This window comes from Hordeum vulgare, chromosome 3H, assembly GCF_904849725.1.
Source record: "Hordeum vulgare subsp. vulgare chromosome 3H, MorexV3_pseudomolecules_assembly, whole genome shotgun sequence".
NCBI lineage: Eukaryota > Viridiplantae > Streptophyta > Magnoliopsida > Poales > Poaceae > Hordeum > Hordeum vulgare.
Window position 1 is genome coordinate 401,294,093 of NC_058520.1, and position 72,089 is coordinate 401,366,181.

The 72,089-nt window shown below is 45.4% G+C and overlaps 1 protein-coding gene across 1 annotated transcript; it reads left to right on the forward strand.

Annotated features, from left to right (window-relative positions):
• Positions 1-37,662: 37,662 nt before the first annotated feature.
• On the forward strand, positions 37,663-49,149 carry LOC123443988 (GDSL esterase/lipase At1g28600-like). The gene is made up of 4 exons (XM_045120574.1): positions 37,663-38,270; positions 41,375-41,584; positions 41,681-42,106; positions 48,693-49,149. Exons 1-4 carry the CDS (start codon positions 38,009-38,011, stop codon positions 48,899-48,901), a joined length of 1,107 nt encoding a protein of 368 aa, XP_044976509.1. The 5' UTR covers positions 37,663-38,008; the 3' UTR covers positions 48,902-49,149.
• Positions 49,150-72,089: the final 22,940 nt, after the last annotated feature.

Below are 72,089 nucleotides of genomic sequence, written 5' to 3' on the forward strand. Positions count from 1 at the left end.
CATCGTCGCCACGCACGGCTCCGGCGCCTCCCGCTTCGTCATTGCCACGCGCAGCCTCCAGCGCTGCCTGCTTCATCATCGCCACGCGCGGCCTCCGGCGCCGGCTGCTTCATCGTTGCCACGCAAACGGCCACCGACGCGTCGATGCATCATACTCATTTGCGACATCATCGTCGAGCCCCTGCAAACGGCCACGACGCGATCCATCCCGTCGTTTTCGGCCTCTAGGACACCACCGTCGAGCTTCCACACATGGCAGCCCCGTTTTGTGGCATCGGCTCTGCCTGCAACCCATGGAGCGGCATCTCAGTGATCAGGTCCGTGCATTCGACACAATATTTTCTGCCTTGTATGCATACAATAATTATCTATGCCAGACTTCATGCATAGACTGAATGCGATCAGTTTCGCATGCATGGATTAAACGTTTTCAGTTTCGCGTGCATAGAGTAACTAGCTTTACCTCAGTCATGCATGGAGTAAATATCTTCAGTTTCACATGCATGGACTAAATAACATTACCTCACGTAATGCATGCTGGACAAAACGTCACGCTGAGAGTAACTAGCCGGTCGTTCAATGCCGATGGTAAGTGCATACGTTACATGACCACTTGGTCGATCAATTAACTACATGCAGGAAAAACAAAAACGGAAGGACGTGGTGGCCTTCAACGCCGGGTTAATTGGCTGGAGGATCAACTCCATGCAGTAAATGTGGGCTAACCGTTTTGGCTGAGACGCGTCATCATCACTCGGTTGCCTTGCATGCCGTCCCTCAGTCGAAAGCATCGTCATCACTCGGCTGCTCTGCGCATCGTCACTCGGTCGGACGCGCGTTGTTGCTCGGTCGGACGCGCGTCGTCATCACTCGGCCGCGCATCACATCGTCGCTGAGTTAGACGTGCGCCGTCATCACTCGGCAGCTCCGCGCATTGCCACTCGTCCGGACGCTCCATCGTCACTTGGCCACTCCACGCACCGTCACTCTACTGGACAGGTCGTTATCACTCGGCAGCTCCGCGCATCGCCTCTCAGCCAGACGCTCCATCGTCACTCGGCCACTCCGCGCGCCATCACTCTACTGGACGCGTCGTCATCACTCGGCAGCTCCGCGCATCGCCACTCAGTCGGACGCTCCATCCTCACTCGGCCGCTCCGCGCACCGTCACTCTACTGGACACGCCGTCATCACTCGACCGCTCTGCGCGTCGGCGCTTGGTCGAACACGCGTCATCATCACTCGGCCGCCCTGCATGCTGTCACTCAGTCGGACGCGTCATCAGCGCTCGGCCGCCCTACGCGCCGTCCCTCGCTCGGATCCGTTGTCAGCACTCTGTAGCTTCGCGCATCGCCAGTCAGCAATACGAGCCATCCTCACTCGGCTGGAGACACCTTCGTCACTCAGTAGCTTCGCGTATCGTCACTCGGCTGGAGGCTTCTTCGTCACCTGGTTGCTCTGCGCGTCGTCACTCGCCCGGCCCATGTGTCGCCACTCAGCTAGACGCGTCTTCATCGCTTGACCGCCCAACACGTCGCCACTCAGCCGGACGTGTCTACTTCGCTCGACCGCCCCGCGCGTCGTCAGGCAGCTAAGTCATTTTTTCACAGAATGCATTCTATTAAATAATCGTTTCTACATTACCGAGTGTCGAGGAAGTCGCACATGACGTTCACTCGGAGGCCACGCCACTGAGTGTACCTCTGCACTCGGTTGTTTATTTTTATGTGGGAACACTTCACTTCCGCTTCGTTTGGGTCCAGTACTCAAACGAGTTCAGCCAGATCCTTCACTCTTTTAGACTCTTGCTGGTTCCGAACCAGCAATCATGTGGCACACCCAGCGGTTGTCTATGGGTGAAATTTACACAAACTATTTCAGAAAAGATCATATTACTTTGATAATTTTTTATGCTGGCTTGTGCTATTTCTCATACACAGGTTACTCGACGCATCCGTGCGCCATCCTCGTCCCTTCTCAGGCTCAATCGCCGTAACGATCATTCATGCGTTTTCACGTGTTCGGAAGCCCTTTCAATGACGTAGTGGACACGGCCGCCCCGCGTGCCGTCGGTGGGTCGGACGCCTCCTCGACATACATCACTTGGCCGCCCCGCGCGTTGCCACTCAGCCAGAATCGTCTACCTCACTCGGATGCCATGCGCATCGCAACTCCGTGTGGCACGTCTTCATCACTCGGATGCCCCGCGCGCCACTGCTCGGGGGCTTAGCTGCGACTCCGTATCGCCTAAGTTAAAAACAACTCCGAGTGCGGACATGCTCCACACTTGGGGGCTTAGCTGCGACTCCGTATCGCCTAAGTTAAAAACAAGTCCGAGTGCAGATATGCTCCACGCTCGGGGGCTTAGCTGCGACTCCGTATCACCAAATTAAAAACAACTCCGAGTGCGGACATGCTCCACGCTCGGGGGCTTAGCTGCGACTCCGTATCGCCTAAGTTAAAAACAACTCTGAGTACGGACATGCTCGATGCTCGGGGGCTTAGCTGCGACTCCGTATCGCCTAAGTTAAAAACAACTCCGAGTGCGGACATGCTCCACGCTCGGGGGCTTAGCTGCGACTCCGTATCGCCTAAGTTAAAAACAACTCCGAGTGCGGACATGTTCCACACTCGGGGACTTAGCTGCGACTTCGTATCGCCTAAGTTAAAAACAACTCTGAGTGCGGACATGCTCCGCACTCGGAGGCTTAGCTGCGACTCTGTATCGCCTAAGTTAAAACTACTCCGAGTACAGACACGCTGCACACTCAGGAACTTAGGTGCGACCCCGTATCACCTAAGTTTAAATATACACTCGGAGACTTGACTTTGATCCAGAAATCATATAATGCAGATTCAACAAACATTCAACATGACAAGCACTGGAAGTCTTAAACCCTCTGCCAGACTCATCTAGTCCGACAGAGGCTCGGGAACTACACCCAGTGGGTGCACTGAGCGTGCCCCCACAAGAAGAGAAATACAAAAAAGAAACATTCTGCTTGGTCAGGTCCACCAACAACATCCAAATTCAACAGATTCCAACCGACTACCAGCAGTCAGTCAGAGACTCAAGATCCTGTTGGTCACTCGGATCTACTTCAATTCTTAAGTTCACTCCGACATACTACTCAGCGGAATCGATCAGGGTGAATGATGAAGACTTAAATCAACGCATAATTTTGCAAGGCCCTGAAGCACGTTCAAGTTCGGTCTGGTGCTACAAGATTTACATCTACACCTTCACCACTCGGACCCTGATCCATTCGGGGGCTAATGGCGGGGATATAGCCCTAGGGTAGTGTCATAGGTCTGACCAATACGTCCTACCCAAGGGCACCTCATTATTAGTTTAAGGACTACAAGGGAAATTCCTACTGGATCGTGACAACATCTAATCCACTTGGTACGGATCCACTCAGACAAGTACATTCCATCCACTCGGATGACAGTCAACCACTCGGCCGTATGACTCACTCGGTCATGCAAATACCAACAGTCGGCAAGACATCTGTAGTGGGCTGACATTATGGCATCAATGCCCCATCTTGTAACATAAGAGGTGAGGAGGTGGCGCACTCTATATAAGCCACCCCCCTCCACATAGCTAGGGACATCTTCTTCTTCTTCTTCTCCCCCTGCGGGCTCATTCCTTCCCTGGAGCTCTGGCTCTCTCTATACCATGTAACTCATGTCCATGACAGATAAAACAAAGCCTCTCCGGAGCACGAGACATAGGGTTGTTATCTCCACTGTGAGAGGCCTGAACTCGCTAAAACCACCGTGTCACCCATGTGCATCTTGATAGATCACGCTCCGTTATCTTACCCCCTTTCTACTGTCAGACTTATACCCACGACATTCTCCTTTTCCTTCTCCTTCTCCTTCTCCTCATCCTCCTTCTTCTTCTTCTTGTTGTTGTTGTTGTTGTTGTTGTTGTTGTTGTTGTTGTTGTTGTTGTTGTTGTTGTTGTTGTTGTCTTCTTCTTCTTCTTCTTAGCTAATTATCCTCCAAAATGACATAACTAGCTTATCTAGTTCATTTATGACATAATTAGCATAGTTAGGTGAGAAATGGCATAAGAACCTTGGTTAGCTCATAAATGTTATATACTTAGCTTGTTTTCCTCTAAAATGACATAATTAGCTTCGTTAGGTCAAAAATGGCATAATAACCTTGGTTACCTTATAAATATCATATACTTAGCTTATTTCCCTCCAAAATTACATAATTAGCTTAGTTAGGTCAATGTTATAATAACCTTGGTTAGCTCAAAAATGACATATAGTTAGCTTATTTTCCTCCAAAATGACATAATAAGCTCAAAAGTGTCATATATTCTGCTTCTTCTTCTTCTTCTTCTAGTATTCTTCTTATTCTTCTTCTAACTTTCTTATTCCCATTTTGCAGATTTGATTTACTACATGAAAGCCGGCATTGATGGATCGCTTCAGTTTTGTTTTCATTTGTGTTGATGAATAATGTGTAACTATATGTATGTATATATGGATGAACATTGTTAAACTTTGTATAGTGAAGGTTCTTTTAATATGTGCTGGTTCTTTCCATCTGGCCTACCTCACTATATACCATATATGTGTTGTGAACTATATATATATGATATATGTGCCGTGAAAATGCAGGGAAATAACAGAAAACAAATAAAACACGGGTTACTTATAACAACTTTATATGATTACTTATAACAAGACTTCTCCCATGTCCTCGGGAATAATAATTACTACTCACACATCATCAACATGCTCAAGATTAGAGGTTTAATAGTAATAATTAAGGATCTGAACATAATATCTTCCACCAAGTAATCCAACAAGCATCAACTACAAGATGTAATCAAAACAACTAGTTACCCACAGGTACCAATCTGAGGTTTTGAGACAAAGATTGAATACAAGAGATGAACTAGGGTTGGAGATGATATTATGCCGGTGAAGACGTTGATGAAGATTGGTCCACCCACGAAGGAGGAAGTGTTGGTGATGGCGAAGGCCTTGATTTCCCCTCTGAGAGAGAAGTTTTCCTGGTAGAATCTCTCTGTCGGAGAGCAAAAGGGACTCTGCCCAGGTTTCCACCACTAGAAAACAGTGCTTTGTCCCGAGAGATGACTCATGAATTTTTTTTCTAGGGTAAAACACACCATATAGGAGAAGATGGTCTCTAGAGGGCCAGTTGGGGCCCAACAAGCCATCAGGGCGCGACCTCGGGGTCGTGCCTTGTTGGCTTGTGCCAAGCTGGTGGGCCCTCTCTGATATATTTTAGCCAAGAAATTCTCAAATATTCCTGAAATTTCTGCGTAACGTTTCAGATCATTTGGAGAAAGTTGATTTTTTGTCTTTTTCTCGGTTTCCTAATTCAGGATTCCAGTTTCCAAATAATTCAATCTCGGTGATGTACCTTGCATGTTCACAGAGAAAGAGCATAAGAATTGTATGATAATAAGGGATAATGGACAAGATCAACTCAAATATCAATAGTAAGTCATGATGCAAAATGAGTGTATCAACTCCCCAAGCTTAGACCTCGCTTGTCCTCACGAGAAAGCCGAGCTCGAAAATAACGACCACATGATTTGAGAGAGAGAGAGGTGTCGATAAAAACGGAATATGATCATGACAGCATCATGAATATTAGCATAGCTGCAAGTATTTTATCATATAACTTCTCATAAACAACTAATAAGCCATTCAAAATTATTGGTGTATGAAGCATAAACTTTATTAAAAATCAACAAACTATATTCTCAGTCATTGGGGCAATCATAATTCATCATAATCCAGAGGAGAATCTATATGAGAGCTTTATTTTTGGCAAGTTCACATACTCAACTATCATTTAATCTTCTTTGATTGCTCATGCTCAAGTCATATTTTTGGATCACATGTTTTCATAGGACAAATAGGAAGATAGAGGCTTAAATGATTCGCCGCCCAACTTACTTACCTCAAAGATAATGTCAACAATAATAGATCATGATCATCTATATCCACTTGGATATATAAATTTGAATCTTTCCTCAACACATGGTGCTTGACACTATAGGATTAATAGGTTGGAAAAGGAATAAACTTTATTGACTCAAGTACATGATTGCACTCCTGAAAATAAAAGATAGGCCCTTCGCAGAGGGAAGCGGAGGTTGTCATGCGCTTTTAATTTATAGGATGTGTGAACTCTTAATGCAAAGGAACACCACTTTATATTGCCCCTTATGATAGCAAACTTTATTATGCACACCGTCGCTCTTATTTCTTTGCCATCACAATATCGTACAAAGTTTATTTTCACTTGCAATAAAAGATCATACACAGTTAGGACCAATTTTATATCTTGATACACCGATGACAACTTACTTGAAGAATCTTACTCAATCCATAGGTAGGTATAGTGGACTTTCATGGCAAGAAACTAGGTTTTAGGGTTATGGATGCACAAGTAGTATCTTTACTTAGTGCGGGTTTTTTGGGCTAGCAAAGGATCTAGAACAAGCATCACATGTTGAAGGATCCAAGACCATATAACTTCAATGTGAATATAAAATAACATGATCATTACGTTGTCTTCCATGTCCAACATCAACACTTGATCATTATATAATATTTGATGAAGGCTCACAATCATCAAAGATGTCCAAGATATTGTATTTATATGTGAGTCTCCTCTCCTCTGTCATAATCTTGCTTAGATTGCAACAATGGCTAATACTATGTTTGTTTACTATCAACAACTTTTATCACTTGTACCCTTTTTGTGTGAAGTCATTACTACTCATAAGATGAGCATATGATCTTTATATTTCTTTTTATTTCCATGCTATGATGAAGGGTGCACACAGGTTAAGCAAAAAAACTCAACTAATCTATATTATATAACTCACATACTCGACTACAAGGATAGATGGAACTCAAAGAAAAAATTCTAAGCAAAGAAAATCTGAAATTTATTTCCCTAAATCATGAAAGAACTAAGGATCAAACTAAGATAGATAATAACGATGGAAGCGATAGTGATACGATACTGGGGCACCTAACTCAAGCTTGAGACAAGCCAAGGGTGGTGCCCGTACCCATGTACTCAGGCGTCCTCCTCAGGTGATAGTGGTGGTGTAGTAGGGGTGTCCTCAGTAGTACAGGGAGTAGACTCCCCATCAAAGAAAGAAATTTTTTTCTCGGGAGTCCTGAAACCAGCAGCGAAGCTCATCCTTTGAAACCTAGATTCATACTCACAGTTTTGGCCTTGGAGTTCATAGATTTGATCTTGGAGGTGATCGATTTGATCTTGGAGCTTAGAGAGAATCTCTCCCACACTCTTAGTGTCTAGCTTGTCTTCTTGGATGAAATTTGTGATCATAGAGTGGTTAGCACTCAGACTACGCTCAACCATCACTTGTCACTTGAAGATCTCCTGCTCCACCGCTTCAAGCCTGGCCTTCTCGCGTCCCTCCTTCTTGGGACCTCAAACATCCTGGATGTCAAGCACCCCTATGCATCTCCATAGCTTGAGGGTGCTTCATCACCTCCGGCGGATACGGGTTGATGACCTTATCGAAGAACTTGTCTTTGGAAGGGATTAGTGAAGTCATGGTTATCTAAATCTGACAGAAAAACAGCTCGAAACTAGAACAGACGAAAATCTCGCGATGCAGTGGTCAAAACAAACAGGAGTATATATAATGAATTTTTCCACATGAAAATACGCGCTCACAAAGAATTCATAGTCCAGGAGGTGCACGAGGTCCCCACAAGCCATCAGGTCACGGCCTAGGGGAGCCTATTGGCTTGTGCCTCCCTCGTGGGTGCCCTAGACTCCTTTTTATTTTTATATTTTTTTTCTAAAATACCAAAACCAGCAAAATATATTTTCTGGAATTTTTGGAGTCGGATTACTTACCGCACCATGTACCTACCCCTTTTTGAGGTTTCTCGAGTGTTCTCGAAGACTTCCTTTATGTGCTCCTCCGGTGTTATGACTTGGATGACATTAGTTTCCTCGTTCATGGACGTACTTGAAATATAATACTTGATTATTTTCCCATTCACCACTCTCCGGTTTTTACCTTCAAAGTTATTAATTTTTATAGCACTAGAGCGATAAACCTCCTCGAAAACATAAGGTCCTTCCCATTTGGAGAGGAGTTTCCCTCAAAAAAATCTAAAACAAGAATTGTACACTAAGTCTCCTACATCAAATTCTCGTTTTTGAATTCTCTTGCCATGCCATCTTTTAACCTTCTCTTTAAATAACTTAGCATTCTCATAAGCTTGTGTCATCCATTCATCAAGTGAGCTAATATCAAATAACCTCTTTTCACCGACAAGTTTAAAATCAGAATTAAGTTCTTTAATTGCCCAATAAGCTTTATGATCTAACTCAAGAGGTAAATTGAATGCCTTTCCATAGAACATTTTATATGGGGACATCCCCATGGGATTCTTATAAGCATTCCTATAAGACCACAATGCATCATCAAGTTTCTTAGACCAATTCTTTCTAGACCTATTAACAGCCTTGTGCAAGATTAATTTTATTTCACGATTGCTTAATTCAACTTGGCCACTAGATTGAGGATGATAAGGTGATGCAATTCTATGGTTAACATCATAGTTAACTAAAAGTTTATGGAAAGCACCTTCAATAAAATGTGAATCACCATCAGTCATTAAGTATCTAGGTACACCAAACCTCGGATAGATAATGTCTTTAAGAATTTTAATAGAAGTGTTATGATCAGTACTACTAGTTGGAATAGCTTATACCCATTTAGTAATGTAATCAATAACAAATAAAATATGAGTATATCCATTAGAAGAAGGAAAAGGTCCCATAAATTCAAAACCCCACACATCAAATGGTTCAATAGCAAGTGAATTGTTCATAGGCATTTCCTGACATTAACGAATAGTACCAACTCTTTCGCATTCATTACAAGAAAGGACATACTAACCATCATATTTAAAAAGAGTAGGCCAATAGAACCCATATTGTAATACCTTGTGTGCAGTTCTGTCCCCGACATGGTGTCCTCCGTAGGCCTCGGAATGACACTTCTTTAGAATTTCTCCCTGCTCATGGTCATGTATACAATGTCTAAGAACACCATCTAATCCTTCTTTATAAAGATGTGCGTCATCCCAAAAGTAATGTCAGAAATCATGGAAGATTTTTTTTCTTTTGTTGATAGGTGAAGCTAGGCGGAATATATTTGCAACAATGTAATTAGCATAATCTGCATACCAAGGAGTACTACGTGAAGTTTTTATAACTACAAGTTGCTTATCAGGAAAATTATCATCAATAGGCACTGGGTCATCAAGAACATTTTCCATCCAAGACAAGTTATCTGCTACAGGGTTGTCAGCGCCCTTCCTATCAACGATATGCAGATCAAATTCCTGGAGTAATAACACCCATCTAATGAGTCTGGGTTTAGCATCTTTCTTCTCCATAAGGTATTTAATAGCAACATGATCAGTATGAATAGTTACTTTAGAATCAAAAATATAAGGTCTAAACTTATTACATGCAAAAACAAGTGCTAAAAATTCCTTTTGAGTAGTACCATAATTTCTTTGAGCAGTGTCTAGGGCCTTACTAGCATAATGAATAACATTCATTTTCTTGTCTACTCTTTGCCCTAGAACAAAACCAACAACATAATCACTAGCATCACACATAGTTTCAAATGGTAGATTCCAATGAGGTGGTTGGACAATAGGTGCTGAAATTAAGGTTTTCTTAAGTATTTCAAAGGCTTCTACACAATCATAATAAAAAACAAAACGATCATATTTTTGAAGAAGATTAGTTAATGGCCTAGAAATTTTTTAATGAAATACTTATCGAAACCAACATGACCAAGGAAACTTCTTACACCTTTGATATCTTTTGGGCAAGTCATTTTCTCTACTACATAAACTTTGGCATTATCCACCTCAATACCTTGTTTAGAAATTTTATGCCCAAGCAACATACCTTCATTCACCATAAAGTGGCACTTCTCCCAATTCAAGACGAGATTAGTTTCTTCACATCTCTGCAAAACTCGATGAAGGTTGCTCAAGCAATCATCAAAGGAAGTCCCGTAAAAGAAAAAATAATCCATGAAAACCTCAACAATCTTCTCAGAAAAGTCAGAGAATATAGCAGGCATACATCTTTGAAAGGTAGCATAAGTTCCAAAAGGGCAAGTAAAGGTAGTTTTCTCTTAGTGCTCTTTTGACACAGGTATTTGAGAGAATCGAGAATATCCATCAAGAAAGCAAAAGTCTGTGTGCTTTAATAATCTTTCTAACATTTGATCAATAAAAAGCAAAGGGTAATGGTCTTTTCTAGTAGCATTATTCAATTTCCTCAAATCAATTACCATCCTATAACCAGTTACTATCCTTTGTGGAATACGTTAATTTTTATCATTATGAACAACAATTATACCACCTTTCTTAGGGAGACAATGAAGAGGACTTACCCATCTACTATCATCAATAGGATAGATTATACCTGCTACCAGAACTTTCAGTATTTCAGTTCTGACCACCACTTTAATCATAGGGTTGAGACGGTATTGATGATCAACTACTGGTTTAGCATGAGGTTCCATATTAATCTTGTTCTGATAGAGAATAGGGCTTATGCCCTTAGGATCATCGAGAGTATATCCAACAGCAACCCTCTGCTTCTTTAAAGTTTTGAGTAATCTCTTTTCTTCCTGTTCTGAAAGGTTAGCACTAATAATAACTTGATACATATTCTTGTCATAAAGATTAGCATATTTCAAAGTATCAGGTAAAGCCTTAAGCTCAAAAACGAGATATCCCTTGGGTGGGGGAGGATCACCTAAAATTTCAACTGGTAAATTGTGCTTAAGGATAGGTTCTTGATCAAGGAGTATGCTACCTATTTCATCACTTTCATTCAACAACATATCATTCTCATGGTATAGCAAATATTGTTCTAGTGGATCGGTAGGAGGTACAACAATAGAAGCAAGACCAATTATTTCATCCTTACTAGGAAGTTCTTTTTCTTGTGGCTGTTTTCTAAACTTGGAGAAATTAAACTCATGAGAAATATCATCAAAGCTCACTTTGATCTTCTGAGTAGCACAATTAATTTCAACATTAACCATATTAAAGAAAGGTCTACCAAATATGATGAGACAAAAGTTATTTTGTTCCAAACCAAGTACTAGAAAATCGGTGGGGTACTTGACTTTTCCGCACAAGACTTCAACAACTCTAACAATCCCAAGTGGCCAAATAGTGTCACGGTTTGCAAGCTTAATAGTGACATCAATATATTAAATTTCAGAGGGTGATATATCATGCATAATTTCTTGATATAATGTAAAAGGCATAGCACTAATACTAGCACCTATATCACACAGGCCATGATAGCAATGATCTCATATTTTAACTGAGATAACAGGTGTGCCTACCAGTGGTTTATTTTTATATAGTTAACTTCATTTGTTTCTAACATGTTTTGCAATTCTAGGAGCTTCATCACACACGTAAATAACCTGGCCATCAAGATTATAAACTAGGAGATCTTTCACTATAGCAACATTAGGCTCAACATTTATTTTCTCAGAAGGTGTAGGTGTTCTAACATAACTCTTATTAACGACTGTCGTAGCCATAGCATGTTCTCTAACCCTAACAAGGAAAGGAGGTTTCTCAATGTAAGGAGTAGGAAGAATTGGATCAACATGGTTCACAATTATTTCTTCCTTCTTAATTCTAACAGGTTCCTCTGGTAACTTTTCAATGGGAGGATGATATTTAAACCATTTTTCCTTCGGAAGGTCAACATAAGCAGCAATAGATTCGCAAAAGGTAGCACTATCTCATAGTCAAGGCCATATTTATTGCTGAACTCATGAAAGGGAGAAGTTCACATGAAGAATTTAACACAATCAAAATCAAGCATTATACCTGACTCTTTACCTTCGTAGAGTTCCCAATCTTCAGAGTTGCGTTTAATCCTTTCCAAAAGATCCCATCTGATGGGGTCATAGTCCTAGGGTAGGGTCATAGGCCTGCCTTGTAGGTCCAACCCAAGGACTACCCCTCATAAGGGATAAGACCCTTAGTCAGTTCCGACTGAACTAAGGAGTTCCCTCCACCCAGTCGGTAACAGATCCTCGACCGTCCAGTCAGAGATTAGCATTCGGAGTTTATCAAACTAACCGACTGGATTCCACTCTGTGCATCGTAACCCCCCTGGAGGGAAACGGTCATACGTTTCCATGTGCCTTTATTAGCATTTAAGACGTACGTTACCTGTAACGTAGGCATTTATTCTCCACTACTCCACCCATGTGCACCGAACCGTTGTGGAGGGCAGCGCACTCTATATAAGCCACCCTCCTCCACTGGTGCGGGGGTTAGCAATTCACTGTATTCGATATTCCACTCGACAACAAGCTCCTTGAGCACTGAGACGTAGGGCTGTTACCTCCACCGCAGAGGGGCTTGAACTCATACAACCTCACCGTAGCTAAGGCTCTGCCCATCCCTTTCGTACCCTACACATCTATTGTTAGGCTTATACCCACGACAGTTGGTGCCCACCTTGGGGCAGGCGTCTAAGCGACTTCCGGCGAGTTTGCGACTACATCACTTCGTCATGTCGTCTGGTGGAGATTCGAGCATGGGTCACGAGATCTTCTTCGGCGCTCTCTCCTTCACCGTCGACGATTCGGCATGGCTTCGGGACGCCCCTCTCGACATCGAGGCGCTTCCCCGCCGCGGGGCTACTCACTTCCGTGCCGGCGCCCGCGGCATTCTTCTTCTCCAGCAGTCGGCTTCGGTGTCGACCTACACCGCCGTCACGCGCCGCAACAAGCGGTCCCGCCGTCTGCGGCTCCAGCGTTGGGTGCAACACGCCCAGGCTCGCCAGAATGCGTCTTCACAAGTGGCAGTTCTAGAGTCGGTTGTGGTTGCCCCGCCGTCCCAGCGCTCGGACTCGGTTCCGACCGAGTTTCCTTCCGAGTACGCGGGGCGCGAGCCTACAGCAGAAGTACACATGGCCAACTCCCACGAAGATCCCCGTCAAGCTGGCCGGAACGAGCACGAGATCGGCGAAACGTCCGGTGCGCGTCGTCCGCCTCGCCGTTCTGCCAGTCCGCACACTCGGCGAAGCAACGTGGAGTTGTTCCGCACACCCCTCCTCAACTTGGCTGCGGCTGCCAAGATAGCCGATTCCCTTCAGCCGACTGATTCAGAGGCTGGCAGGGGGATCGAGCAAATCCGCGCCCTATTGCACACGGCGCAGCAGCAAAATTCGGCGGTCTCCCAGTCGCACAACAGGATCTACAATAGTTCTGTTCATGCGAATACGCATCGGTCAGTTCATAGCCCTGGTTCTCATCAGCGACACAGAGGAGGCAGTCATTCCATAAATCCCGAAGATCATCGCCGTTCATGCACCCCTCCGCGGGGTGGGCCCTATGGGCCCCGACATCATGATGATCAGCGTTCAGTCGGCGTCACTTACGACCCAAGGCCCGACGCGAGAGGGCATATCGCCCAGCGGAGGGTCGACAGGGGCCGAGCCACCGCGATGGTTACGATATTGACCGTCCGAGTGGAAGCAGGACCATCGTTTTTGGTCCCGAGTGTTTCAGTCGAGCCATCCGTTCGGCTGACATCCCTCCCAACTTCCGATTGGCGACGGGAATTAGCAAGTTTACAGGAGAGTCCAAGCCAGAAACGTGGCTGGATGATTACCGAGTAGCAGTCCAGATCGGAGGAGGAGACAACCATGTCGCCATGAAGCACCTCCCTCTGATGCTCGACGGCTCGGTGCGAGCATGGTTGAACCAGTTGGCCCCCTCAAGCATCTACAGCTAGGCAGATCTGGCCCGTGTGTTCATCAGGACCTTCGAAGGGACTTGCAAGCACCCTACTGGCCTCGTGGAACTCCAGCACTGCGTCCAGAAGCAGAATGAGCCCCTGCGTGATTTCATTCAGCGTTGGACAACTCTCTACCACACGGTGGAGAACGTCACAGAGCATCAAGCAGTCTGCGCCTTCAAGGCAGGCGTGCGGTACAGAGATCTGTACCTGAAGTTCGGCCGAACGGGTGACATCTCCATGAGAAAGATGATGGAGATAGCAACACGCTATGCAAATGGCAAAGAAGAGGACCGCATCCGAAGCGGCAAACACAAAACAGTCGCCGATGGAGATGGGATTAACACTCGGAAGCAAAAGCAGAAAGCTCCGTCCGCTCCGCAGGCAGAAGCTGCAGCCGTAACCAATGCCAAGTTCAAGGGCAAAGGGAAGGCTCAGTTCACCCCCAAGAAGAAGCAGTTCAATAACCCCATCCTGGACCAGCCATGTCCGGTTCATACGAAGATGGATGAAGAGGGCAACCCCATATATGCAAAGCATACCACTCGACAGTGTCGCCTCCTGATCCAGGGGTTCAGCGAAGGACAACCGAGTGAGAAGGACAATGAATAGGATGAGGAGGATAAGGAGGATCCGTTCCCCCAAGTTCATGCAACACTGATGATTTTTGCTGACATCGAGAGCAAGAGTCGACTAAAACTGGTGAACAGGGAGGTGAACATGGCCACCCCTACCAACCCCAAGTTCCTCAAATGGTCTCAGACTGCGATCACCTTTGACCAGTCGGATCATCCAGCGCACGTACCCACCCCAGGGAGACAGGCTCTCGTCGTCGTCCCGGTGGTGGAGGGAGTCCGACTGCGCAAAGTCCTCATGGACGGCGGCAGTGGCTTGAACATCATGTACGCCGACACTCTCAAGGGGGTGGGCATTCCGATGTCCAAACTCAGCGAGAGCAGCATGCAGTTCCATGGAGTTGTCCCTGGACGAAAGGCCAAGTCACTCGGCCAGATCACGTTGGACGTCGTTTTCGGCTCCGACAAGAACTTCTGCAAGGAAAAGCTGACGTTCGAAGTGGTGGACTTCCAGAGCGCTTACCACGCAATTCTGGGCCGCCCAGCATATGCGCGTTTCATGGCCCGTCCGTGTTACGTATACCTGAAGCTGAAGATGCCAGGCCCGAAAGGTGTGATCACCATCACGGGCAATCGACAGCGGGCCGAACAGTGTCTGCAGCAGGGATCAAGAATCGCCGACCAGCAGATGGCCGTCCTCGAGCTTGACGAGTACAAGAAAATAGTCGACCCCGCTGACTTGATGCGTTCGAAGACGCCAGCTTCGGTGTCTGCATTCCAGTCGGCGGGAGAGACGAAGAAGGTCAGCATCCACCCGACGGACGCCACTGCTGCCCCGACGAACATCTCCACCACCCTCGATCCTAAATAGGAAGCCAAGCTCACCCAATTCCTCCGTGAGAACTCAGACATCTTCGCATGGAAACCCTCTGACATGCCAGGTGTACCCAGGGAGTTGGCTGAGCACCGACTGCATGTGGATCCCACCGCTCGGCCTGTCCGAGAACGCCTGCGTCGGTCCGCCGCGCATAAGAGGAAGGCAATCGGAGAAGAGGTGGCCAAGTTGTTGGCAGCCAACTTCATTCGCGAGGTTCACCACTCTGAGTGGCTCACCAATGTTGTCAGGGTGCCCAAGATGGACAAGTCACTCCGAATGTGCATCGACTTCAAGCATCTCAGTAAGGTCTGCCCGAAAGACCATTTTCCGCTCCCCCGCATCGATCAAATTGTCGATTCAACTGCGGGCTGCGAGCGATTGTCATTTCTTGATGCCTACTCGGGCTATCATCAGATCCGTCTGTATGGCCCCGATGAATTAAAAACAGCCTTCATCACCCCATTCGGGTGCTTCTGCTACATCACTATGCCATTCGGTTTGAAGAATGCAGGAGCTACCTTTATGCGCATGATCCAAAAATGTCTCCTCGACGAGATCGGTCGGAATGTGAAGGCGTATATGGATGATATCATAGTCAAGTCACGCAAAGGTTATGACCTGCCGACTGACTTGGCAGAAACATTCGCCAACCTTCGTAGGTACGATATCAAGCTCAACCCCGACAAATGTTCATTCGGCGTTCCCAGCGGAAAGTTACTCGGTTTCTTCGTTTCCGAACGAGGGATCGATGTCAACCCCGAAAAGATCGGGACCATCGTCTGAATGGAGAGGCCGGTCAGAATACACGATGTTCAACGGCTCACAGGTTGCCTAGCGGCTTTGAGCAGGTACATCAGTCGACTCGGCGAGAAAGCACTTCCTCTATACCGACTCATGAAGAAATCAGATACTTTCGAGTGGACAGACGAAGCCCAAGTCGCATTCGACAACCTCAAAGTCCTACTTTCCACCCAGCCGGTTCTTACTGCTCCGCTTAGTAAAGAGCCCCTTCTTCTGTATATCGCGGCTACAAATCAAGTCGTCAGCACTGTTCTTACAGTCGAACAAGAAGAAGAAGGCAAAGCATACTAAGTTCAGCGGCCAGTGTATTACGTCTCCGAAGTCCTGACTCCTTCCAAGCAGAGGTATCCCCACTATCAAAAACTTATCTACGGGATTTACATGACTGCGAAGAAGGTAGCCCATTATTTCCAAGACCACTCGGTGTCTGTTGTTTCCGATGCCCCGTTGTCGGAAATCCTCCACAATCGGGATGCATCAGGCCGAGTGGCGAAGTGGGCAATGGAGATGTTGTACTGCGATATCAAGTACGAGGCCAAGAAAGCTATTAAGTCTCAAGCTCTGGCTGACTTCATAGAAGAATGGGTAGAACAACAGCAACCGACCCACATCTACTCGGCTCATTGGGCAATGTTCTTCGATGGGTCCAAGATGTTGAATGGCTCCGGCGCTGGCGTTGTGATCATATCGCCAAAGGGCGACAAACTCAAGTATGTGCTGCAGATACACTTCGATTCCTCCAACAACGAGGCAGAGTATGAAGCTCTCCTCTATGGATTGCGCATGGCCATCTCACTCGGCGTCCGTCGCCTAATGGTCTACGGCGATTCGGATTTGGTGGTCAATCAAGTGATGAAGGAGTGGGACGTCAGGAACCCCACCATGACTACATACTGCAATGCGGTTAGGAAGCTGGAGAAAAAGTTTGAAGGTCTAGAACTCCACCATGTTCCGCGACTGAAGAACCAAGCAGCTAATGAGTTGGCAAAACTCGGATCCACTCGGAAACCAGTCCCGAGTGACGTCTGCCTCGAGCACCTCCACCTTCCCTCAGTCAAAGAAGATCCTTTCACAGAGGAACCAGTACAACCAAAGAGCTCGACAGATCCGACTGAAGTCGACGTACCTGTTGTGGTTGATCTGATCATGGAGATTCTTGTTGTCATCCCCGATTGGACTGTGCCGATCATTGCATATATCCTGAGGCAGGAATTACCAGAAGACGAAGTCCTGGCCAGGCAGATAGTCCGCAGGTCGAAGTCGTTCACTGTCATTGAGGGCCAGTTGTACAAGGAAAGCGTTTCAGGCGTTCTTCAACGATGCATCTCCCCAGAGGAGGGACAGTTAATCCTGGAAGATATTCACTCGGGAACCTGCGGTCAACACGCCTCTTCGAGAGCGATCGTCGCCAAAGCATTCAGAGCTGGTTTCTTCTGGTTGCAGGCAAACGAAATGGCTAAACATATGGTCGACCGATGTGAAGGCTGTCAGTTCTACTCCAACAAGTCCCACAACCCAACATCTGCGTTGAAGACAATCCCTCTTGTGTGGCCGTTTGCAGTATGGGAATTAGATACAGTCGGTCCATTCAGGACAGGCCAAGGAGGATACACACATTTGTTGGTGGCAGTCGACAAGTTCACAAAATGGATTGAAACCAAGCCCATCAAGAAGCTCGACGCCTTAACAGCCATCAAGTTTGTCAGGGACATCATCTCCAGATTCGGTGTACCTCACAGCATAATCATGGACAACGGGACAAACTTTGACTCGGACAGATTCAAAGGTTTCTGCGCAAGCCAAGGTATCTGAGTGGATTTTTCTTCCGTGGCGCATCCTCAATCCAATGGACAAGCAGAGCGGGCGAATGGACTTATTCTGCAAGGTTTGAAGCCCCGACTCCTGCGAGAGGTGGCACATGCCGCTAGCGCATGGGTCACCGAACTACCTTCAGTGCTTTGGGGTCTCCGCACAACCCCGAACAAGATCTACAGGGCGATCACCGTTCTTCCTCGTTTACGGAGCAGAAGCAGTCCTTCCGAGTGACTTGCTTCACAATGCTCCACGAGTCGAACTCTTCCCCGAAGCTGAAGCAGAACAAGCAAGGCAAGATGGAGTGGACCTTCTAGAGGAGGAGCGCGAGATGGCAGTGACTCGCTCAACCATTTATCAACAAGATCTGTGGCGCTTTCACGCACGCCACGTCAGGAGTCGCACGTTCCAAGCACACGACCTGGTGCTCCGAGTGGATCAGCAAAGACCTCACAAGTTGGCTCCTGCCTGGGAAGGACCCTTCATCATCTCCAAGGTGCTGAACAACGGAGCATACAGACTCTACAACATCGATAGGGAGACAGACGAGCCGCGAGCATGGAACGGAGATCTCATAAAGCGCTTCTACACGTGACCGTCGACTAAAGCAATGTAAAGAACAAGTATTGGTGAAATAGTATAAAGCAGATTGAGCTTTTGTAGATCCAAAATTCTTCCGCGGTCGCAGACTCCGGTCTCAAAAAAAAACTTAGCTGCGATCCAGAATCGCCTAAGTACTAACTTTCTCCGAGTGTGCACTAAACGTCGACTCGGGGACTTAGCTGCAATCCAGAATCGCCTAAGTACTAACTTCCTTCGAGTGTGCACTTAACGTCGCACTCGGGGACTTAGCTGCGATCTAGAATCGCCTAAGTACTAACTTTCTCCGAGTGTGCACTAAACGTCGCACTCGGGGACTTAGCTGCGATCGAGAATCGCCTAAGTACTAACTTTTTCCGAGTGTGCACTAAACATCGCACTCGGGGACTTAGCTGCAATCCAGAATCGCCTAAGTACTAACTTTCTCCAAGTGTGCACTAAACGTCGCAATCGGGGACTTAGCTGCGATCCAGAATCACCTAAGTACTAACTTTCTCCGAGTGTGCACTAAACGTCGCACTCGAGGACTTAGCTGCAATCTAGAATCGCCTAAGTACTAACTTCCTCCGAGTGTGCACTAAACGTCGCACTCGGGGACTTAGCTGCGATCCAGAATCGCCTAAGTACTAACTTTCTGCGAGTGTGCACTAAACGTCGCACTCGGAGACTTAGCTGCGATCCAGAATCGCCTAAGTACTAACTTTCTCCGAGTGTGCACTAAACGTCGCACTCGGGGACTTAGCTGCGATCCAGAATCTCCTAAGTACTAACTTTCTCCGAGTGTGCACTAAACGTCGCACTCGGGGACTTAGCTACGATCCAGAATCGCCTAAGTACAAACTTCCTCCGAGTGTGCACTAAACGTCGCACTCAGGGACTTAGTTGCGATCCAGAATCGCCTAAGTACTAACTTTCTCCGAGTGTGCACTAAACGTCGCACTCGGGGACTTAGCTGCGATCCAGAATCGCCTAAGTACTAACTTTCCCCGAGCGTGCACTGAACGTCGCACTCAGGGACTTAGCTGCGATCAAGAATCACCTAAGTAATAACTTTCTCCGAGCGTGCACTACTCGTCACACTCGAAGACTTAACTGCGATCAAGAATCGCTGAAATGGGAAAGCTTCCCGCGACTGTATCCTATAGATACACTCGGGGACTCAGCAGACCCTCATTGACGCTCATGTGGATGTCAAGACCACTGACAATTACATGAGTAGAAGACCCTCATTGAGGCTCATGTGGATGTCAAGACAACTGACAATTACATGAGTAACAACTCGCTCCGAGTGCAGCATGTCTGTCGCACTCGAAGACTTAGCCGCGATCATGAGTCGCCTAAGTACTCTATTACCTTTGAGTGTATCCTACAGATCCACTCGGGGACTCAGCAAACCCTCATTGAGGCTCATGTGGATGTCAAGACAACTGACAATTACATGAGTAGCAGACCCTCATTGAGGCTCATGTGGATGTCAAGACCACTAACAATTACATGAGCACCAACTCGCTTCGAGTAAGGCCTGTCCGACGAACTCGACGACTTAGCCGCGATCATGAATCGCCTAAGTACTCTATTGCCTTCGAGTGTACCCTACAGATCCACTCGGAGACTCCACAAGACCTTCTCCAAGTGCGTCTTGTCCGTCGCACTCGACAACTTAGCCACGGTCATGAGTCGCCTAAGTATTCTATTACCTTCGACTGTATCCTACAGATCCACTTAGAGACCCCGCAAGACCCTCACAGAGGCTCATGCAGATGTCAAGACAACTGACAGTTACATGCTCCGCTTGTTTGCCATTGGCTTCACCAAGAAACGCTAAACAAAAATCGAGCCAAAATTGCAACAGAAGAGCAAACGATTTGATTCAAATTCCAAGTTCACCCAAAGATGATTCACTCGGTGCGGATCAAGCTTACCCGCACCGAACCAAGAATGTGACGGCCAACAGAAGTGGCCAAGGTTTCTTACAACCAACACTCGGCATACCGAGGTAAAAGTTTTCTTACGCGTCGTCCGGATCGGCGCCAGGACTGGAGGGCTCCATGAATGTGTCTTGGTCGATCCCGTCGGCGATGCGGGTGGCACTCTCAAGGAAGGTTTCCATGAAGTCTTCGAATCGAAGTTTCTTCGTGTTGGCGACCTTCAACGCTTTCAGCTTCTCCTCGCGCACCTCCTTGCAATGCACCCGGACCAGGGACAGAGCAATGTCTGCACCACAGCGAGCCGCAGATTTCTTCCATGACTGCACCCGGTTTGGGACCTCCTCCAGTCGAGTCATCAAGTTTTCCATCTCATGCCGCGACTCATCTTCCGGCCAAAGCTCCTTGTCGATCTGGCCGACGACTTCTCTTAGTCGACCGATGAAAGGACCAACTTTGCCCACGCGAATGTGCGCTGCGAGCAGATCTCGATTAGCGTCCTCGCCGAGTGGAATGTTCTCGCGAATCGACCGCTCCACGTCAGTTGCTTCAGCTTTAGCGTCCATGCAAAAATCTTCAAACACAGGACAAGCAAACAATAAGCGCCGAGTGTAATGCACGTACCACAAGCACTCGGAAAAACAGGACTTACCACCCAGACGCGTCATCATCTGCCGAGCCCAGTCACTGACGTATTTCTCCTGCGCTATACACCGTTTGTTTAGCACATCCATTTGTCCCATCAGCGCGGACCTTTGTTTCCCCATCTTCTCAACTTCAGCAGTCAGTGCCTTGTTCGCTTCACGAGCCTGCTCCAACGACTTCTCTCGTTCCACCGGAACCTCCTTCATACCAGCCATTGCAATCAGTGCCGCATCCAGCTCACCGGCAAACTGAACCTTTTCCGCCCTAAGAGTCTCGTATGTTGTCCCCATCTCACAAGTTTTCTGCCAGCCAGCACCAAGAGACGATCAGACAAATCCAACACCAAAAAGTCTAAGTTCTTCAGACCCCTGCCGACGCAAGCAGTCGACAGCAGTCTCGGGGACTACACCCAGTGGGTTCACTGAGAGTGACCCCACTAGCATGAAACTCAAACAGGTCCGCCCTATTGAGGTACATGACAACACCTACGCCTACAAGGCTAATACTACCCGACCTGGGTAAAATTACTCTCGGGGACTCTTACAGTAGGTGCACTCCGAGTGCCCCAACTGTTAGCAGTCGACCATATTATTTACGGATCTGACCAAGTCAAAGACAATAGGCATAAAGACAACTGCCGATGCAAGCACTCGACAGAAGTCTTGGGGACTACACCCACTGGGTTCACTCAGAGTGAACCCATTGCAAACATCATACGGTATCCGAGCACACCCACTTGGTTACAAGAGAAAAGTAAATACTTACTAGCCCACTTACTCGGATATCGTCCCGCAGCTCCAAGCTCCGCTGGTACAAGGATGCGATGGAGTCGTACGCCTTCTTGGCTTCTCCCGCCATCAGCTTCGCCTGCACCATGGCCCCCTTGGCCGCTCCCACCTGATCCTCCGGGAGGCGCTGGACTTTGAACTCGACATTTGACGGGCCTGGCATCGTTGGAAGCTCCTTGGGCATCCCAAGGCCCGCTCCAGTCGGTTCAGCAGCCACCAGCGTCTCCTCAGTCGGCGGCATCGCCTCAGTCGGCGGCACGTCCGCAGCGAGAGCAGTAACTCGCGGGACAGGCTCCGCAGCTTGCTCAGGTCTCCCCTGGTCACCCTCATCCACATAAATCACCCCTGCCAGACCGAACGGCGCGAGATCTCAGAAAAAGAAAGGGGCAAGACCGAAGACAGAATTCGCGATGCGATAATATAAAACTTTCGGAATCGCTACAACGCACCTGGCTGGGACGAGACGACGTTGTCCGCGTCCATGGGATCATCCTCCTGGCGCGCCGGAGAGGTGGCAGAGGTGGCAACCTGTCGAGTGAAATTCATTCGACCATCAAACAGGAGTTCAATCGAATATCAGAAGAAGAACAATGCAGTTACGTTGAGGTGACGGGAACAGTGACCCTCATCCGCAGCAAAGCCTTTCGAGGTTTAGATCCGCTCGGTTTAGCCACCTTGGAAGGCTGACCCGCAGGCTCAGCAGCAACGTCCCTGGTCCTCTTGGTGCTCCGAGCACTCGGGACCACGGGAGCAGTGGGCCGAGCACTCGAGGATGCTGGAGGGGCAGAGGGAACTGCAGGTTCATGTCGGCGCTTGGTTCGGTGCTCCGGCAGCGGGGGCGACGAGTCCTGCTCTTCGTCTTCTTCCTCCTCCTCACTAGACTCTTCCTCCGTTTCCCCGATGTCGGAGACATACTCGGCGCTCTCCACGCTGCCCTCCTCCTCCTCCTCGACCGGGTTCCCGTTCGAGACAGGAGAAAACCAGTTGGTCCACTTCTGCATAGAAACAGTCAGCGACATCAGACGCCAGGCAGAGATTCAAGAAAGCAATAAAACTAAGACAGATACGTGCACTCGACAAATGGTACTCACCTGGTTCGGAGGAGGATTGTCCGTGCAGAAAGCCCTCACTCGCTGAGACCCTCTGGGGTTCTCACAGGCGCCTGTGATCTGGAGCAGCCACGACGCCACCTTCTCCTCGGTCACGCCCAAGACGTTGGTCCGAGTGGAGTCTTCGGGCCCCGTGTAGTGCCACATGGCGTGGTCGCGAGCCTGCAGTGGTTGTATGCGCCGACCGAGGAAAATCTCCAGCAAATCTATGCCGGTGACTCCCCTTCTGACGACATCTACGAGTGTGCCGACCAGAGGCTGGATGTCGACCTTCTCCGCCTTCGTGAGCGCAAGCTGCTTAGGCGGAGCGGGTCGATCTAAGCTAAAGAGAGGCAGCCCTGTCGTGGCATTCGGGCAGGCAACGTCCTGGCAGTAGAACCACGTCGACTGCCAGTTCCTAACCGACTCACTAAGCTGAAGGACAGGATAACTACCCCTACTCTTCTTCTGGAAACCTAAGCCTCCGCAGAGCTGGAGAAGGTGTGTCTTATCATCCGACTGGTGAAGTCGTTTAATAGTTTGGGATCTAGCAGAGAAAATATGTTTGAACAGCCCCCAATGGGGAGGACAGCCGATGAAGCACTCGCACAGGACTATGAAAGCAGAGAGATGAGCTATAGCATTCAGGGGAAAGTGGTGAAGCTGCGCCCCGAAGTGGTTCATAATGCCTTTGAAGAAAGGATGCGGGGGCAGAGAGAAACCTCGATATACGTGGCTGAGCAGCGGGACGCGCTCCCCCTCCCGGGGCGCCGGCTCGATCTCATTCTCCACCGGCAGCCTCCACGACCTGTGCACGATCATCCGGTGCTCCACCAGCTGCAGCAGATACCCCTCCGTCACCGTGGAGGGGAGGAAGTCCCCCTGGATCCACCCCGCCGGCAACGCTCGCTGCCGCCACTGAGCAGGAGCCGCCACCTTCCCCTTCGTCTTCTTCGCCTCCAGCTTGCTGGTCTGTCCCTTGGTCATGGCGGAAGTTGCGTGTCCGCGAAGGAGAAGGAAAAGGAGGAAGCTTGGGTGCGCAGGGGAAGGCGAGAGGAGCGGAGCAAGCAAAGGCAAGAGATCCGGCGAGCGTAACGGGAAAACCCTCGTCGCTGGGGTTTAAGTAAGGTTCCGACTGTGTCACTGGCCCCGAAATCTTATCCCCCGACCAACCGCGGCGATATGAGTGGAGAAGATGAAGGAGCGAGAATCGAGGCGTCAGGCGCTACTCGAGCGTGATGGCGTCATCCCCGCAGAGCGCGCGGTTACCGAAATTTGAGGATCCCGGAAAATCTGCCGCTGTCAGTTGACTGGTCGCGTCAAGAGATACCCTCGAAGCACTCGGTTTCCGACAGTTTATTCCACAAAGAATTCCACTCGGATCGTTGGTCAAAAAAGATAAAATGGATCGAGGCAAGCAACGCCAAAGTCACATCCGTTCCAGTCAGATCCAAACTTCAAGCATCGCTTCGTCGTTCCAACCCCAATCCATTCGGGGACTAATGATGGGGTCATAGTCCTAGGGTAGGGTCATAGGCCTGCCTTGTAGGTCCAACCCAAGGACTACCCCTCATAAGGGATAAGACCCTTAGTCAGTTCCGACTGAACTAAGGAGTTCCCTCCATCCATTCGGTAACAGATCCTCGACCGTCCAGTCGGAGACTAGCATTCGGAGTTTATCAAACTAACCGACTGGATTCCACTCTGTGCATCGTAACCCCCCTGGAGGGAAACGGTCATACGTTTCCATGTGCCTTTATTAGCATTTAAGACGTACGTTACCTGTAACGTAGGCATTTATTCGCCACTACTCCACCCCTGTGCACCGAACCGTTGTGGAGGGCAACGCACTCTATATAAGCCACCCTCCCCCACTGGTGCGGGGGTTAGCAATTCACTGTATTCGATATTCCACTCGACAACAAGCTCCCCGAGCATTGAGACGTAGGGTTGTTACCTCCACCACAGAGGGGCCTGAACTCATACAACCTCGCCGTAGCTAAGGCTCTGCCCATCCCTTTCGTACCCTACACATCTACTGTTAGGCTTATACCCACGACACCATCTAAATTCAATAGTATTCTTCATATAAGAGCTAGTAGCACAAGAATCAAGTAACCTTCGATCATCATGAGTAAGTCGAGCATAAATTTTTTGTATAATGAATTCTCATGGATGCTCATGGTTTGGGCAGGTGTGCATCATAGATTTAAGCCTCCCCAAGATTGAGCGATACTTTCTCCTTTGTGAGGCCAGCAATTATGAATAAAATTCTGATCATGATGGATTAAATGCATAGGATAAAACTTTTGATGAAATTCCAGCTTGAAGCGATTTTCCAGTCCCATGATCCAATATCGTAGAATAGCCTGTACCACATTAATGATTTTCCCTCCAAACATAAAGGGTAAATTTCTTCTTCACTTTGTCTCCGGGTAGATATGAAAGATTAAACAATCCACAAATCTCATCGACAAATATCAAGTGGTAATGAGGATGATTTGTACCATCATATGGATTAGATAACAATTTTTCAAGCATACCTAGAGGAATTTCATATTAAATATTTTCAGTAGTTTCAATAGGTTGAGGAACAATTTCCAAATCTTCAATTCGAGGCAAATATGCCCCGAACAAACCACCCAAAGGGTGGTCGTTCATAGTGACAAGCATCAGTAAATTTCAACATGTGTAGAAAATGTGTCCTTACCAATTCTCGCTTACTGTATGCACTTCACTCCCTGGAAACAACACCGGAAAAGAATCTTGATGACCCAAAAGTATAGGGTATCAATCATAGTAATTTCAATAAGAGTGCCGAACCCAACGAGGAGCAGAAGAAAATGATAAGCAGTTTTCAACAAGGTATTCTCTGCAAGTGCTATAAGTAACAATGATAGATTGTTTTGTAGCAAGATAATTCGTAACAAGTGACAAGTAACAATAGTAGAAAAGGTTCAGAAAGATATCCCAATACTTTTTCTAGCAAAGCACAAGCCTAAAAGTACTCTTATATAAAGCAAGCGCTCCCGAGGATACGTGTGAATTTCTATCTATTCATGTTCATCATATTGAGTTGATTCGTGTTTGCTACTTTGATGATTTGATATGTGGGTGGACTGGTGCGAGGTGTTGCTCTTACTTGAACTAACAACCTACTTATGATTACCCCCTCTCGCAAGCATCCGCAACTACGAAATAAGAATAAAGATAAATCTAACAATAGCATGAAACATGTGGATCTAAATCAGCCTCTTATGAAGCAACGCATAAACAGGGGTTTAAGCTTCTGTCACTCTCACAATCCATCATCTATTTGTTACTCGATAATGACTTCCCTTAGGCCCATAACATGGTGATGTGTCATGTAGTCGACGTTCACATGACACTACTAAGAGAAGTAACAACATCCATATCATCAATATATCGAATGAATACCAACTTTATTTGATTATTTATAACAAGACTTCTGACATGTCCTCAGGAACAATAATTACTACTCACACATCATCAACATGCTGAACATCATAGGTGTAATAATAATAATTAAGGATCTGAACATAATATCTTCCACCAAGTAATCCAACAAGCATCAACTACAAGATGTGCTCAACATAACTAGTAACCCACAGGTAGGAGTCTGAGGTTTTGAGACAAAGATTGAATACAAGAGATGAACTAGGGTTGGAGATGAGATGGTGCTGGTGAAGATGTTGATGAAGATTGATCCTCCCACGAAGGAGGAAGTGTTGGTAATGACGATGGCTTCGATTTCCACCTCCTAGAGAGAAGTTTCCCCAGCAGAATCTCTTTGACGGAGAGCAAAATGGCCTCTACCTAGGTTTCTGCCTCGAGAAGGTGGCGCTTCTTCCCGAAAGATGACTTTTTTCTAGGGTAAAACACACCATATAGGAGAAGATGGTCGCCAAAGGGCCAGCTGGGGCCCGACAAGCCATCATGGCATGGCCGAGGGGCGCCATGTTCGCTTGTGCCAAGCTGGTGGCCCCTCTCTGGTATATTTTTATCCTAGAAATTCTGAAATATTCCAGAAAAAATCTCCATAATGTGTGAGGTCATTTGGAGCAATTTGATTTTTCTGCCTTTTTCTCGCTTTCCCGGTACAAGATTCTATTTTCGAGATATTTCCCTCTCAGTGATGTACCTTGCATATTCAAAGAGAAAGAGCATAAGAATTGTATGATAATAAGGGATAATGGACACGATCAACACAAATATCAATAGTAATTCATGATGCCAAATGAGTGTATCATCTTCCTTGTCAAACTTTAACTATTCAATGAAGGTTGAAAATAATCAATGGGTATTCACAATCATTAAAGATGTTCAAGATAATATATTTGTATGTGAAAGTCCTCTTTCTTATACTAATCATTCATGAATTTCTTGTATAACCAATATTGTGGTTGTCAAACTTCAATTGATCTTATTTGCTAAACCAATTGTTAAACTACTACAAAGTGTACAACACACTGATGATTTAAGAATTATTATATTTCATTTATTCACAATTTACTCTTAGGATATAAGTGAAGCACAATAGTAACCATCAAACTACTCTCAAAAGGATATAAGTGAAGATCAATGAGTAGTTACACAATTAAATAGCTATGTGAGGACTCTCTCTAAATAAAGACTTTCGTATCTGAGATTTATTTCAAACACCAACCTAAACAAAAATACACTCCAAGGAAAGCACATATCATGCAAACGAATAAAAACTTTGGATCAACATAGGCTAACCGGTATTTGTTGATGGCGAGAGGTGGGATGCGTAGCATACCCAAGCTTAGATGCTTAAGACTTCTTGTAATATTTACTTGGTGTGCCTTGGGCATCCCAAGATTTAGATTATGTGTCCCGTTCAATCCTCTCATATCCTAGTTTCACCTAAGTCTCAAAAACTTCATCCACACAAAAGTCGAAAAGAACTCGTGAGATAGGTTAGTACACCTAAGAATAAATCAACACTTCTTGTACTGCAAAGACAAGTAGCATAATAATTTTCAATCATTAGATAGTGTGTACTATCATTTCCACAATTTATATCTATCAATATAAGCCATGAAAACTCTAGGATAAGTAGATAAAAAAACTATGACAACAATCTTTCTCAGTAGAACACTCCGTAGTAATTCATTTCAAAAGCGTACTTGTGTAACTCAAAAAATTCTGGAACTTTAGGAAAGTGTGAAGAATTTGTATGATACTAGTCTGTGAAAATTTCAAAAACTTTTCACGGTACAGTAAAATCTCATAATTCAAATACTACAACAAAAGTTTCTGTTTTTATACACCACACATCACACATGCAATTCAAGTATTCTAAAGGCAGTTCTTGGTATTTTTTTATTGAAAAACATGATTATAAATAAAAGCAAGAAAAGTTTAACAAAATAAAATTATGTTCCAATCAAAACAAATATTATGTGATGAATAAAAATATAGCTCCAAGTAAGATATATCGATAGTGTTGAAGACGAGGATGCCTTCAAGGGCATCCGCAAGCTTAGACGCTTGAGTTTCCTTCCATATTACCTTGGGGGTGCCTTCGGCATCCCCAATCGGGTATTTCCTCTCCTTATTCACTGCATATTGGTATCTCACCCAAAACTTGAAAACTTCAATCACATAAGACTTAACGGAACTTCGTGAGATGGGTTAGTGTAATAAATATAGATCATTCACTTAGGTACTGAGACGACCAGATTCATAATTGTTCTCACATAATAACTAATGTATTATATCATTCCCATAATTTATATCACTAAATATAATCTATGGAGACACTAAAACCAGCAAGCTATGCATACAAAAAGAATCTGTAAAAAACATAATAGTCTGTAAATACCTGAACTAAAACCATTCTTCCCTATATCTGAAACTCCTGAAAATTAGGACAATGTAGACAATTTGCAACGTAAAACTCCATAAAAATTTGAGATTTTTTGACTCTCCAGTAAAATCACATAATTCATGTACTGGACGCAAAAGTATGTGTGGTTTGCATAGAAGTAAATCTAGAAGTATCCACATTATCGCAAAGGCTTTACTTGGCACATTATAGAAATAGTAGTCACAAAACATGATGACTACAATATCTTAATCATTTCAACACACACAAAATGAAATTATAAGTGTTGTATTGTCTCCCAACAAGCGCTTTTCTTTAATGCCTTTTAGCTAGGGATGATGATTTCAATGATGCTCACATAAGAATAGTAACTGAGACATGCAAGAGAGCATCATGAAGCACATGGCAAGCACATTTAATTCTAACCAACTTCCTACTCATAGGGATTTTGCAAGAAAACAATTTATTGTAGAAAGAATCAACTTGCATAGGAAGGCAAAACAAGCATGACTTCAAAACTTTGAACCCGTAGGGAGGAAACTTGATATTATTGCACCACCTACAAGCATATGTTCCTCCCTCATAATAATTTTTAGTAGAATCATGAAGGAACTCAATAGTATAACTATCACATTAAGCATTATCTTCATGCCACAAGCATAGAATTTTCATTACCCTGCACATAAGCAATTTTCTTCTCATTCATAGTAGTGGGAGGAAAGTCAACAAAATAACTATCATGAGACACTTGATTGACATAACCACATTAAATACTAAAATCATGATGACAAGTTTCATGGTTATCATTACTATTTGTAGAATACATGTCATCACCATAATCATCATATATAGGAGGCATGCCATGATCATAATAAATTTCCTCATCAAAACATGGGGGACTAATATCGTCTTCATCAAACATAGAATCCCCAAGCTTGTCGCTTTGCATATCATTAGCATCATGGATATTCATAGAATTCATACTAACAACATTGCAATCATGCTCATAATACAATGATTTAATGCCAAATGTATTATTGAACTCTTCTTCTAATAATTTGGCACAATTTTCCGATCCATCATTTTCAAGAAAGACATTATAAAGATGAAGCATATGAGGCCAACTAATGCCATTTTTTGTACTTTTATTTTTATAAAAAAACTAGTGATAAACAAGAACCTAAAAGATTCAATTGCAAGATCTAAAGATATACCTTTAAGCACTCAGCTCCCGAGCGACAGTGCTAGAAAAGAGCTTGATGTCTACCACACAACTTTATTCTTGTAGACGTTGTTGGGCCTCTAAGTGCAGAGTTTTGTAGGACAAGAGCTAACTTCCCTCAAGTGGATGATCTAAAATTTATCAATCCATGGGAGGTGTAGGATGAAGATGGTATCTCTCAAACAACCCTGAAAAAAATACAAGAAATCTCTTGTGTCCCCAACACACCCAATGCAATGGTAAATTGTATAGGTGCACTACTTCGGCGTAGGGAAGGTGATACAAGTCTAGTATGGATAGTAGATATAGGTTTTTACAATATAAAAATATAAAAATAGTAAGGTAACAAGTAGTGAAAGTGAGCATAAACGTTATTGCAATGCTTGGAAGTAAGGCCTAGGGTTAATACTTTCACTAGTGCAATCTCTCAACAATGCTACCATAATAGAATCGTATGATCATCCCTCAACATGTGACAAAAAATCACTTCAAAGTTCATATCTACCAGAGAACATAAGATGAAATTGTTGTCGGTAGCACAACCACCTCAAAGTTATCCTTTCCGGCCAATCTATTGAGATATTCCCATAAGTGTCACAAACACCCCTAGAGTTCGTACTAAAATAACACATATGATACACATCAATCAACCCTGATGTCACCTAGATACTCTAATGTCACCTCAAGTATCCATGGGTTAATTATTCAACATGCATCAAACAGTTTCAGTTTCATCATATTTAATCCATAACGAAGAAGTTCAAAGTATACCCCAAGATTTCTATCAAAGAAAGTAGGACAAGAACATGTATCAACCCATATGAATAGATTACCCCATTGTCACCACGGGAATCCGCAAGTTGAGTACCAAAACATATATCAAGTGAAGCAATAGAACACCCCATTATCACCACGGGCATCCACATACAAGACATACATCAAGTGATCTCAAATCTAGTATTCAATCTTACATAATAAAATCTCAGCGGGAAATATTAAATTCATCACAACAAGATAGCAAGGGACAAACACCATATCATCCAACTATATTAACAAAGCTTGTGATACATCAAGATCGTGACATCTCGAGAACACGAGATAGATAGATAGATAGAGAAAGAGAGAGATCAAACACATAGCTACTAGTACATACCCTCAGCCCCGAGGGTGAACTACTCCCTCTTCGTCAAGGAGACCATCGGATGACTAAGATGGCCTCCGGTGATGATTGCCCCCTCAGGCAGGGTGCAGAAATAGGGCTCCGGATGAGATTTCTTCGGTACACAGGCTTGCCGTGGCGAAGAGGAAGTTCTCGGTTTATTTTTGAGGGTTTATGTATTTATAGGATTTTTCAGCATTGAAATCATGCTAAACAGAGCCACGGGATGGTCCCAAGCCATCAAGGCACACCCTAGGGGGTGTCGTGCCCTGATGCCTTGTGGGCACCTCGCGGCCTCCCTCCGGTGGTTCTTCGCTCCAGTATTTCCTATTTGTTACAGAAAAAAAGTTAAAAACTTTTGGGCGGTTCCAAGGACTTTGATTTTCTTCACAAAAACAACACCATGGTTATTCTGCTGAAAACAGCGTTAGTCCGGGTTAGTTCCAATTAAATCATATAAGTGTATCAAAACCATATAAAAGTATTGTAAACGTAGGTAAATATGGCATGAATACTTCATAAATTATGGACACGTTGGAGATGTATCAGTGCCCATCGAGCTTGTGGGTTCCACGAGACTCCGGCTGACCTAAATCCAACACCATAAGTAACGTCTCGGAAAGAAAAAAAATGAGAGAGAAACTTTCATCACGTTTTACGAGGCTGAGTTGCCGCCACCTCCTTTTCTTCCTCAAGAGGGCTGATCTGGAGTCAGTTTGGACCTGGAAGAGGGGGATTCGTCGCCATCGTCATCCCTAGCCCTTGTCCATCAACAATTCCATGATGCTCACCATCGGAAGTGAATAATTCCTTTGTAGGCTTGATGGACAGTGATGGGTTGGATAAGATTTGCCATGCCATCGATTCAATTTTTTAGGGTTTGATCCCTAGTATCCACTATGTTCTGAGATAGATGTTGCTATGACTTTGCTATGCTTAATGCTTGTCACTAGGGTTCAAGTGCCATGATTTCAGATCTGGACATATTTTGATTCTATGAATATTAGATTGTTTTTTATCCTATCTTGCAAGTTATATACACCTATTATGTGTTGTCTCCATAGACTCAAAGTGACAGAAATTGGGATCATCTCCGGTGATGACCGTAGTATGAGGAGTTCATGTATTCACCATGTGTTAATGCTTTGTTTTGGTTCTCTATTAAAAGGAGGCCTTAATATCCCTTAGATTTCCTTATGGATGCCCACTATGATGGGAGGGTAGGACAAAAGATGGCATGCAAGTTATTATCATAAGCACATATGACTATATACGGAATACATGCCTACATTATATTGATGAACTCCAGCTAGTTTTGTGTCGCTCTAGGTTGTGACTATTACATAATGAATGTCATCCAACATACTTATCCATCGCTGATCCAATGACTATAATTTTCTCATATTGATCTTGCTAAGTTACTACTACTGCTACTGTTACTGTTCTCGTTACTATTACTACTATTACCAAACCATCAAAATCTTGTGCTACTAAACACTTTACTCCAGAAAGATATTCCAGGTGTGGTTGAATTGACAACTCAAGTGCTAAGACTCATAAGTATTCTTTGTCCTCCCTTGTGTCGAATCAATAAATTTTGATGAAATACTAGCCTCGAAGACTATTGCGACCCCTATGCTTGTGGGTTATCAATACATCATCTTGGCAAGCGGGAGGAGCGAGAAGTGCCGTGTGGCGATGGATCTAAACAGCTCGATGGTGAGCGTCTTCTGATGCGGAGATGCGGCTGATTCGAAGGCCATTGGCTGCGGGGAATTAGAGCTGCATCTAGTCTTGCGGTGGCACACTCAGATTGGCAGCTCTGTGCGTCCTAGCGGCTTTCCTCGTTGACCGTGGGGCTGCTCTAAGGGCGTGTTTGGTTCCATTAGTGAATAGTAGCTGCATTGCATACACTTCTCAAACAAGCCTGGTTGTGGAAAAACAGCCCCAAATGCGCCATTTGCAAGTTGTTTGGTTGCCTGCATTAGGTAATATGCAAGTGCACTTTGTTTGGTTTCTTGCATTGGCCCTAGCGGCACATGAACATGGTGTTTGGTTGCATATGGCGTACATGGTGTGCTTACCTTGTACCCTACTTGGTGAGCTTACCCACAATGAGCACACCTAGCGCACCAACACCACAACACAACAATGGCAATGAACTGGGCAAAGATGATGAAGTTCCTTAGCTTCAGCCCCAACTGACGAGCCTCCGTAGCACCTTCCACTTTGACACCTCCAACCCTTCCACTGTCAACACTGCTGCCTCCGTGCTTTCACACCCAGTCGGGGTAAGCTTGTTCTGCTGCATGCCTAGTCTTTAACCCTCTATGGTTGTTTTCGCTATACGATGCCACTTGTGTACTGGCTTCGTCCCATGAACTATAAACCCCTCGAGCCTTACCAATGAACACGGCATACCACTTTCCCTAGCAATGCACAAGAGCAAGAGTTGAAGCAGCAAATCAATGGAGCACACAAGTAGAAGAGAAGAAGTAAAGCATGCATGATCATACGGTATAGCTAGTTCTACCTTGCACTACCATGATGTTATCTACCACCACATCCAAAAGAGAGTGTCGTCCTACCACCGCAAGTTTACCATCATCGTGAGGGGTTAGAATATACCACCTCACCAAAATATACAGACGATCAAATAGTTTTCCAGCCCTAGCTACACAAAATGTACATCGTCATCGTCATCGTCGTCATCGTCGTCGCCACCGCCATTGCCATCGTCGTCGGGGATCATGCACGCTCACAGATAGCACTACTCTAGTAGTAGTGCTTGCCCAGCCAGATCATGAGCCAACGTCTGCCATGGCAACGAACCCAACACCCTGGGCCTTGTTGTCAAGAAGGTGGCTGAGATCTGCCATGAGAGCCTCGTCGCTAAAACCACCCTGGGTCATGACAGTGCCATACAGGTCAGGGTGGACGTCGAGGGGCTTGCACTCCTTGATGGTCGTTGCCACCTCCTTCACCGCCTCAGTCATGCTGCAAAAGACATTGATCTCCTCCTCCATCATGCCTCCTCTCTTCCTCTTCCTATCATGGACGGGGTCAAAGGGCTTCTCGAAGGGCTTCTCGAAGTGCTTGTCAGGGCCAGCAATGACCTTGACGTCTGGGGTCGCAGGGAAGTCTGGCATGGGAGAACCAAGAGGCTCCCCCGAGCCCATGGCATGCTTCCTAATTGCCAGTCCGAATGAGAAGATATGTTGCATCTGGCTATAGTTCTGTATGGGTGTGTTGAGGAACTCAGTGTCCCTTGGGTGGTCCTAAGATTGAAACGCAAGTCTTGTTAGTTACGATTAGGACTAGGCAATGGTGGACAGTATGAAAAGGAAGAGGGCTATGAGCTAACCGCGACATGGCCCTCCAGAACTATGGAGCAAGTGTTCTCATCCCATGAGGCGCCGCCAAGGTCTCTAACCTTGGACACTTCGATCCATCGACCTCTCCACTTCCTCACATGGTTGTACACCTGGGTGGCGGACACATCCTACCCATAGAACTCGAACACCTGCTTCGCAACATTGTTCAAGCGCAACTGCTTGAAGCCCTTGGCAGTCCTAACTCCACTGGAGATGAGCTCACACATCTTGTTCAGCACGAACGTGGACATGAACGACTGCCACTTCATGTTGTTCAACCTACCATCCTTCTTTACATTTGCTATTGTAGGGGCAGCAACAGCAGTAGCAGTTTGCTGAACGGGCACTACTGGCACATAGATAGAATCAGACGCGAACATCTCTGAATCGGGTGCCATCTCGGACATAGGCTGTGAGTCCTGGACAAACGATGGAGGAAACTGGTTGTCCGACAGAACAAGGGCCTGACTAAGATCTTGCGTCTGCGTGGTCATGTCCTACAAACGTAGCACACATTGACAGTAAGCATAGCACAAAACATACCGGACAACCCATGAAAGCAGGAGCATACATGTACGTACTAAGCATACCGCACAATCTACGAGAAGGAACATACATCTACAACAAACATCATGCTACAAATGAACCATCAATAGCTACAAATCACAGATCTAAGCACGAACCAACACAAGCACAAGGTTCAACTTCAAACTCTACTACTAATCTAGCCTACCACATGCTTGAACATCTAACCCTACCATAAATTGCAACCGCAACATAGAAATCAATGATATGAGCTCACAGATCAAAGCACTAATCAACCATGCATGTACATCAAACCCTAGCTACAGCTCAGATCTAGCTAGAAGGAACAAAGAGAAAGGGGGATTGAACTCACAACTGCCATGGATGCAGCTCAAGGACGAGGGGGAACGATAGTAGAAGATCACCACCGGCCGATGAAGATGCGCCGCTTACCTGCTCGTCGATGCCGATGCGCGTCGACGGGAAAGCTCAAAAGGGGGACAATGGTGGTGGGAGTTGGGGCGGTGAGGGAGGGGGCTAAATAGGGGCAGACTCGGAGGGAGGTGAGCCGAAATCCTCCCGCTGGTTTTTCGGCGACGCGGGCGAGCTCGCGCCATCTCCCTAGTCGCACGAGGAGAGAAGCGTGTCGCCCTCCCCTGCGTCGCCCAAGGCAGGCTCGCGAGCTACTGTCGATTCGGGTGTTTCCCCTGGGCCTGGGCTGGAGCTGCTTTACGGTTCGTGCCATGCGGGCCGCAGAGTAAATGCAGGCAACCAAACGGGTCACTTCCTTCCTGCGCGGGCCAGGCTGGGCCTAATGCAGGGAACCAAACACGCCCTAAGTTGCCAGCAAGGTGCCGCTTGTGGCCATGTGGTGTTGCGACACTAGAGAAGCGGCACAACGCACCTTGCAGCTGTGCAGGTTGGCCCGTACGTCTGTGGCGGTGAGGTGTTGACCTTCCGCACCAGCCTACAGAGTTGTGGTGATTCAGATCTAATCGACGCGATGGCGGTTACTGCAAAGCACTACAACGACTTCCTACGGCTCCACGGCGTTAGTGGTCATCGGATGATCCTTGTGAGGGTTCATCTCTTTTGATCTAGAGATTGACTTCGGCGGTGCGATACAAATTATGCACGAAGACTTGACACAGAGGAATGGTAGTGCAGTGGTCGCAGCCACATCATATGTAACTGTTGGGTTCGTGGGGAAGTGGTGGCGATAACACATGAGAGATTTCAATGATGGTGCTAAACGAGCACCCAATTTCGAGCTCCGGGACGAAAGCCTAGGTCATGCGTGAGTGGTTATACCTTGCAATTATGATGTTTTTCTTACATCGATATCTTGTTGAAGGCATTGCTCGCATATCTTTGGACTGACTTTCCGGGTGAAAACCTATATTTTGGCCTTCTAGTTGGATCCGATGACGACGGCGTTTGAGTGTCAATCCCTTACTGAAGGCGTTGTTGTTGAAGAACATCATAGTCCATGTGATGTCATGAGATGGCTGGTACGGATATGACCATTACTTTAGTTTGCAGATCGCACATCTAATCACTTTTCTTTTTCTTTTTTTTCTCGCATCACATAGGTTTGGTCTTATATGACTTTGCTAGTTGTTGGCTTGCTTTCGTGTGTGAGAGTCGATTTTGGTTGTGTGCATTCTAACCATGCAGATGTCGGATGTGTCCTCATTGTGTTATGTATCTTCTTGATGTTTCATTTCGAGTGAATAAAATCCACCCAAAAATACTTTTTACTGTCTTTGCTATGCTCAAGATTTATTTCTGGATTAAACTAATTAAAAAATTGCTAATATACTCAACAATATATTCATTCATACACACCTTGTTCTCAGTTACCCACTGCAGTTTATTAGGTACTACTGTGAATCAACGTCGAATCGAGAGCCAAGTTCATCCATGGTCCGCGAACTGCTGCTTTTTTTTACTCAAACGCAGCCAATCTACCTTTTGCTGAAATCGACTGCGCACATGGCGTTCAAATCACGGAAGGGAACAAAATGACAAGTGAACGCCTGCCAATTTCGTTAAGACCCACACATTCCTGGACCTGGGGCTACCCGGGCCACCATTTCGTGAACCTCTGCCAGGAAACGAACAAGATAGAAAGACCGAGCAAAGAGGTAGAGTCCACAGACAATCAATCGCCCATGGACAAACCGATCCTCATCACGCTATTTGGCTGCTCCATGTCCTCCTCGATTCACCCATGAAAATGAGATGGTGAGATGTGTTGTGCCTACTCTTTGCTCACCACCATTGGGCATGCATGCTGGTCGACATGGGGGAGGTGAAAAACAGATCTGATTGGCAATGCACGATTCTTTTCTATGAGAAGACCGTGTTAATTGCTCGGTTAGTTTGGCGTTTTTCTATGAGAAGACAGTGTTAATTGCTCGGTTAGTTTGGCGTTTCACAGGCAGCCTGTATGTATTTATGCCGGTATCCATCCACGACAGTGTTGTCTACATCCTTGTTGATTGTGTCCTTGGGTCGTCCTTGCAATCCTTGGACGGCAACCTGGCATTCATCCATCCCCTGCACGCGCATATATCACACGATGCCTATCATTCCGTTGTACGAGTAGAAGGTAGAGAAATTACATGGGGCCGACCCTCGTATAACGTACGCTAGAAGGCGCATACGAGGACGCTTTCAGGCATATATGCCTTCATAATGGCTTCCCGAGCTCTCCGCAAACGCTCAACAAGAAACACCGGCTGCCCTACCCACTTGGCCAAGCTAAGCTAGCTCGTGCTCTTCTCATTTCCCACTCTGCTTCTTCGGCCACGCTGCCGGCTCACTCGCTGAGCGAGCGCCGCGGCCGGTGAATACCTGTCCCATTCTATGTGGCTCCTGGGAGGCCATTTCTCGCTGGCGCTCGCCGTGTCGCATGCTCTCCTGGTCCTGGGCCTTGGGAGCGGCAGCTCGGCGCTCAGCTGCTACTCGCGCATCTTCAGCTTCGGCGACTCCCTCACCGACACCGGCAACTACGTCCGCCTGACGGCGAAGAACCCGAGCCCGTACGGAGCGCCGCCGTACGGGACGACGTTCTTTGGCCGTCCGACCGGCCGGGCCAGCGACGGCCGCCTCGTCATCGACTTCATCGGTGAGCAAAACTGCTTGCGTCTGCATTTTCTGAACTTCTTTCAGCGTTTTGCTTAGGAGCTTCTCAGCTGCGTGTAATTGTGCGTGTGGACGTGTTGGCGCCTTGATAGATTGGCACTAGTGCGTGTTCCGCTTCTGCAACGTGTATCTTCCACGGAATTCCGTCTTTTCCGTCGCCTCGAACACGGTGGTGCCAACTCCGGGAAAGAGATGTAGAAAATGCTTATAAAGAGAGAGCAAGATATATGTATACAAGGATGAAAAACATAAACAAACTGGATATTTAGGATTAATTGCTTGTTGTAAATGATCTTACTGTCCAACAAGTCAGCGTGTTTTCTTTCACTGCATAATTTATTGTTTTATAAGGTTGTAGATGGTGGAAGTATCATATTTAGTACTCCTACGTACTATTATGCATGTCAACTAGATAATTTTAATGAGATAGTATATACTTAAACAGAAAAAGACATATTAGCAAAATCTGTTTTTCTTACAAGAGACTGGAAGAGTACATGAAAAAACAAAAACAGTATGAATACAAACGGAATATGTTGGATAAGAAATAATATTTCAGGAAGTTTACCAAATAGTCCAGAAATTTTTAAATAGTCAAAAATAAAAAAATACTAATAAAACCAGGGAACTTGCCAAAGCGATTTTGATATGTATTTTAAAATCCCCAATTCCCCCACACCCAAGGGATTCCTGGTTTTTAATTTCTTGTAATATAGCTAATTTGTCCAGCCATTTTGTTATATTTATGAGAAAAATGAATCTGATTTGTAGTTCACTTTTCCTATTTCCCCATAGAAATTTTTGATGCTTACAAAAATATTCCATGTTAGTAGGTTGCCGTACATTTTGACTAGTGACATGAACAATAACTTTTCATGATAAAAGTTAAGAGTCAAAATCTCGGGTCTTCACCCGCAAAACTAAAATAAAAATCTCAGGCATTAACACCTTCAAGAATTTAATGCCGCTAAAGTTGACATGATCTCCTGAGTAACCAAAGAATGTTGGTGCAATGTCGTTAACTCGAACGATGTCATCACTACACAACTTGATAGTTAGGATCCAACCAGTGATAGATATATCATAGAAGACGAGTCACTGTCAGCATCACAACATGTGTGCATGCACAAATCTGCAGAAATTGAATCGATTCTCCTAAAGGATTTGTATACCTTGTTTATCTAGAACGAGCATCACACATTAAAAGAAGAAGTATGATGTTCGGTGTCATAGCCACCCTACCTTTCATGCTCTCCATCACTACAATCCACCGTTAACAACTCACACTCGCCCGGTCGATGGCTTCTACGTTAGCGTAGGCTGCCATCAACTGATCTAGACCAAACTAGGAAGCCGCTACTCTGTATAGCCACCTCCCTATCTATGTTGGCGTCTACCATCGGTGTATAATTGAATGAAGCCTATTAGTCCCTATAGAATGTCAAAGAAACAGTGCATGCAAAGGGCTTCCTCGAAATTGTTGATTGAAGATGTGTGGGGGGAAGTAACATCGTTTTCTTTTTGCGGTCACCAAAACATTTGTGGTGGCGAATATGGGGTATTGATAGCTAGGGTTCCAACTAATAATGCCCACTATAGAAACACAAGTGGTGCACACATTTTTTTCAGCTACCCTATTTCTCAGACAACAACGAAATAACTTTGCTAAATCACCATTAAGAACTATATGACTTAAACACTATATTCAAGCAAATACAAAGAAATGAAAACATCTTGATTAGATGGCTATCAATTGTCCGCTGAGGGATACCTATACACTCTCGTATTTTTTTGTCTATAAATTGTCTCTTCCTTTATGTTTTTTTGTTCAAAAAGGAAAATGCATCAAAACAAAACGCAAAAGAGAATACTTAAGTATCCATTAATTTTTGGCAAAAAAGCACCAGATCATTTTACCAATGGTAAAAATAACTCTGATTTTCTTTTAAAAAAATACATTAAAATCTTCAATTCGCTAAAGCACAGCAATATGCCTCGTGTCTAAAAAATACCATTTGTCTTCTTCTCGAATGAGCCGATGACATGCCGCTGCAACGTAAGAGTGAGCCTAACATTGTTGATCCTTGAGGCCTTATTCGGTACTAATGTATTTTAGGTAATTGATAGGGATTGTTTCGGTCAAACCCTTAAATCCCTACATATTCCAAAACACAGTTTGGTTTTAGTGTATTTGACAGGTTTCATTTTTATATTTTTTTATAAATCCTTAAAATCTAGTGTATTTTCCCTCAATACTCAATACACTTCCCTACCTAGTGAATTGGGGATAAATGAGGATTTGAAGAAATTGAATGAAGGTTGGGGTTTCATCCAATTTTTATGGTATTATCCCCGTCAATCCCTTTAAAAATCCTAGTACCAAACAAAGCCTGATGAAAAATCATCAAGATAATGGTCCTACAAGATCACCTCGCCGAAAGAAGCCAACGTAACGGAAATAGTCGTAGATCCAAGTGATCGGCGTGTTGTCCGGACACCTTTTGCTCATGCCAGGGCTTGTACCGTATGCCCGTTTTAAGGTACCCGTTGGAGATGCCCTAAGACCTTGCTCATGCACAGAGCTTGTATGTACGTGCTTATACGAATACTGTTACGCTCTTAATTAGTACTTATATACATACAGGGACATGGCCCTCTAAACTGTGCATGTTTGACGTCGACTAATTGCCATATAATTAGCCCACCATGAAAAATAAACTTAGAAACAGCGCGTGAACAGAGGCAGTCTTGCTCTTCCCATCATTCGGTGTCAAGATCAGTCCCTGTACGACGATACTGATACCTCTGACCCATCGCATGGTCCATACTTAGTTCATTTACAAAACTTGCATTATGTGCAAAAAAAAAAAAAATTTTGCACGATACTGGCAGTCATGCATGGACCCGTGGCTTACCAAGACGTTCCCGATTGAAAGGGCACCCACAAACCTTCTTCAACGGTTTGCATACCTGCCTTAACAGTTAACTATCCTACGGTTCATGCCCTGCGTACAATACAATCATGCACAATGTACTGTACTCTACCACTTACGATGGAAAGTCTTGGTTGGCGTTCATTGGTTGCAGCGCAGGAGCTTGGGCTGGCAAATGTGACAGCCATCCAGACGAGCACGGCCCCGGCGGACTTCGAGCACGGCGCCAACTTCGCTATCATCTCGGCCACCGCCAACAACGGCTCCTTCTTCGCCCGCAAGGGGATGGACATCACCCCCTTCTCGCTCGACACGCAGATGATCTGGTTCAGGACCCACATGCAGCAGCTCGCGCAGCACAACAGTAAGTCTTAATAGCCCACTCCTATATAGGAGTAGTAGGACGAGTGCAGCAGTTGATCGCTGACACCCCGTACGTACGTGGCATTCCATTCCCTAGTGGGCACCAACGTGCTGGGCGACGCGCTGGTGGCGCTGGGCGAGATCGGGGGCAACGACTACAACTTCGCCTTCTCGAGCGGCATGCCGCGCGAGAGGGTGCGCGCGTTCGTGCCGGCCGTCGTCGAGAAGCTCGCGGCGGCGGTGGAGGAGCTGATCGGGATGGGCGCCAGGGCGTTCATGGTGCCCGGGAACCTGCCCTTCGGGTGCGCGCCGCTCTACCTGCGCCGGTTCAGGAGCGCCAGCGCCGGGGACTACGACGCCCACACGGGGTGCCTCGCGTGGTTCAACAGGTTCGCCGAGTACCACAACAGTGTCCTCACGGCGCGGCTCGACGCGCTCCGGCTCCGCCACCCGGACGTCACCATCGTCTACGCCGACTGGTACGGCGCCATGATGAGCATCTTCCAGGGCCCCGAAAGGCTAGGTACGTACCTACGTGTGCGCGCGAGCTCCGCTTCGTCTCGTTCTTGGCTCGTTGCGTCCTGATGGCGACATTGCGCCGATCACGATCACGGGTACGTCGATAATTTGTTCGTTTGGCATGCCTCTGTTCCTTTGGAAGCACTGTGGGCGCGAGTACAGAGCAGCACAGGGACGAGCACATGTAGTTATGCGGCTGTGGCCAGATAAGGCAACAGCAACAGCAACAAAGCACGTCGTGTGCTGGCCAGTTTGCTAATACTAGTTGGACATCAAGCCTTTAGAACATGTAGAGTGGTAACTTACAAATCCGCTCACTCAAATGTTCGTGGACAGATGACCGACCATGCCTCAAAAAATTCAAAAATTGCTACTATATTAAAACATCCCAGATTTGATACCTCGTATCCACATAAAAACATGCAGCATATTAAACCTACTTACTACGAACGAGCTATCTACTCGTCGCCCGACGAGGATCTACATGCCCTCTGACGAATAGATGTACGACAGATACAACTCCGTTCCCTTCGGCACCGACGCTGCAGCCTCCTCCGACTGCTCCGCTGCGGCTTCCCCGCCGCTATCTCCGCCTCAACCTCGTCGAAGAGGGCGTCGGTCTTCGCCTGCCTCTGTGGGATGAGCCGACGTTGGTCTCAATGCCTCACCTCGGCCTCATCCCGGATGAAATCCAAGATGGCTTACTGCTCCGCCATCTCGTCGACTTGGGCGACGACGAACTCCTCCGCCTCCACCATGTTTAAGCCCGGAGCGTCATCGTCCTCCTTTGGATCCTCCTTCTCCTTCTCCGTTTCCGACGAGTTTGAAGGAAGACCCGCAGCGATTCGGGCGGCACGTCGAGCCTGGATCTTCATCTTGATATGAATCCCGCGCTTCGGCGTGAGCTGAGCGTAGGTGGTGATCCTCTGGCGGACCATAGTGAGGCTGGAGAGCGGGGAAGAGGAGGCGGATGGGCTCGCGTGACGACGAAGGAGGGAGTGTGTGGATGTGTTAGGGCGAGGGGACGCCGTCAGACTTAAATAGCCGGCTCTGGCCTCGGACGGCGAGCCAGAACGGCACCACCCGACGTTCATACCGTGTCGACCGTCGAGGCGCCCGTCATACAGTCGGGTTTCTGGGCGAGTCCGCATGGGGCAGGCCGTCAGGCTGACGTGACGGACGTGCCCAGGCGCGTCCGGATATGAAAGATGCCGGTGAACCCAAACGTTTGAGGTCCGTTTAAGGAATTCGGCTAAATCAATTTTTTATGATCCGTTAATGACCGGACGATATTTCGGATGTTTGAGATGAGCTTAAGGGACAGGGTGTAGATGCTCTTAGCTCTGGCAAAAGTCCGTGATGAGTTTAAGGGACTCGGTGTAGACGACCTGTCCACCTAACATCTCGTAGTGCTTTATTCGCTTGCACTCAGAGCCAGCCCGCCTTTTTTGTCTTCTTTTATTTGGGACCGACGAAAACTAGATCATGCTAAGCGATGTACACATTTGAGAAATTTGGAACAGTCAAATATCTAATATACGATAAATAATTTGTATTCTGCATCATTGTATGTAGTTGGCCATTGTTCAAACTGCTAGTTATAGGGTGAGATATTGCACATAGTTAAATGTGTTTTCGATGCAAAAATAGGGTAGTTAGAACAATTCCGACGCGTCGATCCATTTCGTCCACGCGCGTCTGTTTGGATCGCGACGGACAGAAAAGTCGTATCAACGTACGGATCCAAACGGACGCGTGTTCGCTTTTGGTCCGCATGCCGATCCATTTTCGATCTATTTTTGAGCCTGATTTGCGTCGGCGCGGATACGAGATGGACGCACGCGCCGTGCACCAACTATTTCCCTTGGCCCACCAGTCGGTGACAAAGCCTTCACCATTTCCCTTCACTTTCCCAAAATCCTCCCGCCCCCACGCACTCCTGGTTGCTCGCCATGGACGACGACCTCGATGTCGCCGCCGGCCTCGCCTCCTTGGCCTCGTCCGCCATCACAACGGCCCTCTCCCACAAAGGCAAGCCTCACCCCCCCCCCCCCCCCCCCGCGCAAGACCGCCATTGCACCCAAGAAGAAGAAGGAGTTGACACCCGAGGAGCGTGCCAGGAGTCGGCGACTCACCCCATTCCCGGCTTCCACATCTACCCGTAAGCCTCCCGCCTCTTCGGGGAACGCTCGCCGGAGGTGAGCGTGGTGGCGCCTTTCACGCCCGCCCCCACAGCCATCGACCTCAACGCCATACCGGTAGTCGTGTCTCATCATCCGACGGGCCGAGGAAACACGCGTGGGAGATGTTAGTCGACATGCTCTCCGGCGCCCGTAACCTGTTTGATGGAATGTCGGCAGCCGTAGACGACGAGAGGGCCAACCGCTTCATGCAGAGCATCATCTTCGAGGGTGATGCGGCCGTCGCTGACGGTACTGCCGCGACTACGGCTGGCTACGATTTCGAAGAGACCCAAAGCCCGGACGGCCGAGGCGGGCCGTTCACGCGTCGACTTATGATCAAGCTGGCATGCAGTCCGCCTTCATGCAAAATCAGGTCGGCCTGGACCTGGACGGCTTCCTTCTCGACCACGTGTTCCCAGATGACTACGACCTCGAGGAAGAGGCTGAGGTGGACATCTACGGGGAGCCTTTGTTTGAGGACGAGCTCGCCAACCAAGCCGTCGGGGTGAAGGTGAAGCACAAGAGCAGACGGGCGAAGGCATACATGACGGCTGACGACAAGCTCCTTTGTGAGTGTTGAAGGGACATTGGGCAAGACACAAGGTCGGCGCCAAATAAAAGGCATCAAACTTTTGGATTCGTGTCCATCGTGAGTTTCACGAACGCAAGAAGTTTCCGCTGTACCAAATGCAAAGCACGCGCGGGTGGGTGTTCATTCCGAAGTGATGGAAGGTGATCCAACAGGAGTGTAACAAAATTTATGTCACTTATGAGAGCATCAAGGCATGCCCCGTGAGCGGCATCGACATGGAAGACATGGTATGATGAAAAAAAGGATTCAAGGGAGAGAATTGTCGACGAGACAAAGATGAGCAAACGAACGCCTTCATGAAGATTCATAGGAGGAGCCTTGAGATGGAGGTGGAGTAGCAAGTGAGAATGCTTGAGAAGGAGGCGGAGAAGCAAGCCAAGATGCTAGAGATCAAGGCCGCCAATGCTAAGGACAAGGCGAAAGAAGTGGCTCTCGCTAGCATGATGATGGGGGTGTGAAGGTGGATCTCAACACCGTGTCGTCAAGGAAGATGCCGTGTTTCGAGAAGATGCAGGCCGACATGCTCAAGTTCGACGACGATTGATCCATGACGGCGAGCTCCATCCTTTTTTGTATGCCGGCAAGTGTGCTGGCATGACCACGACCGCGTTGGCTTTAGGTCGAACTCCCACCCCTTTTGTGTGCTGGCATGTGTGTCGGGCGCTAGCAAGTGCGTCCGCATGAACTGTGTGGTGTTGGCATGGTGCCGGCATTGTATGCCGACCACTAACATGGTGCCGACATAAACTTTGGATGAAGGCATGCTTGCTGTCTTGATCTACGGCCGCAGGACTTTTCAAATGTGTGCGCACACATGAAATGGGCCGCGAGCGTTGGGTCCAGTGCCAACACAAATCTTAAACAGGACGGACACCGAGCGGCCGCCCGACCTAAATGGACAAAAAGCGGACAAAAGCCCCATCCGTTTGGGTCGGACCGTTGGAGTTGCTCTTAAATATGTTTTTTTTAAATCACTAGAACTATTATAAAATTTCATGAGAAGCTTTTGTCTCCATCAATGTGGAGCCAGCCAAGACCGAGAATTTGTCGCTCGGACCGTTGTCTTCCACTGTTTTAGTCCATGTTGCGGCTTTAGAGGACTGTCGCCTTCCACCGAATATATAGTAATTCTTCATGAAGCGACACTTTTGATTCATTATGAACGTCGTTGAATAAAGTGGCTTCAAACTTCACAAACTAGAACAAACTAGGATTTAGTAAAGATGAAAAACATTGGGCCTTCCTGCTTGTTCAGCCTCCTCCCCATGAGCCTTATATTGATGCCGAGTCGTCGAGCTCATAGTTCCCTTCATGCTCTTATGTGTGATGGACGGCCCATAGTTTCTTATTTCACTCCGAAAAATGATGCGGTGGACCATAGTTGGTCGGCATCACCATGCTTGTGCGCATCCTACTCGTTGTGGATGGCAAGGAATCCACGAGTCCCACTTCTTCCTTTGCCGACGTGTATAGGACACCAATTCACCAACATATGCCAGTTTTGTCACCTTTGGATAAAGCAAGTTCCCTCCACAAGAGTGATCCTTCTTCCCGACCCACGGTGCTCCTTCGTAGATCGAGAGCCCCTTCCAAATTTCAATTTGATTCAAAGTCGTGCGGAGATGACCTAGTCAATGTGTTTGATCTCCCATACTCCGAGATCCAATGAAGTGTTGTCCTCGTGCTAGGAATCCCTAGAGAGACTGGCTTGATCCTTCTCAAACTACATGCTCTTGCAGCATTGGACACACATGTCCTTTCTTAGATCCTTAACCATTTGGTGGAGCTCTATCGATCCCTTAGCTGTTGGTGCCCATTAGCTCGTGGGGTTCCAACCCCGTGCTCTATCAGCAATGGACACCTGACCCCCTCCCCTTGGTCCTATCTTTGATCCTGAGCCATCTGGTGGGGTTCCAACTATCCATGAGTTATATGTGGCCAGTAGTAAACCGCCTATGAGAACTGGGGAGCCATCCTTAAATCTAGTGTCTCTAACGCTTCACCACATCACTTGATGTTGGAAATCTACATGACTAATTTTGCAAGCATTATATGCTCCCATGTAGGTTTCCGGACAAAAGCACATCTATTGAGCTACCGGCTGCATGTCCCACCTATTATACGCCTCATTCCCTACCTGGCCCGCCTTGCTCCTACTTCGTGAGTTTTATCCAAACCATTATATAGTTTGCTTAGATGTTGTCGCCTTCGCGTGTCCCGCGTCGACATGGGACGGAACTACCCCCAGATTTCACCCATTATTGGTGTTTTCACATTGCTAAGGCGTTGACGGAGGGCTGGACTCTGACATGAAAGCTAAATAATTCTACTCCTCCACCTAGGACTTATTTAAGATGATTCCCCGATCGTTGAAGAGTTCCTTGCCAAGTATGTCGATCTTTTCCAATGAACGCTAGCGGAGGACATACATGATTCCTTCCTTCGTCAATTTCTTTGGGGTAGTAAGTACATGTGAGGCTAGGTCAATTTTGACGTGGCTCTTATTTAGTTCAGACTCACTTTGTTGAGCTACGAATTTCGCACCCCTCACCGGGATTGATTTTTTCATAGCCAAGATCACCGATGTCAGTGATGGTGTTCTGAATAAGGGGATGCCAAACACGTCGGCTCCCGCACGTGGGGAGGGTTGAGGACCCCCATATGTCCAACTAGTGGGTCTTAGGCCCATGAATGAATTAAGATAAAATCTTTTGAAGACTTGACACATACTCCAAGGCACAAATCCAATCTTTAACATGGTTATCTTTGGATGAAACCGACCTATGTGTAACCATAGGTACCCCCGATCTCAATATAAACCGTGGGGTGTAGATCGTAGAGGCCAACTTATTCATACATGATCTCGAGGTAGATTAAGTTATACTATGTACCCCATCCACAATCAATACAAACAAAGAAGGACATAGGGATTTACCTCTTCGGGAGGGATTGGGCATGGGTAAACATCGTGTCTCTCTGTGTCATGTTCCATCATGCCAGGACCACCAGGACGCCCCTCTACCCGAGATATATCGAATTCGACTCCGTGAGTTAGGAGGTTAATATCTTTGTTTGAGCCTTGTGTTGTTCTTTGCATAAACCTAAGTTGGCTTTGATCTCATCGATCATTGTGTCGGAAAATCTAAAACCTAAGTTCAATGATTTTTCTTCCTCTCGGTGGATAGCACCAACATTGGTGTCCTGCTCGTCTGGCACCATTTGGAAGTTTCTCTTACAAAAAATGACAACATGGCAAAGTGGAGATATTCCTACACAAGTTCACATTACCCTCGTTGCAAAACTGTCATGAAACAACATGATGAAGTAAGCAACCCCTTTCCTCGTGCTACCGATGCGATTTTGGAGGACAAGCTGCAGTGAGCCCTATATTTTGAATAGTTCCAAAATAGTATTTCAAATTTCCAAAAAAATCTGAAAAGGAATTAAAATGTTCAATGGATGTATATTACACATGTGTAAATTTTGATGTTGAAATAAATAAACATGTGAGCTACACAAAGATGATAAAATCATGATTTGGAAAGATGAACAGTGCTTGTATTATTCACTATTCAGAAATTGCTATTTTATCATTTGGTATATAGCTTACATGCTCAATTATTTCATCCCCAAACTTTATACACGTGTAATATAGACCCATATGATGATGTAGAATTCTTTTTGGAATATAGACCCATATGAAGATGTAGAATTCTTTTTGGATTTTTAAAAATTAAATGTACTTTTAAAAATATTTAAAATATGGTTCATTCGGGCTCCAAATATCCATTCTCATATATATGTTGTGACTGCAGGAATCACAAACGCTCTGCTATCGTGTTGCGGCAACCAGACAGTGCCGTGTGGTAGACCTGGGTGCAGTGTATGCGACGACCCATCCATGTATGGCTCGTGGGATGGGACACACCCGACGGAGGCAGTGTACAAGGTGATCGCTGACGGTGTGCTACACGGGCCACATTCGTCCCCTCTTCCTCTGGCCAAGACTTGCCCTCCCAGCTGAGGAAACCTCTCCACGGTTGCTGATTCGTGAAATAATAGTCATTATTTTCGTAGTTGTGTAAAGAATTGGCTGATCATCTGATATCATGCATGTGTGGAATATGGTAACAAAGCGTCGGTCCAGAATGTAGGGGAGCTTAATTTCCATACAGATTCTGTGTACAGAACATTTTTGAGGGAAAATCTAGCTCTCTTTTATTACCCAAGAGAAAAGGGTGCAATATAAGTATCCGGTGAATTCAGAAGCCACAACAGACGACCATACCTAACAAAAATAACAAAAATAAAATTGCGAGATTATGAGCGTGTGTATTTGGCGCCCGTCCTTCATGTAAGGTTCTGTGTATAATTATTTTTAGGAGTAAACAAAACTTCTTTATTCATCAAACTCCATGTGTATTTTTTTGAGAATCTCGTCTACTTTATTCATTCAAAACAAGTGTCATAGATACAATGTTTGTGTCATGGGGATACCCAACCACGCATGTCTATCCACACTTCAATTACGCACAAACTTGATGAGATTATTAGCCTCCAAATTAAAAATACTAGACTCAAGAGTAAAAGAACTAGAAAGAAAGCTATCACAACGGTGTTTGATCTCATATACAATCGCTACATTAGGGCCTCCTGTCCCCTGATTATGTCATTCACCACTTCTAGACGTGTCGCGACAACACAAATGTTATGCACATCCAAGTCCTCTGCGAGGGACAGAGCTTACCGGCATGCATAGGTCTCCCAGATCAAGGGATCATTAGCCCCTCGCAGAGCTTACCGGCATGCATAGGTCTCCCAGATCAAGGGATCATTAGCCCCTGAAATACCACCGTCCAAGACCCCAAGTATAGGTAGCCACTACACGGTGTGTCGATGCAATGTGCTTTTGGTTTCCTTGCCCAACGGGCCATAGCCGAGCTAGCATAGGTCAGTTTTTTTTTTAAAAACTCGTGCTTTATTCATTTCAAATAATCATTAGATTGTTTATGAGGAAAGGTACAATTTCAGAATTTGGCTTCTCGAACCAATTAGAAATTAACGAAAATTTAGCCAATCTAGCAAGTTCATGAGCAACTTTATTTGCTTCTCTACTACAATGCTCGAATCTAGAAATAGTAAAATCACAAGCTAAATGAAAGCAATCATCAAAAACTGCCGCCCCTGCTCCTCACGATCTTCATCCTTCCTTCATTGTATCAATCACCTCCATATTGTCTGAGTTAATAATAATACAGTTGCATCCTGTCATTTGTGCCACAGACAGACCGAATCTTATGGCCTGGGCTTTAGCCATCAGAACATCCGTGCACCAGTCAATCTTATCATTTCCCCCAACAATAAATCTACCTTTGTCATCTCTTAGGACTGCTCCCATCGCACCCCTAAGTAAATCATGGTCAAAAGAAGCATCAATGTTAAGTTTAACAAACCCTCGCGAAAGACAAGACCATCCCCTTTTTTCATGGAGACCTTTTGCGAACAAGCGGTAACAAAACTGGTCGTGAGAACCCGGATACCCATTGAAATCTGATATGCACTCTATGTAGCCTCGTTGTGAACTAATTTACGCCTTTCCCACCATAGGTATCAGACTGAAATGCCAATCATTTCACGTACATTTTGGATGCTTAAAATATACAAATCATGGACTTGCATTGAAAGTAAATACTCCAAAATCGCTTCACCCACGCGATCTACTTGACAAGCTCTATCAATAATATCATCCATCCCTAGTCTTCTCCACACTTCCTTTGCTCCGTTGCATAGAAATAGCAAATGTTTTATATCTTATGGTCCATCCGAGCAAGCAGGGAAATTGGGCGAGAGTTTCACATGCCTATTTTCTAATGCAACCCGACACGAAAGGGTGCCATGTAGCGTACGCCAAAAAAAATTAACCTTTGCTGGGCACGCAAGTTTCCATGATCTATGCCAAATAGGATTAACCGTGGTACATCCCATACCATTTGTGTGCCTTAATTTTGTTCCATGTTGATGTTCCCATTCCATAGAATAAGAAGACCGTACCGAAAACATACCATTTTGTGTAAAACTCCACGCGACGAAATCTGACATATCATGATGCGAGATAGGGGTCGCGAGTATTTGTTGAATGGCAATAGGCTAGAATGTTTTCCTAAGAAGATCTTGACTCCTCACTAATTGCGTTGGTTTCCCTCCAAGCTTAAAGGATGATGTAGCACAACGATGGCAAGTATTTTCCTCATTTATGAAACTAAGGTATCAATCCATAGGAAGATCCACAAGACTACGTAAGCGGTACGTGCACACAAATAACAAATCCTCGCAACCAAACGCATGTAGGGGTTGTCAATCCCTCGTGGGTAAAATAAAACGGTAAAGGGATAGATTGGTAGATGCAAATAAAGTAATGATAAATAAAACACAACAAGGAATTTTGGGTTTTTGATAATATAGATCTGGAAATAAAAGAGCAAATAAATTGGAAACACGAATAGCAAAATAAATCTTGCAAATAGATTATGTAAAATAGAACCAGGGGCTGTAGGTTTCACTAGTGCCTTCTCTCGAGAAAATAGCAAATGATGGATAGACAAATTACTGTTGGACAATTGATAGAAGAGCCAATAGTTATGACAATATCCGAGACAATGATCATATATATATGCATCACGTCCAAGACAAGTAGACCGACTCTTGCCTGCATCTACTACTATTACTCCACACATCGACCGATATCCAGCATGCATCTAGTGTATTAAGTTCATGGAGAAACTGATTAATACTTTAAGAACGATGACATGATGTAGACAAGATCTATTCATGTACGAATAGACCCCATCATTTTATCCTTAATAGCAACGAGACATGCGTCTCATGTCTCTTTCTGTCACTAAGATTGAGCACCGCAAGATCGAACCCATCACAAAGCACCTCTTCCCATTGCAAGTTAAAAATATCAAGTTGGCCAAACAAAACCCAAATACCAAAGAAGAGATATGAGGCTATAATAATCAAGCATGGATATAATTTCATAGATCTGATCATCAACTCATAGTTTATCAGATCCCAACAAACACACAGTAAAAGAATGACTTACATCAAATAGATCTCCAAGAGACCATTGTATGGCGAAGCAAAACGAGAGAGAAAGTCATCTAGCTACTGCCTACAGACCCGTAGGTCTGATATAAATTACTCACGCATCATCGGAGGAGCACCAATGAGGATGATGAACCCCTCCATGACCGTGTTCCCCTCCGGAATGGGCTCTAGATTGGATATTGTGGCTTCTGGACCTTGCGGCGGCTGAAACGATTTTTCGTCTTCTCCTCTAGGGTTTCTGGAATACTTCGGTATTTGTAGAGCTCAGAGGCGGTGGAGGAGGTTCCCGAGGCCCCCACTACCCACCAGGGTGCGCCAGGGGCCCACGGCGCACCCTGATGCCTAGTGGGCTGCCTGTGTAACAGCCCAAGTGCTTTTCTTTCCCCTTTTGTAATCCTTTCCTTGTTTGGTAACTATGTTGAGGCAACGTTATGGAGTTGAAGCTTGTGGCATTATCATTTCATGAGCATCTCATGCTTCATGCATATCTTGTTTCTTTTCCTTTTGCCTTGGTTGTTTGATTTTGTGTGTCACTACAATAAATATGCTCATACATGATGTTTTTTAAGACGTCGTTGATGAATTCGTCATAAATCTATGACGAATTCATCCGATATTGTCGTAAACCGTTTGAGGGGATCAAATCTACATATAAATTACGACGATGTGAGTCAAAAACGTCGTAACGCATAAGATGAGATCGCATAACTTTTACGACGATTATAAAAATGTCGTAACATGTTCTAACTATGTTGACATGTCACTCGTGGGTCCATTATATTCCACCTCATCCATGTATTGAACTGTTTTTTATACCAATTTTTTGTTGGGCTATTTTTTCATCTTACTTTTATATTGGGCTGGTAATTTATCCTCCATGCTTGCTAATGGGTTGGTTTGTGGTCTGTCATAATATTTTATATTATACATAATATATTGTCTAATATTTTTAAAATGAGTTGCTACATTTTTACAACAAAGATTTGGTAGGTTCTTTACAAAAAACCTATTTTCTGGCACTTCGAAAATAGAAAATGATTTTTTTGTGCAAACAAAATGTAAAATCTCTTTGACAACGTTGTTTGTCATACCAACATACACACATGTGGACAATATTGGGTCATTGTAACAAACTATAAGAGGATAAAATATAAGAGAAACAAACAAACAACAAAAAATTTATATAAGCTTAATTCTGATTGGTGGAATGTGCTATGGTCTAAAGAATATGAAATTGGACATGGTATTGGTTCATCATTTTTAGAAGGTGTGAAAAAATATTTGAGAAATTTGCTAAATATTAACATGTTTATTTTATCAAAAGTAATAGGTAAACAAACACAATTTTGTTTGCTGATTTCCTATTGGCTAAAACCTCCTTTCCTCGGATCGATGACGTGGCAGGGAAGTCATCCCCACTTTAGCTGATCTGAGCCGTTAAAGCCTATCGAACGTCTCTCAATGAATCCAAACGCTGCGGGCAAAAAAAAACCGCGCAAACCCTACCCTCGTCCCACCCAGACCGATCCACCCCTCCCATCGTCTCGTCTCTCCAGATCCGATCCACCCCTCCTCCATCTCCCACCGACCGCCGCCACCCCACCCACCTCTCATGGATGGAACAAGCCTCGCTTGCGAGCGACCCCAACACCGGTGGCGGCTGCCGGCGCCATCTCCCTCTCCTCACTGGCCGGAGATCCACCTCCCGATTCCACCTTCTCTCGACGAACCCCCCTGCCCAGGGGCGGCCGACCGCGATGGTGAGGGAGATGCACATCAACATCGCGCATGGAAATCAGAATCAAGTTGTGAAATTACGCCACCGGCGGATCGAAATTGGAGCATTCCTTCCCCATTCCCCACCCCCGATCTCGGCCCTAGCCGCCGCCGCCGCCTCCAGCCTCCCGCCCGCCGTCTCCGCCGCGCGGGCCGACCTCCCCGCCCTCGGAGTCTCCCGTGCCCGTGGCGGGGCCATGCCGGCGGCGGGGATGGACAAGGTGATAGCGACGGTGAGCGGCTACCACCGCGACGATCGGCACAGGCTCGTGAAGCTCATCTCGGAGGCCGGCGCCAGCTACGTCGGTGCCATGAGCAGATCCATAACCCACCTGGTAATCTCTTCGCGCTCGTCGTCGACCCCGGTCTCCGCTGCACCCGCTGATTCGCGTTGCCTTGTTTGAGCCGCGGTTAGGTTTGCTGGAGGCTCGAGGGGAAGAAGTACGACATCGCGAGGCGGCTCCGGGTCCACATCGTCAGCCACTTCTGGTTCCTCGACTGCCTCCGGCAGGGGAGGCGCCTCCCCGAGGCCCCCTACGCCATGGAAAGGTAGCTTTTTTATCGCGGTGCAGTTATACACGTAGTGGTGCATGGTGAATTGCTTCTGCTGTGTAAGTGGATGGATTAGTTAGAAGGGATGATTCTACGAGTGAACGCGAAAGAAAATCGGGGCCAAGAATTGTTTTCACGGCTTGTTTCTGATTTCCATGCGCATGTTTGCAGCAGCAGTTTAATTTGCTGTGACAGAGCGATGCACATCTTTGACCCCACCGGCTCTGGCTATAACTCCACGTTTACATGATCTAAATGTGCAAAACCACTAGCTGTGTCTTTGATGTAGATACTTACAGTTCTTTACGCGTTGCTTAGTTGATTCCTTGTAATAGACTAGCCAAAGTACCATGATTCCTTTTTCTTACTAGCGAATGCGGAAATTGTGCTAACAACTATCTTCACAACTGAATGTTTGCAAGTGCTAAGGAGATGGTGGAACAAGGCGTGGAGGCGCTGCGAGCTCAAGAGCCCATAGCTGCAGATGTTGGAGGTCGGGCTGGAGATATCACTGATTGAGGTTGTGCTGCTCCTCGCCAGTTAACTACAGGTTGGTCAATAGTAGGGTGCTTCTGGCTCTTATTGGCCTGTAACATGGTCATCTATTATTAACCTGGATTAATCTCGTCTGCCTTGATTTAACAATGATATGCGTGTTTGTCTGTCATCAAGCATTTAGAATGGAACTAGTGAGGTATTATTTGGAAATCTAGGATAAATGCCAAGGACCTAGTTGTTATTTTGGCTCTGAATCGAATGGTTGATGTTGCGTTAGGCAAAACTAGGCGTGACATAGTTTTATTTCTTCCTACTCAAAAGTAAAAAGTGAATTTGGTGGATCTAGCATGGGAGATTATTCTTTGAATTTGCATATCTTTTGTGAAGTATGTCATATGCAAACATCTCACCACGTTTCTCCTGGTTCTCTTTAACTTTAATTGTTTCTTTTCATGCTTAAAAAAGGTTTATTTTCCTTTTAGAAGTTTGCTGTGTATCAGAACATGTTTGTGGACTTTAACTACTGTATTCCAGATTATGCTACCAACCAAAATGAAATAATTAATTCAAATACTCGAGTGTTAGTTGCGATTACAGTGCAACAAAACAAACAACATCAACAACATGAATCTTGATGCAGTTTAGATGGTTTATCATGTGCAGATAGCCAAATACATGCAGGCTGTGGCGCCCATTAGAAAATAATGATGATAGTGCTACTGTGACTTTTAGTGTTTCTGTGTGGATTCTTGGTGTGGTTGTGGCTTCTTTTCTTGCTTGTTGAGCTCTCTGTTCCTGCTTACCTACTTGTGGTTAGCACCTTGGCTGGTGCAGCTGCACAACACCATACCAACTAGAAAAACTGCTTCGTGTTTTAGCTGATTCTCGGCAAGTTCGGTCTCTGAATTGCTAAGTGGTAGTATGGTGACTGATATTTTTGCCTGCTCTTAGTTTCTCTCAAGTCAAGTCTAGTCCAGTTAGGCTTTTTTTACTCTTGATAGGTACTACTGATTTGGACTACTGTTTTCCTGAAATTATATGCTGGTTTCATCAGCTGAGTGGAAATGCTTCTGTTTCTTTTTGTACGCAGGTGGTACCTCAGAAAGAAGACCGAGGGATTGTGTGTGAAGGAAGTACGGTGATCTGAACTTTGTTCTCTCAGGTAGATGCATGCTTTCAATTCTGTTGGATCCATTCCTTCCTTTTGATTTACTTCACTTGCAGTAGAATTCTTCCACTTTTCTCTTGTAATTTTCTGAATGAATTTGCAGTTATTCTTGCCTAGTCCACTCATATCACACTTCTGCCTAATTCAGTACAGTCCCACTTGCGCGCCGTGCCTAATTATGCTATTTGCTACTGTGATTTGAATTTAGGAGCAAGATGAAATCGTTTTCTGACAATAGTAGGCAGGATTTACTGACAGTTTCCAATCCTCTATTTCTCCAGTTCGACACACTCAAGACAGAACTTGAACCTTCCCAAGCGTCGACAGTGGTACCCTTCTGATGATAGACTGCATTTGCATCTGAAGAGGATCGGATGGCCACATTCTTCTCCACTTCAAACGATCAGAGGGGCCTTGCTGCATCAACCTAAAAATTTATTTCTCTAATTTCTGAAGCATAGCATCAACCTAAAAATGCAGCAAAACAGAATGTAAACATTAGCCCTTTAGTATAACATGATTAGAGCTCCGAAACACATGGGTTTTGTTTTGGCATGCTTGTTTACTTTTTCTTGTTATCTTTAGTTATCTACTAATCAATTATGCACAGCAACACAAGAGGTTGTTTCAAAGCTAGGTCAGAACTTAGAATTGTTCCTGTCATAATTCAAATGATACCTCTGTGCCATTCGGTATGAGGCCAGAAAGTGCAGACAAGAAAATTGAAGGTAGCGATCAGTAGTATATCTGAAGTAAATTTTATCTCTTCTCCAACAAAGCACAAAATAATCCAACCACGTTTGCTTCTCTAGTAGTTCGCCGGAGATGCTTTTGTGGGGCAAAGGGCGTGACACGTGTGGGGTTGTAGTCACCTATTCATATCCTTGTAAAAAAAATTTCAGTATAAATTCAGATTTTCCTGCTGCTGCTGGTGCCCTACTTCTCTCAGTCTATTTTCCCACGATTTTCCTGCTGCTGCTGGTGTCCTACTTTAGATTTTCCTGCTGCTGCTGGTGTCCTACTTCTGTCAAATTTTCTCAGTATAGTTCATATAGGATCACAGCTTACTGCTCCTACTTCTCTCAGTCACATTTGTTTTTTGTACAATGAGGCTAAGAGCAGCAGGAAAACATCATTTTTTCAGATAATTATTGCTTCAGTATATTTACTTGGACCGCTTAATTATATTTTGTTGGGAAAAACACCACAAACATGTTTCTTTTGAAAGACACAAACATGTCTTCATTGTTGACCTTCTAAATAGCACACCACCAATTTCTAGTTGTTGATTTGGCTAGCTGTGAGTGAGATTTATCGTATATATCCTCTAGGTTCAGTTTTGAGTCCAAATTAAACGCTCATGCTTGTTAGTACAACAACGCAAATCTGATTAATTAACTATTTGAGAGATGCATGCTAGGGGCATATATGATTCTACACTTCTAAAACTTTTTAGTCCCTTGCATACTTTTGGCTAGCTCATGTCACACTGCAAGCAATTCAATAATGTGATATCTGAAACTACTTTACCATCTCTTACAGGCAAGGTGCATGGAGGTAGGCTCAGCTTCAGCGTCTTCCATTGGACTGCCCCGTTGCTGCCGGTGACGCTGTTTGGCATCGGCACGGTGAGCTCCTCTCCCTCCTCTGCTCCGTGCCTCCTGTCCCCGGTTGCTCTGATGATCCTCATGGCCTTCGAGCCACGGTCATGGTGTGGGTCTATGGCCATCGTTCCATGGCTGTCTGGTTAGGCTGCTAGAGTCCTTTCATAATCATCATGCCACTGTTTGCTTTTAAAGTTTGCTCGTTTCTCTGCTTACCATGCAATCTAACACTAGCCTACCTGCTGCAAACTTGCTGAATATATGTATGGGTAGTTCCTGGTGGTCACTTATTATCCAAGGGAGTAGTTTTGGTACTCCCTTGGACCTCATCTAGCTACTCACTGTTATTGTTACACCTGAGATGATATTTTGTTCTTCGAAAGACGTTTTACAATTTAGCATTGCCATCTAGTTCCTGCGCCTCAACAATACATTACTTTGTTTGTATGCAGGTATACTAGAGCCCATAAAAGCTGGTATCAGGGATGCAAAACTAGGAGTGGGGAAGCAAGAGCAGGATGACTTCTTCACAACGAGTGCTAATTTCTGTATTTTTTTTTGAGATTCTTTTGGGTTGATGCTTCAGTTGTGAAAACTGGTATCTGATTGTCAACTGTGAATCAGATGAGTTATTGTATTATGTAAACCTGGAGATGTATTATGTGATGTTATATGATGATTTGAATTCGACTTGGAGTTTTCTTGATTTGAACATGAAATAGTGCTGCATTTAATATTGGACAAATAATTGGTTGAAAAGGCCCAATAAATAGAAATGAAATCAAGTTCTGAAAAAAAAAGTTGCTGAATTCAAAAATGAAAAAAGGCCAAAACTGAAACTGGACCAAATGTATTTGGACACTAAAAGGCCACGGGCCGAAAAAAATTCAAAAAAGAAAAACTAAAAGTGGCTATAAATGGGCTAAGGCCCAAAAAGAAGCCCAAAAAATAAAACCAGCCCATGTGATCAATTGAAATGGGTTGGGCTGATTTCAATTATGATGTTTTGATTTCGTCGTAATTTTGCCACGTAGGACTGCCATGTAGGACTGGGTTAGATTGTCAACGACGATTTAGGATCGTCGTAAAGGTTACGACGATCCATGAATCGTCGTAGAAGTTACGACGATTTTGATCAAAACGTCGCTCGTGTTCATTTGTGACGCTCCGTTTTCGACGCTTGGTTTTTCGTCGTGAGATCGTCGTAAAATAAAAACTGTGACGATGTAGCGACAAAAATATAGCGTCGTGTATTAGCATATTCCTTGTAGTGTGTTGTGCCACCTTGATGTTCATGTGGTGATGTGTGTTTGTGATCTTCTGCATGTGAGTGGGTGCAACAAAGCCATTCAAAACCTTTGGAGCACCATGGTTCAAACCTTTCCTATTCAAATATGTGATTACTTGTGTTTTCAACTTGTTTTAAAAATCCTAAAAAAATGTTCCATCTTTCCTCTCAATTTTTGTGAGTGGAGAAGTGGAGCTCTTTTATTTTTCTCCAAGCACTGGCATTTGTTTTTATTGCGAAACAGCCTAGGTTTAATTATAAAGCAGATATTTTTGCTTTGCCTAAAAATAATCAGACCTATTTTATTAATAGGTTATATTATTTTTGAAGGGACGTGGATGTCGCCTAGAGGGGGGGGGGTGAATAGGCGCTTTAAAATAATTACGGTTTAGGCTTGAACGAATGCGGAATAAAGCTGACGTTTAATTTGTCAAGCACAAAACCTAAAACAACTAGGCTCACCTATGTGCACCAACAACTTATGCTAAGCAAGATAAACAACTAAGTGATAGCAAGATATATGACAATAAACAATATGTCTATCACAAAGTAAAGTGCATAAGTAAAGGGCTCGGGTAAGAGATAACCGAGGCACGCGGAGACGATGATGTATCCCGAATTTCACACCCTTGCGGATGCTAATCTCCGTTGGAGAGGTGTGGAGGCACAATGCTCCCCAAGATGCCACTAAGGCCACCGTACTCTCCTCATGCCCCCGCACAATGCCAGATGCCGTGATTCCACTAAGGGACCCTTGAGGGCGGTCACCGAACCCGTACAAATGGCAAACCTTGGGGACGGTCACCGGTACCCGTACAAATTGCTCGGGGCAATCTCCACAACCTAATTGGAGACCCCGACGCTTGCCCGGAGCTTTACACCACAATGATTGAGCTTCGAGACACCACCAAGCTTCTAGAACGCCAAAGCATCCACGAAGAACAATATCTAGGGTCCTTAGTACCAAAGGTAATAAGCTTCTCAAACTTCACTTTCACGTATCACCGTGGAGAACTCAAACCGATGTAATTAATGCAATGGCAAGGGCACACGAAGTTCCCAAGTCCTTCTATCCCAAATCCCACCGAAGCAACTAATGCTAGAGAGGAAAATGAGAGGAAGAACGAAGAAGAACATGAAGAACTCAAAGATCTAGACCCAAGGGGTTCCCCTCACTTAGAGGAGAAAGTGATTGGTGGAAATGTGGATCTAGGTCTCCTCTCTCTTTTTCCTCAAGAACTAGCAAGAATCATTGGAGGGATTGAGAGTTAGCAAGCTCGAAGAAGTTCAACAATGGGGGAAGAACACGAGCTAAAGAGATAAGATTCAATGGGGAAGTGCTACTTCAACAAAAGACCTTCCAATGGCGCCATAATTAGGCACGTCACGTCGACGGGAGAATACTTGGCTTGATACTTCTGCTGTGGCTACGCCTTAAGGGACTTCCTAGGCAAGTATGCAAAGTATTTCCCCCGTGGCCTTGGAGCCTTGCGTTGGTGTTCCCTCGAAGCGGAAAGGGTGATGTAGCATACCGGTGGTAAGTATTTCCCTCAGTTTGAGAACCAAGGTATCAATCCAGTGGAGGAGTATCTCAAGATCCTGCACAAACACAAAAGCTTGCTCCCAACGCTATGAAGGGGTTGTCAATCCCTTATAGATTGTTGGCCATGTGAGAACTGAAAGCAACAAAGTAACGAAGCAAAGTAAAAGCGGAGGTGTAAACGATGGATGTGAATAGACCCGGGGGCCGTAGTGTTTACTAGTGGCTTATCTCATGAAAGCAAATAGATGGTGGGTGAACAAATTACTGTCGAGCAATTGATAGAACCGCGCAAAGTCATGATGATATCTAAGGCAATGATTATATCTATAGGCATCACGTCCAAAACAAGTAGACCGATACTTTCTGCATCTACTACTATTACTCCACACGTCGACCACTATCCAGCATGCATCTAGTGTATTAAGTCCATAAGAATAGAGTAACGCCTTAAGCAAGATGACATGATGTAGAGGGATAATCTCAAACCAAAGATGAAAACCCCATCTTTTTACCCTTGATGGCAACTACTTGACGTGTGCCTTGCTGCCCCTACTGTCACTGGGAAAGGTCACCACATGGTAGAACCCAAAACCAAGCACTTCTCCCATTGCAAGAATCATAGATCTAGTTGGCCAAACAAAACCCAAGACTCGGAGAGACTTACAAGGATATCAAATTATGCATAAAAGAAATCAGCAAAGACTCAAATATATATCATAGATAATCTGATCACAAATACACAATTCATCGGATCTCGACAAACACACCGCCAAAGAAGATTACATCGGATAGATCTCCATGAAGATCATGGAGAACTTTGTATTGAAGATCCAAGAGAGAGAAGAAGCCATCTAGCTACTAACTACGGACCCATAGGTCTGAAGTGAACTACTCACGAGTCATTGTAGGGGCGATGATGATGATGAAGAAGCCCTCCAACTCCAAAGTCCCCTCCGGCAGGGTGCCGGGAAGGTTCTCCAGATGAGATCTCGCGGAAACGGGAGCTCGAGGCGGCGGAAAAGTATTTTCGAGGCTCCCCTGATTTTTTGCTGAATATTTGGGAATATACAGGCCAAGGATCTAGGTCAGGGGGCGGCCAGGGAGGCCACAAGCCCTGACACCGCCGCCTCCCCCTGGTGGCGGAGTGGGAGCTTGTGGGCTCCCTAGAGCCCACCTGGCTTGGCCCAGAGGCCCCCCTGATCTTCTTCCGTTCGGGAAAAAATCATTTCGGGGTTTTTATTCCGTTTGGACTCCGCTCCAAAATAAGATCTGAGAAGAGTCAAAAACACAGAAAAAACAGGAACTGGCACTTGGCACTCAATTAATAAGTTAGTCCCAAAAAAGATATAAAAGGTAAATAAAACATCCAAAGATGACAAGATAACAGCGTGAAACCATCAAAAATTATAGATACGTTTGAGACGTATCAAGCATCCCCAAGCTTAACTCATGCTCGTCCTCGAGTAGGGAAGTGATAAAGAATGAATTTTTGATGCTTTCATGCTACCTAGCATAGGTGTCCTTTGTAATTCCTCCTATGTGACATGAATGTTCAGATTCATTAGATTCAAAACAATAGTTTGCTATTGACGTGGAAACAATAATCATTCAAGCAAACTAGCAAAGTAATCATGAACTTTCAAAATAACAAGGCCAAAAGAAAGTTATCCCTACAAAAGCATATAGTCTGGCTATGCTCTATCATCATTGCACAAGGAATTTAAATCATGCACAACCCCGGTATTGGCCAAGTAATTGTTTCACACCTTTACTTTCTCAAACCTTTTCATCTCTCACGCAATACATGAGCGTGAGCCATGGTTATAGCACCATAGATGGTGTGGAATGTGGTGGAGGTTGCAAGACAAAAAAAGAGAAGATAGTCACATTAACTAGGCATATCAATGAGCTGTGGTGATGCTCATCAATAGATATCAATGTGAATGAGTAGGGATTGCCATACAAATGATGCACTAGAGCTAAGAATATGTGAAAGCTCTTAAAGTAAACTAGTGGGTGTGCATCCAACTTGCTTGCTCACGAAGACCTAAGGCAATTTTGAGGAAGCCTATCATTGGAATATACAAGCCAAGTTATATAATGAAAAGTTCCCACTAGCTATATGGTGGTGCCAAAACGAGAGACTCTCAATCATGAAGATCATGGTGCTTAATATGCACAAGTGTGGAAAAAGTGGTAGCATTGTCCCTTCTCTCTTTTTCTCTCATATTTTTATTGTTTTTTTATTTTTTGGTGGGTTCTTTGGCCTCTTTTTTATTTTATTTTATTTTGGTGGGCTTCTTTGGCCTCTTTTATTTCCTCACATGGGACAATGCTCCATTAATGATGATCATCACACTTTCAACTCAAAACTTAGAGCAACTATGACTCTATATGGAATGCCTTCGGTAGTGTACCGTGGCAATGATCTAGCATGGCATAGACATCAATGGAAACATCATGCTAGCTATCTTATGATCATGCAATGGCAATGTTGACATGGTGGCACATGTCATGGTGGTAGTTGCATGGCAATATATCTTGGAATGACTTTGAAAAAGCCATAGTAGGTAGGTATGGTGGCTGTTTTGAGGGAGGCTAATGGTGGGTTTTGTGGACCCGCGAAAGTTGCACGACACTAAGAAGATAGTGATGGTGGCAGGTGAAAGTGCATCTAAACCATGTAATCAACATTAGTCATGAAGAACTCATATACTGGTTGCAAAAGTTATATTAGTAATCGAAATAAAGCATTCAACGCATACTCCTAGGGGAAGGGTTGGTAGGTATAAACCATCGCGTGATCCCGACCGCCACGCAAAGGATGACAGTCAATATACTAATCATGCTTAGATTTCATCACATAGAGGTTCACCATACGTGCATGCTACGGGAATCACTAACTTCAACACAAGTATTTCTAGATCCACAACACGTTACTAGCATGACTTCAATATTACCATAACCACAATTGAGATGAATCAAACTTCTCTAACTATTCAATGCACATGAAGGTGGAAGTTTTCGTATCCCTTTGTATAACTACCCCTTTTGAGACTACTTTCAAAGCATAGATCAACTACCAAGCTACGCACCACTGTGCTCTAAAAGATATAAGTGAAGCACATAGAGCAAAAGTATCTAGCTCAAAAGATATAAGTGAAGCACATGTGAGCTGAATTGTCTACCAAAAGATATAAGTGAAGCTCGACAAAATCACGGTGAGTGCATGTCTCTCTCTCTAGGTGTGCAGCAAGGATGATTGTGACACAACAAAAATGAAAGATTCCTACGATACAAGACGCTGCAAGCAAAAACACATACATGTGGTGAATAAAAATATAGCCCCAAGTAACGTTACCGATGGATTGAAGACGAGAGAGGGGATGCCTTCCCGGGGCATCCCAAGCTTAGGATTTTACGGCATCGTTGAATCTCTTGGGGTGCCTTGGGCATCCCTAAGCTTGAGATCTTGAACTTCACCCAAAACTTGAAAACTTCACAACACGAAACTTAAACAAAAAGTCGTGATAACATTTGTACAAGAAAGCAAACCAACACTTCCTTAGGTACTGTAGAAAACTTAAATTCTACTTGTGCTGATGTTGGGTTACTGTACTTTCAATATTCCATGGCTAATACCCCCCGATACTATCTATAGTTTCATCAAAATAAGCAACCAACACAACAAAAACAGAATATGTTAATAGCAGACCAGTTTGTAGCAATCTGTATATTTCGTATATCTCTGGTACTTCAAAAATTCTTAAAATTTACGACAGTCTAAAGAATTTGCGTTGAAATCAGCATTAAAAAGAATCAACTCAAAATCTCTTACAGAAAAAAATTAAATTCTTTTTGTGAGCAGAAAGTTTCTGTCTTTTCCAGCATGACCAAACGATCATCCCCAAGACTAATCATAACGGTTTTGCTTGGCACAAACGCAAAAACAAACACAAAAAACACAATCATAACAGAATTATGAAAGTGTGGAAAACACAAAAAAGAAAGAAAATGGATAGATTCATTGGGTTGCCTCCCAACAAGCGCTTTTGTTTAACGCCCTTAGCTAGGCATTGATTTCAATGATGCTCACACAAAAGACAAGAATTGAAGCACAACGAGATCATCATGGAGCATATGGCTAGCACATTTAAGTCTAACCCACTTCCTATGCATAGGGATTTTGTGAACAAACAACTTGTTGGAGCAAGAATCAACTAGAATAGTAAGGCAAAACAAGCATAGCTTCAAAAATTTCAACACATGGAGAGGAAACTTGATACTATTGCAATAAGTAGAAGCAGATGATCCTCTCTCATAGTAATTTTCAGTACCATCATGAATGAATTCAACAATATAACCAGCACCTAAGGCTTTCTTTTCATGACCTACAACCATGCAAAGTTGACGCTCTTCAAAAATAGTGGGATTATCATCAACTAAAGTCATGACGTCTCCAAACCCACTTTCAATATTATTGCAAATATCATATTCATCATGAGGTTTGAACAAATTTTCAAGATCATAAGAAAGATCATCACCCCAATCATGATTATTGCAACAAGTAGTGGACAAAGCAAAACTAGCATCCCCAAGCTTAGGGTTTTGCATAATTTCAGCATGATTATCACTAATAGAATTTATAGTGAAACCATTGCAATCATGCTTTTCATCCAAGGAGACCTCGTGAATCACTTCATAAGTTTCTTCCTCGCAATTTAGGGATTCACACATCTCAAGCAAAAGTCCATCAAAATAGTCAAGTGCCCTCAACTTACTGGCAATTCGTTCCACATAAGTGGGTCTCTTAAAGAGATTAGCTATCGGATGAGGATCCATATCACTAGATTTTCAGCAAGCGAAGATGCAAGCATATTGAAGGCACATGGCACACAAACAAACAGGAAGCAAGCGAGAGAAAAGGGAGAACGAAAAAGGCAAAAGGCAAAAGAAAACGGAAAAGGAGAAAGGCAAAAGAAAACGACAAATGTGAAGTGGGGGAGAGGAAAACGAGAGGCAACTCGCAACAAAAGTAAATGCAAGAGATGAGTTTGTGAGACCTACTTGGATAGATCTTGATTTCTCCTCCCCGGCAATGGCGCCGGAAATACTTCTGCTACTGCAACAAAAGACCTTCCAATGGCGCCAGAAATAGGCACGTCGACGGGAGAATACTTGGCTTGATCCTTCTGCTGCGGCTACGCCTTAAGGGACTTCCTAGGCAAGTATACAAAGGATTTCCCCCGTGGCCTTGAAGCCTTGCGTTGGTGTCCCCTCGAAGCGGAAAGGGTGATGTAGCGTAGCGGTGGTAAGTATTTCCCTCAGTTTGAGAACCAAGGTATCAATCCAGTGGAGGAGTATCTCAAGATCGTGCACAAACACAAAAGCTTGATCCCAATGCTATGATGGGGTTGTCAATCCCTTATAGATTGTTTGCCAAGTGAGAACTGAAAGCAATAAAGTAATGAAGCAAAGTAAAAGAAGAGGTGTAAACAATGGATGTGAATAGACCCGGGGGCCGTAGTGTTTACTAGTGGCTTCTCTCATGAAAGCAAATAGACGGTGGGTGAACAAATTACTGTCGAGCAATTGATAGAACCGCACAAAGTCGTAGCGATATCTAAGGCAATGATTATATCTATAGGCATTACGTCCAAAACAAGTAGACCGATACTTTCTGCATCTACTACAATTACTCCACACGTCGACCGCTATCCAGCATGCATCTAGTGTATTAAGTCCATAAGAACAGAGTAAAGCCTTAAGCAAGATGACATGATGTAGAGGGATAATCTCAAACCAATGATGAAAACCCCATCTTTTTACCCTTGATGGCAACTACTTGATGTGTGCCTTGCTGCCCCTAGTGTTGGGGCATAGTTTATGCCTAAGTAATTTTGGTGATTGATGACAGTACCGTAGAGGACGAACTGTGTGTGTTAAGGTTTCAGATAACACACGTCAACGGCACAAGACGACTCGCCTCCTCATTCTTGGAACGGAAGCATGGCGTTCTCTACGATTCTCTTTATTTGAGTCATAGGAAAGCCGTACTATTAAGAGGGGATCCGTAGTGGAAAGGGTTTGGGTGGAATCTATCTTTGCACGCGCACACTTCACATATTCTCCCTTACCTTCATATTTGGAGCGGCCCCGCCACTGTGTTTCTTTCCTCCTTGCAAAATGGTCCCCAGCGGTAGTACCGCTGGAGTGCTAGCGGTAGTACCGCTGCAGCCAGCGGTAGTACCGCTGGCTGGCGGTAGTACCGCCCCTGGTCAGCGGTAGTACCGCTCCAGGAGCTTAGTATCGCCTGCCTAGCGGTTGTTCGTGGACGGACCTTTTTGCGAAGACTGTCTTGGCGGTGGTAGTGCTTTTGCACTACCAGGGGCCGAGCGGTTGTACCGCTGGGGCCAGCGGTAGTATCGTTGGAATGCCAGCGGTAGTACCGCTGCAATCAGCGATAGTACCGCCCCTGGTCAGCGGTAGTACCCCTGGAGTGCCAGCGGTAGTACCGCTGCACCTAGCGGTAGTACCGCTGGAGCTCGGGCAGAGAGTGGGAAAACGGTTGGATTTTTTCCCCCACTATATAAAGGGTTCTTCTAGCTGTGGAACCTTATCTCTCACCTCCCCAAGCTCCATTGTTGCTCCCTAAGCTCAAAAGTGCCCGATCTCTCTCCCTAGCCAATCAAACTTGTTGATTCTTTAGGGATTGGTTGAGAAGGCCTAGATTCACACTTCCACCAAGAGAAAAGTTGATTTCCCCACCAATCCCTTGCGGATCTTGTTACTCTTGGGTGTTTGAGCATCCTAGACGGTTGAGGTCACCTCGAAGCCATATTCCATTGTGGTGAAGCTTTGTGGTCTAGTTGGGAGCCTCCAAGCTTTGTGTGGAGTTTGCCCCAACCTTGTTTGTAAAGGTTCGGTCGCCGCCTTCAAGGGCACCTATAGTGGAATCACGGTACCTTGCATCGTGCGAGGGCGTGAGGAGAATACGGTGGCCTTAGTGGCTTATTGGGGAGCATTGTGCCTCCACACTGCTCCAAGGGAGACGTACTTCCTGTCAAAGGGAAGGAACTTCGGTAACACATCCTCGTCTCCATCGGTTCCACTTGTGGTTATCTCTAACCTTTACTTTGTGTTTGCTTATATTGTTGACTATATCTTACTTGTCTTAATAACTCTCGTTGTTAGCTCCATTAGGGTTCACCTCATTGTCGTAATATTTGTGAACCTATATGGTGTTTACCTTAACCTGCTAAGATTAATTAAAAAGTGGTCGTTGTCTATTCACCCCTCCTCTAGTCAACCATATCGATCCTTTCAATTGGTATCAGATCCACGTCTCTTTATTAAGGGTTTAACCACCCGAAGAGTATGGAAGGCGAACAGGGAATTAACCATGGTCAACCCGAGGCCATGGACTTGATTTCGGTCACAAGGGACGACTTGTATACGGCTATGGCCACTCTCAAGACGTCCTTGACGAACGAGGTCAAGACCATGCTTAAAGAGTTAATTGAGGGATTTAAAAGTTCACCCGAACCGGCTATAGTGGTTAAACCCACCGTTTCCGATTCGGAGGCCAACTCCTCTAAGGAAGCAGCTAAAGGTATGCAACCTCCCTCATCTCACGAAAAGGATGGGACTGGAACATATGCCTCGGTTCCACCCCCCATGGTCTATGGAGGATCCGTTCCCGCACCACGTCTTAATCCTGTTGGTCCTCCTCCTAAGCTTGTGAAAGGTGACTTTGCTAACTAGGTATTTTCTATTAAGTCTCACTTGAATCACAACTCAACAAACTTGTGGAGAATCATCGAGCAAGGATATTATCCCCATGATCCAAGCAACCTCACTCCAAGAGAAGATGCAGACAATCAATACAATCACTCTGCTTTGTTTATTCTCCAGTCTGCCGTGCCACCTGAAGATCTTCCTCACTTGCGTCCCTTCACTTTGGCCAAGGATTGTTGGGAGCATATTATGGTATTGTACAAGGGAAGCTCAAGCATTCAACGATCCAACTATGAAGTGATACTTGATAAGGCCGATGAGTTTGTGATGAAGGAAGACGAGGACCCTCGTGATCTCTATCGGAGGGTGACTGCTATTGCTGTGGCACTCAAGGATCATGGGAGCAAGGATGTGGATGATACATGGGTCAAGCGCAAGTTCCTTCAAGCCATCATGCCTTTCAATAAAGCCAAGTCATCTGTCATTCGTCAGCGGCCAGACTTCCACTCCTTGTCTTCTAGTGAGGTGTTGGATGAATTCATTGCAATGTCAATCATGAACGAAACAGCCGACAATGCACTTGCTCGTGTTCGATCAAAGACAACTTCACCCAACCTTGCGTTGAAAGCAAAAGCAATGCTTGAATAAGAAGAAGAAGAAGATGAGGAAGAGGAGGGCTGCCCTGAAGAAACAAAGTATGCCTATCATGAGCACATGGCCCTTGCATCGAGGCAATTTTGGGGCAACAAGAGGAACTCAAGACCCTCCTTCACCAAGAACAATTCGAGTGGATTCAAACCCAAGAAACGAGTAAGGACATGTTATAACTGTGGTAACATGAGTCACTTCGTGGCCGAATGTCCCTATGAGAAAAGGGAAGACAACGGAGGCAAGCTCATTCGCAAAGACAAAACCAAATCATTTCCAATCAAGAACAACTTTGTGAAGAAACCTCACCCAAAAGGGATGGTGGCCCTTGAAGAGTACCCTTCCGATGATGATACAGTGGCAACGGCAACTGTTGCTATTGCCACTACACCTCCCCAGAAGGTGTCTCTCTTCAACACCCCCAACGAGAACCACATCACCAAGTGCCTCATGGCAAAAGGTATCAATCAGGTAACTCCCATCATTAAGACCAACATTACTTCCGCCCCTTCATTGTTAAATTGTGTTGAAGATAGTGATGTTGGGGAACTTAATGAGCATGATCTTGACAAGTTTCTGTGCACTATTAAGGGAGAACCCAAGAAGGACTTTGTTGCTCTTTTGGAACAACTGGGTGAGGCCACTGACCTCATTGAGTCTCATGAGGAGACCATCTCCGAGCTTCAGGGACACAGTCGTGACTATGCCGATGAAATTGCCGAATTATCTAATGCTCTAGAAAAGGAGCGCACTCTTCGTTTGGCTCTTGAGGAGTCATATAACGATGACTGCGCTAAAAAGCAAAATAAACTAGATCATGATGTTGTTCTTACTCGTATGCTTAAGTCTGAAAAGTATGCTCTTGAGGTTGGCCATGACATACTCAAAGAGGAGTTTGACACACTTGACAAGGCCCACAAAGTCTTGAAAGGTGTTCATTTCTCTCTAAAAGAGTCTCATGATCAACTCCAAGCAAAGCTTACCAAGGAGATCTCTACTTGCCCTCCCTTTGAGTTAATTGATAATGCTTGTGCAACTAACCCGTGTTGTGAGCATGTACATCTTGTGGAGGAAAATGCCAAGTTAAAGGAGAAACTTGAGAAGGGCCTTGTGGCATGCATACAAGGTGAGAAGAGTCTGAACGACCTCTTGAGCACTCAAAAGGGTGTTGTAGGAAAGGAGGGACTTGGACTTACCTCCAAGACAAAAGGTAAAAGGAGGAACAGGAACAAACGATCTCCCACCCTCATGGACATCTTTGTCAAAGAGGGTGAGGGGACTCAGAAGGTGAACAGGAACAAGGTGGACTATGGAAACCTCAAGAAGGGCAAAACCATCCCTACTAACACAGCCGGCAAATTCAATTCTTCTTATGTCTTATGTTGTGCTAGTGATGGGCATGTTTATGCCAGATTTGTTGGTTCCTACGATGAGGATATTGAATGGGCTATCTGGGTTCCTAAGACCCATGTCTCTAACATGAAAGTGTCGGAATTATGCCCTAGAGGCAATAATAAATATAGTTTTTATTATAATTTCTGTATCAAGATAATCGTTTATTATCCATGCTATAATTGTATTGAATGAAGACTCATTTACATGTGTGGATACATAGACAAAACACTGTCCCTAGCAAGCCTCTAGTTGGCTAGCCAGTTGATCAAAGATAGTCAGTGTCTTCTGATTATGAACAAGGTGTTGTTGCTTGATAACTGGATCAAGTCATTAGGAGAATCACGTGATGGACTAGACCCAAACTAATAGACGTAGCATGTTGATCGTGTCATTTTGTTGCTACTGTTTTCTGCATGTCAAGTATTTGTTCCTATGACCATGAGATCATATAACTCACTGACACCGGAGGAATACTTTGTGTGTATCAAACGTCGCAACGTAACTGGGTGACTATAAAGATGCTCTACAGGTATCTCCGAAGGTGTTAGTTGAGTTAGTATGGATCAAGACTGGGATTTGTCACTCCCTGTGACGGAGAGGTATCTCGGGGCCCACTCGGTAATACAACATCACACACAAGCCTTGCAAGCAATGTGACTTAGTGTAAGTTGCGGGATCTTGTATTACGGAACGAGTAAAGAGACTTGCCGGTAAACGAGATTGAAATAGGTATGCGGATACTGACGATCGAATCTCGGGCAAGTAACATACCGAAGGACAAAGGGAATGACATACGGGATTATATGAATCCTTGGCACTGAGGTTCAAACGATAAGATCTTCGTAGAATATGTAGGATCCAATATGGTCATCTAGGTCCCGCTATTGGATATGGACCGAGGAGTCTCTCGGGTCATGTCTACATAGTTCTCGAACCCGCAGGGTTTGCACACTTAAGGTTCGACGTTGTTTTATGCGTATTTGAGTTATATGGTTGGTTACCGAATGTTGTTCGGAGTCCCGGATGAGATCACGGATGTTACGAGGGTTTCCGAAATGGTCCGAAAACGAAGATTGATATATAGGATGACCTCATTTGATTACCGGAAGGTTTTCGGAGTTACCGGGAATGTACCGGGAATGACGAATGGGTTCCGGGAGTTCACCGGGGGGGGGGGGGGCAACCCACCCCGGGGAAGCCCATGGGCCTTGAGGGTGGCGCACCAGCCCTTAGTGGGCTGGTGGGACAGCCCAAAAGGGCCCTATGCGCATTGGAAGAAAAATCAAAGAGAAAGAAAAAAAGGAGGAGGTGGGAAGGGAAGGAAGGACTCCAACCCACCAAACCAAGTCCAACTCGGTTTGGGGGGGGGGGAGACCTTCCCCCCTTGGCTCGGCCGACCCCCTTGGGGATCCTTGAGCCCCAAGGCAAGGCCCCCCCTCTCCCACCTATATATACGGAGGTCTTAGGGCTGATTTGAGACGACTTTTCCACGGCAGCCCGACCACATACCTCCACGGTTTTTCCTCTAGATCGCATTTCTGCGGAGCTCGGGCGGAGCCCTGCTGAGACAAGGTCTTCACCAACCTCCGGAGCGCCGTCATGCTGCCGGAGAACTCTTCTACCTCTCCGTCTCTCTTGCTGGATCAAGAAGGCCGAGATCATCGTCGAGCTGTACGTGTGCTGAACACGGAGGTGCCGTCCGTTCGGTACTAGATCATGGGACTGATCGCGGGATTGTTCGCGGGGCAGATCGAGGGACGTGAGGACGTTCCACTACATCAACCGCGTTCACTAACGCTTCTGCTGTACGGTCTACAAGAGTACGTAGATCACTCATCCCCTCTCGTAGATGGACATCACCATGATAGGTCGTCGTGCACGTAGGAAATTTTT

Bases quoted from the DNA above. Each gene is read 5' to 3' on its own strand.
- LOC123443988 (XM_045120574.1), top strand. From the start codon at position 38,009: ATGTGGCTCCTGGGAGGCCATTTCTCGCTGGCGCTCGCCGTGTCGCAT. The intron at 38,271-41,374 runs GTGAGCAAAACT...CATTGGTTGCAG, and splicing joins CCTCGTCATCGACTTCATCG to CGCAGGAGCTTGGGCTGGCA. The intron at 41,585-41,680 runs GTAAGTCTTAAT...TCCATTCCCTAG, and splicing joins GCAGCTCGCGCAGCACAACA to TGGGCACCAACGTGCTGGGC.